This window comes from Thamnophis elegans, chromosome 2 (assembly GCF_009769535.1).
Source record: "Thamnophis elegans isolate rThaEle1 chromosome 2, rThaEle1.pri, whole genome shotgun sequence".
NCBI lineage: Eukaryota > Metazoa > Chordata > Lepidosauria > Squamata > Colubridae > Thamnophis > Thamnophis elegans.
In genome coordinates this window covers 89,774,096-89,835,043 of record NC_045542.1, presented here as the reverse complement: position 1 = coordinate 89,835,043, position 60,948 = coordinate 89,774,096, and the positions used below count along the sequence as shown (strand labels likewise).

At 37.1% G+C, this 60,948-nt stretch overlaps 2 protein-coding genes across 15 annotated transcripts; one reads left to right on the top strand and one right to left on the bottom strand.

Moving 5' to 3' along the window:
• The first annotated feature begins 1,098 nt into the window (after positions 1-1,098).
• HNRNPH1 (heterogeneous nuclear ribonucleoprotein H1) lies at positions 1,099-17,369 on the top strand. Of its 11 annotated transcripts, XM_032208752.1 has the most exons (16): positions 1,099-1,201; positions 1,348-1,486; positions 9,627-9,838; positions 9,952-10,086; positions 10,616-10,771; positions 10,938-11,081; positions 12,452-12,590; positions 13,449-13,627; positions 13,720-13,791; positions 13,848-13,981; positions 14,086-14,221; positions 14,580-14,663; positions 14,788-14,838; positions 15,976-16,068; positions 16,285-16,350; positions 16,631-17,369. In XM_032208752.1, exons 3-16 carry the CDS (start codon positions 9,826-9,828, stop codon positions 16,747-16,749), a joined length of 1,521 nt encoding a protein of 506 aa, XP_032064643.1. In that variant the 5' UTR covers positions 1,099-1,201; positions 1,348-1,486; positions 9,627-9,825; the 3' UTR covers positions 16,750-17,369. The 11 variants fall into 11 exon arrangements, with proteins under 11 accessions (XP_032064643.1, XP_032064641.1, XP_032064642.1 ...); XM_032208750.1 differs by lacking the exon at positions 9,627-9,838 and having other exon boundaries at positions 9,958-10,086; XM_032208751.1 differs by lacking the exon at positions 9,627-9,838 and having other exon boundaries at positions 13,869-13,981.
• RUFY1 (RUN and FYVE domain containing 1) lies at positions 17,052-40,817 on the bottom strand. Of its 4 annotated transcripts, none has more exons than XM_032208745.1 (18): positions 40,063-40,815; positions 34,917-35,087; positions 34,308-34,425; positions 33,757-33,858; positions 33,277-33,400; positions 32,665-32,726; positions 32,121-32,186; positions 31,753-31,822; positions 31,148-31,249; positions 29,940-30,056; positions 29,138-29,305; positions 27,671-27,768; positions 26,629-26,748; positions 24,690-24,819; positions 23,666-23,760; positions 22,891-22,939; positions 22,277-22,354; positions 17,052-20,459 (listed from the first exon to the last, which is right to left on the bottom strand). In XM_032208745.1, the coding sequence occupies exons 1-18, from the start codon at positions 40,349-40,351 to the stop codon at positions 20,316-20,318; spliced, it is 2,103 nt and encodes a 700-aa protein (XP_032064636.1). In that variant the 5' UTR covers positions 40,352-40,815; the 3' UTR covers positions 17,052-20,315. The 4 variants fall into 4 exon arrangements, 3 of the variants coding, with proteins under 3 accessions (XP_032064636.1, XP_032064638.1, XP_032064637.1); XM_032208747.1 differs by having other exon boundaries at positions 40,112-40,344; XM_032208746.1 differs by lacking the exon at positions 40,063-40,815 and adding an exon at positions 35,716-36,194.
• Between the last annotated feature and the right edge of the window lie 20,131 nt (positions 40,818-60,948).

Below are 60,948 nucleotides of genomic sequence, written 5' to 3'. Positions count from 1 at the left end.
ATAGTAACTATGAGAGGGATCTTGGAGTCCTAGTGGACAACCATTTAAATATGAGCCAGCAGTGTGCAGCAGCTGCCAAAAAAGCCAACACAGTTCTAGGTTACATAAACAGAGGGATAGAATCAAGATCACGTGAAGTGTTAATACTACTTTACAATGCCTTTGTAAGACCACTCAGTTTTGGTCGCCAAGATGTAAAAAAGATGTGGAGACTCTAGAAAGAGTGCAGAGAAGAGCAACAAAGATGATTAGGGGACTGGAGACTAAAACATGAAGAACGATTGCAGGAACTGGGTATGTCTAGTTTGATGAAAAGAAGGACTAGGAGAGACATGATAGCAGTGTTCCATTATCTCAGGGGCTGCCACAAAGAAGAGGGAGTCAAATTATTCTCCAAAGCACCTAAGGGCAGAATAAGAAGCAATGGGTGGAAACTAATCAAGGAGAGAAGCAACTTAGAACTGAGGAGAAATTTCCTGACAGAACAATTAATCACTGGAACAGCTTGCCTCCAGAAGTTGTGAATGCCCCAATACTGGAAGTCTTTAAGATGTTGGATAGCCATTTGTTTGAAATGGTATAGGGTTTCCTGCCTAGGCAGGGGGTTGGACTAGAAGACCTCCAAGGTCCTTTCCAACTCTGCTATTGAATTGTACTATTGGAAAAATGCAAGAAAAATATAGTAATGGGGATCCAGACGTTTACCACAATGGACCCCATAAGCTTGAGTGAAGAAAGTCTTTACAAGCGAACCTGAAGAAGCAGACTAAAAGTGTGCACCAGAGAAGATAGGACAGCACTGACAATACTTTTCTGAATTTAGATTTCCCAGAAAAATATGAAAGGAGACAAAGCTCGTGGTTTCATTCTCCAGAGGTTTCCTTACATGGCAGCCTTTTTGAGTTTCGTCAGAATTCCTTCCTTCTCCGGAGAGCTACCTAGAATGGTTGTCTGTCGCGGCCTTGTGAAACCAAACCATTCGCCCCTTTTTCAGACTCCCCTTGTTTTCCAGCGCCCAAATACAAAGAGCCTGGAACTTTAAAGGGAAGAAAGAGGAGGTGAAAATGGTCCCTTTGTAACCAGGCGATTGGTTGGCTGCAGAGGACGGGCATGGGGAGGGGTTATTTAATCTGATGTCACAAGCCTACAAGTGGGGGAACGAGTTATTTATAGAGGCGGAGAGCAGCTGCGCGGACGCTCGGTGAGTGGCGGGGCGAAGGGCGCTCGGGGGCGGCCTTCCGAGGTAGGTGGGGGGTAACTTCGCCAGTCGAAACCGAGCCTTTCCCAGCAAGCCGCTGTAGCGGCGCCGTTGGTTTAATCGCTTGTACCTTCCGGGTATTGTTTTAGCATCCCACTTGACTGATTTATTCGTCGCCCTTCGCATCCTCCTTGATCGTATCCAGCCGCAAAGCAGAAAAGAGACAACGAGAGAAAGCGATGGATCCGTGTCACACCGAGGAGACTGGCCCAGAAATCCCCGGCCTTGGTGAGAGGGCGCCGCTGAGCTGCGGAGGGAGAGATCTGCGGCCTAGCGACGGTTGAGGCCGTTGCTGCGGGTTTTCGTGCGTTGGCGCAGATCGGGGAGGGGGAGGGGCCTCGCTTCACACACTTCGGCCCGATGTCTCATTCCCCCAGACACGCGGCCGGCGAAAGGGATTTCCTCCTCGCGTCGGTGAATTGTCCCGCGTGGCTTCCTAAAGAAAGCACTGGGGGGAGGGGGCTTCCCTCCCAATTATCCTGAGCGCCTATTCCTTCCCTTCCCCCGCCCTTTCTTCTGACCACGTCCTGTCTCCGCCATTGTCGTGGGTGTTTCCTCGAGGCGCCCCTCTCCTCTCGACTGTCCGGCTGCAGCGAGGAAGTGGCGGCTATAGGGTTCATTCGGCCTTCTGTTCCCTACCGGATTGTAGTAAAAAGAGGGAGGAGGTAAAGGATCTCTGGACGGAGGGAAGATCTGCAATGGTTGTTAGGTTGGAAATCTCCGAAATGGAAGCCAATGGGACACGTGACCGACGGCAATAACAAAACCGAGCGAACGGATCTCGCTCTGGTATACCCTCGCCCCTCTGCGCAATATAAACGCCCTTTGGCCGAGCTCTGTTTTGAGCGGCCTTCTCATGTATCGTGTCGCCCAAAGAAACGAAAGCTTTGCTTTCCCCATGAACCTGCCCTGTTCGTAATTAGGCCCTGTAATGGTAGTAATGGCTTAGACGGAATCGTGGGACCTCCCTCGTAAGCAATGCTCTGCTGGACCGGACTCTTGACCCTTCTAGCCCAGTGGACGGTTCTCAGCTGCAAAAGAAAGCCCACTAGTCTTGAGAGCAACCACATTGCCATTAAAGCTAATAGTTTGTTGTGGAAAATGAGGTTCTTGTGAAGGAAACGTACAAATTAATGTCAAGAAGGGGTCCTTTATTTTAAAGCTCTTAATAGAGCAGGAATGGGGAATTATGGCCGTTTTCTGACTTGTGCACTTCAACTCCCAGAATTCCTGAGCCAGCCATGGAGTTGAAGTCCACAAGTCAAAAGGGCCATAGTTCTTCACCTCTGAAATAGATCTTGATTCTATTTCTGTTACATTCATCAACATTTATCAAATTCCAAATGATAATTACAATACTTCAACTGCTAAGTTTAGTCTTACTAGTTTAAGTCTGTATTACGAAGTGCAGTTTTAGGGTAATTTTTCTTAATGCATATTGTGTTTCCATTGTCTTAAGGATTAAGAATGCTATAGTGGAGGCTAAACGTTATTATCCTTTGGCTACCTGAAGAGCTATGCTCTTACAATTTAATTAGTGCAGTGAACTGTGTTAATCAATTGTAAGAATTTCTGACAAGTTAGGATTTTAACTTTGGTTCTTTATATAAACCACAGCAGCCTGGTTTGGGCATAACATTTAGCCTTAATGGACAAGTACATATGTTGTAAATCAACAATAAACCACAACTGTTATTGATGAACAAACCTGTGAATTTAGATTAAATATGCTTTAATGGATAAGTACAGTTTTTCCTTATGAGAAATTGTCTTCCTCAACTTGTCCATTAATAGACAAACTGAATATAGAATTAATATGGCTGACAGCATACTTGTGACATTAGTTTCAAAACAGATTTATCAGATTGGCCCTAATGAAAAAGGTAAAGATGTTGTACTTAACAAATCTTTATTGAAATTAAAGTACATATAAAATAGTACTAATTGGATTTGTTCGCTGAAAATATTGTGCATGTTGAAATCTATTATCAGTAGTAGTTTGTGCTCATTAGATAAATAATAGTTTTCTTAGTTTTTCTCTTGAACAATATCTTCATTTGCTAAGCAGTCAAAAAGCCTTGATCTGTGAAAACAAAGGTACTCAAGCCAAGATATTTGAAGCTTATTAATGGGAATATTGAGGGTAGAATTGTGTTTGTGTATTCTGTAGCCAGTTGAAAATTGCTTTGACTATTTGTCAGATAAAGAAATCTATTCAAAAGAGTGTTCTGGGCCTTTATTAGTTGGTTAACTGGTCTCATATTTTAATAAGTATGCTTTTGTTTTGTTTTTGTACTACATCCACAAGAGAAGTAGAAACTATTGTTCTTACATTTTCAGCAATATGCTTTAATATTGTGTTTGCAATAAAAACTTAATTAAGTTTGTTAATATATCTCTATATAAAAGATAACTGTTATAGAAGACATAAGACGGTTTCTTACACTTTGAACCTATAAGTATTAGCCAACATTGCAAATTGCATCGAATTCTTAAGCACTGCACTCTGAAGGATCTGCTTACTGTTGGTCATAGAGATACATTTATAAATAAGTCTCTATTTAAATGGAGATAGTGGGCAAGGTACTCATATGAAAATTTGGAATATAATTAAAATATAGTGCAGATTATGAACAGAAGAATTTGCTAATGGTATAAAAATGAAAAGGATGGACTGCCTTGAAGTTTCTTTGGCTACAAAATATAAAGTGATTTATTATGGTTATGTATCATTCTGCTCCAAAATGAGATGTATTTAAACATGGCATGATAAACAAATAGGTATACACTACAAAGTTATGAATTGAACCTCTAGTAATGAGTTTAAAAATCACAGTGTAAATTAAGGAGAAATAATACTTATTCTAATTGGTATTCTTGTTTTATTTCTGAAATTTCTATTCACATCTAAGACCAAAATGGGTATGCCTTTCAGATTGTCAGAATCCATTCTGCAAAAGAAAATTAGGTTGTATTTCACCTGGAGTTTAATTAATTGTTTTCAATTAATAACTGGGATTGCACTCTCAGATGAGTATTTTAGTAAATTTTTCATGTCTTGAGTGTAGTAGTACTCGCCTCATTTTCATATTGGAACTTTTCCAAAAATCCTTTAACTAAAACATATTTTTACATATTAACCTCATTCTTGGAATATTCATGGTTCATAGTTTTTAGAAACTTACATTCAAAAAATTAGAAAATATTTCTTGTGTCTGTATTTTACTTTTTCTTTTAAAACAGTTATAGCCTTGAAGAGTTTTGCATACATTGATCTCTGAAGCTTGATTAAAATTCAAGCAGATATTGCTAAGATCTGCTGTTAAAACCACTGAATGCATCTGTTCCTGATGAATCTTTAAAGATTCATCAGAGTGTAAGCATTTATGGTACTGTAATATATCATTTATATTCCTTACAAAGTGGTAGTAAGGAGCGCTAACCTTGAATATGTAATATTCAAATGCATGATTACATTCTTCCCTGAAGGATTTTTTAATTTATTTTTTCTCTAGCATTAAAAGTATCTTAAGTAGCAAAAGATGCATACCTCATTGTCCTTTCATAAAGCCAGATTTCATGTGAAGGTTTTCCAGATATTCCAGTTGAATTCCTTTTCTTCTCCCTTTATGATATAGTGACTTCATGCATTTCTATATTTTAAAAAGAGAATAGAAAATATACTAAATGTTTTGCAAATGCTTTCAAGTGCATTTAATTCTAATTATTCCCTACATTATACATCTTTCTACTTATGTAGAGCTTAATATAAAGCATATATGTCTATTGAGATTTTCAATCATGGTCGTCGCAAAGGTCCTTTTTCAAGAGGCAATTGGTTTTTCTTTGAAGAAATTTCGCTTCTCATCCAAGAAGCTTCTTCAGTTCAGACTGGATGGTGGGGAATGGAAAGATTTATAGTCCTTGCAGGCATCTGGTTATTTGGATTCTTTTAGAGAGTCCACTTGGAGGTTGATCTGTATCCTCAGTAGTATCCACTACTAGCCGAGTAGTGCAAATTGATGAGGAGCCTTCTTAAAACTGTTGAAAAGACTGCGGAGTTGTGGAGTTGTGCTTTCTGCAGGAGGTTTTCTACCCTGTGTCCCTTCACTGTTGAACACAGGAGCAGGCTGTTGGGGATGAGTCTGTGTTGTCTGCACCTCAAACTGAAGCACAAATGATTTCTGCAGACCACAGGAACATAGTCATTTCAAGAGGTTCCACAGCCATTTGCACTAGTAATCAGTGATCCTGAGGAAATGGACAAAACTCCAAGTCCATGACTCTCTAAAAGAATACAAATGTCCAGCTGTCTGCAAGGAATATAAATCCTTCCATTTCCCACCTTCTAGTTAGAACTGAAAAAGCTTCTTGGATGAGAAGTGAACTGTCTTCAAAGAGAAAGTCTAGTTGTCTCTTAAAAAAGAACTTTGGGATAAAGTGTGTACATTTGAAAATAGGACTTAATTGAATTGTGGATGAATTTGCTTAAGAAATGATTTAGGATAGCAGTCTTACAGTAATATTTAATTAATTAGATTTATCAGTGAATAGATTGCAGATATCTTGTCATTTAACATATCTACTACAGATAATATAACTGTCAAACTCTAAGCTAAATATTGAATCTTCCATTTTAATAGCAACGTTTTACTTTCAATGTTTAAATCAACATCAGAATCCCTTAACTGAGTCTCCATTGTTGTTTCCTGGCAACAGTGAGTATGTACAGTATATGGAATCTTGACATCAGAACCATCAGAAGACTTGAGTCTAGGGTTTAGACTTGTCAGGACTCCTAATTGCTGTAAGCAATAATCGGATTTTGTGCCTATATACCTAAAATTAAGATATTCTGTAAATGTGTATCAGTTGAATTAAGAAAATGTGTTGCTGTAGTAAGATGGTGATTTGGAATGCTATGTCAAGGTCAAAATACAGTCTCAAATCTATAAAGGTTATCACCAAATTATAGTTTAATGAGCTAGAAAGAGGAAACAATACTTGACTAGGGAGTACATATTTTAAATTACATTTGTATCTTCCCCCACTCCAAACAACTTTTTAAAATTGGTAGATGCTTATGGATATATGTATAACACAGGTAGATAATAGTATGTGGTGAAATCAAAACTTGCTTTGCATACCGGTATATTCAATGATTTCGTTTTGTGGTTAATCCATTTTGGGAAGTGGCTTCATCTAGATTGAGAAAATATATGATCCTAACTTTGTGTCTCAATGGGATCTCTGCCAGTATATATATATCCTGGTATGTATATACTTTTGAAAGATCTAACTTCAAGAGCTTGCAAGAGGAAGTCTGAGTTTCAAGTTTGCTTAAATCTTTCAGTTGTCATCAGATTGTAGTCTATATTATCTACATATGGTTGTAATCTCAATTTGATATCAGTAACATTTAAAATTATAACCAGTTTTGGCAGAAGGAAACATATCTCAGGAGTTGTCTGGAGATAGATAATTCCATCTTGTTCTGTCAGACTCAAAACTGTTTCAATAGCCAGGCAAGCCAATCCTGATAAATTACACTATTTCAGTGATGTCTCCTGATTAAAGAGTTGAGAGCAAACACATACCTAAAGTAAAATAGATGCAAGCATATATTGTAATATTAAAGTACACTTTTGAGATTTCTCCCTGTGTCAAGTCAAGTAAATGGTTGGTCTAGTGGTTAAGGCACCAAGCTAGAAAGCAGGAAGCCATGAGCTCAAATCAAGCCTTAGCTGTGAAAGCCAGCGGGGTGACTTTGGGTCAGTCAGTCTCTTTCTTAGCCCAACCACCCCACAGGATGGTTATTATAGGGAAAATAGGAGGAGGAAGATGTGTGTGATATGTTTGCTGCTTTGAGTTATTTATAAAAATAATAAAGGTGAGAAATAAATGCTGAAGATCATGCTTGCTGAACCAATCCTTCCAGATGGACTTCATGTTAGTATTAAGCAAAACTATTTCTGAAGTAGAGAGTCAGTTTGGTATAGTGGTTAAGGCACCAGGCTAGAAACAGGGAGACCATGGGCACAGAGCCAAACAGGGAGACCATGGGCACAGAGCCAACTGGGTGACCTTGGCCAGTTATTGCCCCTCAGATGTAGGAAAGTGCCAATAGAAAAATCGCTTTTGAAAAACCTTACCAAGAAAACTGCAGGGACTTGCAAACATACATATAGCACAATTAAAACCAGTTACTGCTAAGTAATATGAAACAAAACATGTATAATGTTAAGATGCTACATAAAATAACTTAAATTATTGTATCTATAGACTTGGGCAATTCATATGTGTCAATGCCTAAGCCTAAATAATTCATGTTGGTTTGAATTTTAGGAACTGATCTTTAGTCCCATTCTCTCATTTCAGTCAAAACTCTCTTGATACTCAACTTCAGGTATTTGAATGTTCACCACTTAGCAAGTGATCAGGAATTATTTCCAATTCATCATAATGTTTTAATAAATGGACAACTGCAATCCCAAATGTGCTTTTTCTTCTTGGAAGAGAAGCAAAATGTCTTCATGGAAAAACAAAGTCCAGTTGTCTTTTGTAAAGTACCTTTGGGATAACCATGACCTGGACCATTGAGAATCTCCATAGACAATTTAACTATGGACAACCTCAGCTGTGTAAAAGGTGTCATTTATATTTAGCAAATATAATATAGAAGGTAATAGGATGTTGTACATCACTGTCTTCCAAATATCTGAGTCTTGAAAATTACTAAGATTGAACTTAACATTGGCAATGAGAATTGGCAGTTTCCAAGAGGTTAATATTGTAATTGCAATGCAGCTGGGGTGGAAGATATGACAGGAATTCAAGATTTTCTGATCAAAATTATTTTAATAATGCCTATCCTTGGACAGTGATATCGGTGTTAAAAATATGAGCAATTTACAGTATAAAAAGCTTTTGGAAATGCACTTAAACTTTTCGTTGATTTTTTTTTTTACTAAGTAAATTTGTGACCCGTTAATTAGAAATAATTTTTAAAAGTCCACCCAAACCGAACTAGCTATTTGTTTTCACGTTTTGTTTTGGTCGTGGTTAGGTGGGAAATAATTGTGATGCTCAATCTTAACAATTAGTTTGGCTCTCAACAAAAAAATTCTTGGACCTATGTTGCAGGACTTCATTTGCAGGATTAGCTAATAGATATGTTGTTGTTTGGCCTAATTACTATTATAAGGCGCGAAGCTACTTACCTGTATTTCATGCAATTGAGGCTTTTTCCCAAGCGTTTTTGAAAGCTGTAGTTCAGTGAGTTAAGACTCGGGCAGTGTCTTTTGGCGGGACAATACATGATTAGGGCCTTTGTCCGCTGAACGGAACCGCAATGAGTTTCTCTCGCGCCGCCTTCACCCCTTCAAGAATGCCGTTTATACTGGGCCAATCTGTAACGGCGCAGCCAACCCCTCGTGTTTTGGCCACAGAGAACTTTTTGCCTTCGCTTCCCGCTTCCTAGTGTCTCGCCCGTCACCGGATCTTAGATGCGGATTTGAATAAATTTCAAGTCGCCGCCCATTTCTCGTTTTATAGAGCCGCCATTTTCCCCGTTTCTATGTATTCGCAATTTTTCTCCGGAGGATCAAAAGTCTACTTAGTCTTCTATATACGCCGTATATAGGCGTATAAGGCTACGTTTTGAGCGCAGTGTTAGAGGTACTTGAAAGTCTAAAATTTGTTACGCGTGCTTAATGGATCGATTTTTTAAAGTTGTGTGTGAACGTAATTGCTAAGTCTCGCAATTGACACTCCTTTTCTGAGAAGTTAACAATTGGCTCAAATGTGTTAAAACTTGCTTTAAGCTAATGTTAAAAGAAAAAGCTAAGCGCAGTTTTGATGAAAGGCTCTGGATGCGTTTGTTAATTGAGCAGCGGGGAGTACAAAATTTGAGTTTCGGTGACGGGATAAAAACGTGGCGGGCTTTGTCCTCAGAGCTACGCGAATAGTTTTTCCCCTGTCCGGCAGGCTCCCCGTAGTGGGAACAAGGATGATTGCAGGGACGAGTATATACTTCAAATAAGATGAAGACGACTCTAGTTTAATTCCAGTTAAGTTTTATTTGGAATTGCCTTCTTTCTGAAGTAAAATCGACTTCGGATTTGTGCTATAGAGGGTGGGGTGGCGCTTAAAGAAGAAGGTGGGGGGAAGGGAAGAAACAATCTTCAGGACGCATGCGCACTAGGGGTGGTAATATACGCGCGTGCGTTTTGGGCTCCATTTTCAGCCACGCCGCGGCCGACTTAGAAGAAGGTGAGCTTACTTTTAGTTGAGTAATTTGTTGGTTGCAGACTAGTTCGAAGGACTTCCGAATTTGGGATCCATCTCTTCAGCCGGTTGTTCTCTTCAGGTTACTAGCAGCAGTCGAAGCGCGTTTTTTGAGGTGAAAGCGGCACTAGGGCCTGGCCGAGCGGAAACGCATTACTCGTTCGCCGCCATTTCCTAAGAACGCAGCGCGTACCGCTACAGCCGCCCGGCTTTCTGTGTTTGGAGAGGTGAAGTGACTATTCAAACCGTCTCCAGTGTCCTGGACGAGGATATCGGTCGCCATGTGTACGTGGGGTAGGCATTGGAAAAGCGGAGATGGGCAAACGCGAAGTCTGGGGGGCGTTATATGGGCCGGGTTGCGAAATTTCTACCCCACTCAGTGTGGCGACGTTTTTGTCTGCCCCTAGCAACAGAAGGCGAAACTGAGACCACCCTCACATCTGGCATGATGTTGAACACGGAAGGCGGTGAGGGTTATGTCGTAAAAGTGCGGGGATTGCCCTGGTCCTGCTCTGCAGATGAAGTGCAAAGATTTTTCTCTGGTAAGTTTTCTGCCTCTCGTTCTGGCTAAAGCAAAGAATAAAGCTTTCCTTTCTCCGGAGCAGTATTTCCGGGGGCGAGTTTTGTGGGGAGTTTTCCTTTTCAGATTCGGTAAAATGTGAAATACTCCTTTTTCGTTGTATAATATTGCATTATGTTGGGTGATGACATTTTAGGGAAGAGAATTGTGGTTCTGAATATACCTACCGTGGTGAGAAAGAAATTACTGTTCTGAGAGTATAATCTTATTGATAGCAATGTACTTATGATTAATGGGTTGTGCCTATTATCTTGTTAATTAGAATCTCCTTTCCTCACCGCTTAAATTGTTAATTAATTTCTGTTCTGAATGTAGCCTGTAATATATATTGTAATTTATATCTTTTCGACTTCTTATTTCAGAATTGTTTGACAATAATCGTTTTTTGCTTAATTTTGTTTCCAGTTTTATGGTTTGGATAATACTGTTACATACATTTGACTTTTGCTAGAAGTCTCCTTGTGTGTTTAACTTACTCCACTTTTTCTTAGAATGCAAAATATTAAATGGATCTTCAGGGGTCCGTTTTATCTACACAAGAGAAGGAAGACCAAGTGGAGAAGCATTTGTTGAATTAGAAACAGAAGAAGATGTGAAATTGGCATTGAAAAAAGACAGAGAAACAATGGGACACAGATATGTTGAAGGTTTGGATTAAATTGACATAGTAACTGATCAGTTATTTTGGGTGGAATTTAGATGCATGAGTATTTTTTGTGTATATAAATGTGATCCTGTTCTCCAAATGATTGTCGTGCATTAGCCTTTTTATGCCAGTTTCCAGAATTCATTAATTCTAAGTGCCTCTTGCAGTCTTCAAGTCAAACAACGTTGAAATGGATTGGGTTCTGAAGCATACTGGTCCTAACAGCCCTGATACTGCTAATGATGGTTTTGTACGTCTTAGAGGACTTCCATTTGGTTGTAGCAAGGAAGAAATTGTTCAGTTTTTCTCAGGTATGTGGGGTATAAGCTGTAAGTATGGGTAAAGATTAGAATTTAGTGGCTCTGAATACTAAGTATTAATTTAGTAATAAAGTAAACCATGACCATGCTTATTAAACTTTTAATATTGAATTCCTTCCTTTTAAGTGTTCAAAAAGATAAAAACTTGAACTATAATTTTGAAATATTTACTGAAGCTTAGTTCTTGTTTGATGTTGATAGATTGGAGGGAAAATTATTTTAATTGTTCCACTCCACTAAGACAAGTATTCTAAATGCTGGTTAAAATTGACCTGAGTCTCTAGTTAATTAAACAGTTGATTTTGAAATTGGCTGAAAGTGGAAAACATTTTAGTGCCCAACTTTGGATATTGTTAATATATCAATCAAAATATCAAGGAATATAAAATATTTTTCAAAAGTTTTAATCAGGTGAAGTGTTTACAATGTGGGAGGAGGGGAGATGGGTGGGGAAGTGAAAATAAGATAATACATAGTATAAACAATTGTATTAAATTTTTGACTTGATATGATAATCTCTGCTATTTGCTAAAGATATATTTGCAGAGCTGAATATTTTGAAATATTTAATTTTTGAAATAGACTTTGTTTACATTTATCTACTCTAAAATAAATAGAACATTTTCTGTCATTAAACATCAATACATAAAATTATTTTTCTATGTTTATAAAAAGGATTGGTTTCATGTTTTGCAATGTCTTTATAGTTGTATAAAATTGACTTAAAAGTTCATGCATTTATATAGCAAAAATTAAGAGTAAAACAAATAAAAATTAGCTTTACATTTAAATGTTCTGAATGCACGCACGCAGTAGACCAAAGAATCTTAAATGTATTTCTGAAATATGAGATCAACTTGTATTAACTTCAAATTTTATTGAAAAATGTCTATTCTAAAGGTCTTGCTACAAACCTTAAAAATGTTTACATTTTTAATTACTTGAAATAATATGATACAAATCATTGTCATTTTAGAACTGTGAAATATTTTACATAGTTATCTTTGAATTATGTATTCTGATTTGTAGAATTATTCTTGCTGTGCTTTAATTTTAATTGAAAAAATTAATTTGTTTATATAAAAATGGATTATTGCTTTTCTTAGCATATCCTGCATTAATTTGAGAGAGGATTGTTATTAAAGCTGCAGAAATGTATCTATACAAGCAGGATAGGTTAAGAATGTTATCTTTGCTGCATTTATATTGACATGTTTCTGTTATAGAGTTAATACTACGGTATACTGATTCTAAATATAAAGTATAACTTCTGGTATATTTTTAAAGCTATAAGAAAATCTTGATTGGGCTCGTGATGTTAATATTACCCCCTACTGGGGTTATTTGTCCTTGGGTTGAAGGGTTGGAAATCGTGCCAAATGGGATAACATTGCCGGTGGACTTCCAGGGGAGGAGTACGGGGGAGGCCTTCGTGCAGTTTGCTTCACAGGAAATAGCTGAAAAGGCTCTAAAGAAACACAAGGAAAGAATAGGGCACAGGTGGGGATGGATGGTTGGTTGGATATGTCGCTCTTCTTATGGTAAACTGTTGTTAAATCCATATTCTCTCTTCTTAAGTGCTCACTTTACAATATATACTTTCATATTCTAACACCTCCTTTGTTTTCATAAATATTACTTTCTTTTAATTCATGTGCAGACTGGCTGATGTGCTTGTTTTGCTCTTCCCTATTTCACATTATCTTGTTAATTCTGATTTAGTTTAAAGTTATTTACAGAAGTTGAGAGATTATGGCTTTACATTTCTTTAATAGCACCAATTATGCCTCTAGTTCTAAATACACATAGCCTTTTATTACCATAAGAAAATGTGATTACTAAACTTGTTCTATACAATGATGTAACATTTTCTTGTGTAATTTTCACATAAAAGAATTAACTTTCAAAAATGTCACAAAGGGTTATTCTAAATCTTGTGACTAATTAATCAAAGCATGCATCTTTTGCCTATGCTAATTTGCTATGCAAACGCATAGGTCTTGTGAGCACATAAAGCTTATCGTAATGTATTGATGGGTTAAAGTTCTGGCGGAGGCTAGCTTTTTAACCCTACTCTCAATTGCCATATGAGCAAAACATGGGTCCTGTTGAGTGGACATGTTTCCCTCCAGAGCATATTTTGACTGTTTGCTGTCATTAACCCTTAAGGTTGGGATAGCTTAATTAGCACATACTTCAAACTATTATTAAAAAATTAGCCTTGGATAATTCTTATTAAAAACTGGCATATAATTGTCAGTTCCAAGGCTGCAGGGTTTTTAATGTACTATCTCTTGTGATTTAGTGTGTGTGTGTTTAGAAAAAAAACCTGAACTATTTTTATGTATGTAAACCTAGGTACATTGAAATCTTCAAGAGTAGCAGAGCAGAAGTGCGCACTCATTATGACCCTCCTCGCAAATTAATGACCATGCAGCGGCCTGGTCCTTATGACCGGCCAGGTGTGGGAAGAGGTTATAACAGCCTTGGTAGAGGCAGTGGTTTTGAAAGAATGAGACGTGGTGCTTACGGTGGAGGTAAGGAACCACAACTTTTTTTACTCTACAAATTGCCTACATTGAGTGCAATGTTTGGTTCATTTCAATAAATGTTGAATTATGGTTTGTAGGCTATGGTGGCTATGATGACTACAACGGATATAATGATGGCTATGGCTTTGGATCTGATAGGTTTGGAAGAGGTAAGTATTCTTTATACGGGTAGTGAAGAAACGTAGTATACATACAAAAGATTTAGAGTGGACTCTCCTTTCTGCAGGAATGTCAGATCATAGATATGGTGATGGATCCTCTACTTTCCAAAGTACAACTGGTCATTGTGTACATATGAGAGGATTACCTTACAGAGCTACTGAGAATGATATTTATAATGTAAGTATATTTTTAATCGATTTGTTCCATTAATTGAATTACAATAAGCTGATTATAAGTATTTTTCATGGACTGACAACTTTTGTATGATGTTCGTTATTTAGTTCTTTTCGCCTCTTAATCCGGTAAGAGTACACATTGAAATTGGACCTGATGGCAGAGTCACTGGAGAGGCGGATGTTGAGTTTGCTACTCATGAGGATGCTGTTGCTGCAATGTCGAAAGACAAAGCAAATATGCGTAAGTTGCATGCTTGATCTACAGCAGCCTGTCAAACTGGCGGCATGCGGTCTGGCTATAGCCTATGCAGGCCATGATTGGGCCGGTACAGGCCACATCCACCCTGGCTCTTCAAATGCAAAAAACATCCTGATACATTGTGATGTCACATGATATGGCTTGCGATGCGATCGGGTTTGACACCCCTGATTTACAGCATTACACTATTTCTATCAGTATTAGATAGCGGAATAAATTATTGTATTTCTTAATATTGAACAATATATTTGCAATGAAATACCTAAAGTTACTTAGGTATCATTGAAAATTTGATGGTCTTGTGTGAGCTCAGTGCATTGTTGTCTTTGTATTTCTACAGAACACCGATATGTAGAACTCTTTTTGAATTCTACAGCTGGAGGAAGTGGTGGTGCATATGGAAGTCAAATGATGGGAGCAATGGGTAGGTGTAAACAATTTAGTTTCACATTAGTGCTGCTGCTATTCAACAAAACTGGCTGATTTTATGTAGTTCCTGTTTGTTCTAAATTACCTGAAACTGAAATTCAACTTTGTTTTAATTACAGTCAAGGAAACAGAAGGCGTGGTTCAAGATTGGAACACTAACACATTGGCAGGTATATAACTTTTAAATATACATTCCAACAATTAAATATTGTATATGTATGAATGGAGCAAAGACTGGTTCTGGATTGGGCAGTGGTAATAGTAGTGGGGAATATTGGTATTTATCAAATTCATATTGCCACTCATCACAAGAGAAGTAATGTTGCTACTTCCTTTTTGAATTATGAATTTAGGATAGAGAGGGGAAGTGGCAGCTTTTACAGCAGATTTTCATTTTAGTAATGTGCTATTAAATTCCTAGATCTATTTGACTTTCAGCATGTACTTTTCAATACTGCATAGAACCAATTCACATGCTGAGTTTGCTTATAAAAATTCTTAGTCATTTCATTTGATGTAAAAGGTATGTGTGCTGTTTTTATAGGACTTTGCAGAATGATTTTTTTGGACAAATAAATTTAAAAAAACTAAAGTTCATAAAGAACAATAAAATCACTTTCCTTACAAATTGACTAGTTGGCAATACCGAATTTAGAAGCCACATTTTCAACTGCAAAAACTCTTTTGCAGAGAAATGAAACGAGTGAGCTTTTAATTAGAACTATGATCAGTTAAGTTTTGTATATTTGCTATTTTGATGTAGATTACAGTATTAGAAGCAGTAGAAGTAGAGGAATTAGTGGTGATATAAGTAGATAATTTTTATTTTCCTTATTTCATGTGCCAAATATAGTACAATTTGTGTTTTAGCAATGTAAGAGCCCTAGGACATGTTAATATCTTATTTCCAGACACCACGTAATATTTAGCTAATTAACTTGAGATGAAGGTAATTTTCTAAAAACTGTCCTATGCCATCAAAGAACAATAAAATCACTTTCCTTATAAATTGACTAACTGGCAATATTGAATTTAGAAACCACAAAAATAAATCATTTGAATGCTGGTCTAGAGAGGTCTTCCTTGACAATTAAGGAAGAGAATCAAAGTATTTATTTAATTAACACAGCTTATATGGCTGCCCAACGCTCTCAGTGGCTCTGGGCAACTTACAAAGAATTGGTACAAGAAGATAGATTTGTCTGTCACGTAAACCTCTGGGCAAATGAATGTTTAGATAGACTATAATTCATGCTCTTTATAAAATATAATGATAGTAATTAACATTCATATTCTTAACTTTAAAGGAAGCCAATCCAGTTATGGTGGTCCAGCTAACCAGCAGTTAAGTGGGGGTTATGGAGGAGGCTACGGTGGTCAAAGCAGCATGAGTGGATATGGTAAGATGTTTTTATTAATATTTAGAAGGCTATTTAAAATTGTATTTGAATTATTTAGCCATTTATAAGAGGGTCATCATGCTTCAGCAAACAAGTGCAGATATTTTGAGTTTGTCCGAGTATTTGGTTTTAGCTTTAAAACATCAAAATCTAGAGGAGCAAGATCAATGGAGAGCCACTGATTGAGCATAGATTTTTTTTTAAATCTGAAAATAGTTTGGCAAATGCCGAGTGATCAAGATTTGGATCCAATCCACACGAAACTAGTTCTGGCATCTCATGGTATGTAATGTGGTCATGTGTATTATTTTGTGCAGTAGAGGGAGGGCATGAAACTATTCCAGGATTTGATTCTATTCTGTGCTTTGCAAAAATCTGGGAAACTGATTTGCAGTTGGCTTTATAGACATCTTAAAACATACAATGACATAGAAGGAAGTTTGCCTTTTTATTAGTACAGGATTATGCAAGGCGATATAAGGGGAAACTTGGGAGGAATATGTTGCCTTGGAAATAGCACTGCACTTTTGTACTAAATTGTATAATATGTTATCTGCTCTAGGTAACCAGAGTGCAATGAACAGCAGCTACTACAGCAGTGGTAATCGTGCATCCATGGGGGTGAATGGCATGGCTGGAATGTCTAACATGTCCAACATGAGTGGTGGCTGGGGAATGTAACTTGTCACCTGATTTTTTTTTTGTCAACTTTTTTAAGAAAACAAAAAACTAAGTTTAACAGTTTTGCAATACAAGCTTGTGATTATGCTTTACTTGTAAGTGAAATCAGGATCATTTTAAAACATTCAGGTTCAGTATTTTTGAATATGCTGAAACATTCATCTAGGGTGTAAGTCCAGTAAAGAAGTTCCTGTTAAACAACTCTCAGCTTTTTCCAGTTTTTGTTGTAGGAATGTATTTGAGCAGTAAATGTATTTAGGTTAAAGCTGTTTCAATTATGTTAAATGTTGCTCTTATACCACATAACACCAAACACTTTTCAGTGCATGTTCAGGAACATGCTTTTTGTACAAACAAGTTATAGGAGCTGTGTTGGAAATTCAAGTGAACCTTTGGCATGTTAGTTCTAGTTTTTTCTTTTAATATCTCGTAAGGCACATTTACGCTTTTTAAGTTAATAGGGAAATGTGAGGTGCAATACAGCTTACCTTTAGGATTTTGGTCTTAGTGTTCAGATGACATCTGAGACCTTGGTTTAATCTTTTATTGTGTTGTGATTTATTTTTAGGTGTATTGCGCTAAGTGAAACTTGTTCAAATAAAACTTCCTTTTAAAAACTGGGAACATCTCTTGATTTAAATGAGCATTATATTTCCTGGCAACAATTCTTGCACATTAGAAATTATTATAGCCAAGTTAGTCATAAATGGCAGTTAAAATGAAATTGCATAGAAAAGTAAATATTACTAGAACAATAATTGTATACTGATTATCAATAGGAAATATTCTGTGTTTATGAAATAGTTTTGAATAGCTTAGAAAGCAGATAGTGATTATAATTTGTAAAATATTTTTGCCCACATAGTATTTTTTTAGATTGACATTTAAGAGTACCAAAATACATGAATACTGTGCTGTTTTAAAGTAGGAGATGTATAAAACATTAGTGCATAGATCATTCCACTTGATGCAAACTGTTAAAAAAATAGTCCACAGAACTTTTAACATATTTTGAAATATAAATATTTCATAAGGCTTCATAAATATTTCATAAGGTGTCCCCACAGGTTGTGAAATACATGTACGGGTACTCATTTAACATTTGCTCATTCACCAGCTGTTCAGAGTTCTGGTGGTGCTGAATGAACATTTAAGACCGGTCCTTGTACTTATGGCCATTGTATAAGTACAATCATGTGATCACTATTGTGATCTTCATTCATTGCTGCTTCTGACAAGCAATGTCTGGGGATCAAATGACCTTGGAAAGCTGGGACTTTGGGATTAGCCTAATGGCATCTGGAGCTCCTAGAATAAACATAAATTGACATGGTTATGTGATAACGTACTTTACAATTGCATTCATTTGATGTCAAGAGTTCCTGGTCCCAATTATGTTAAGTAAGCAAGGACTATCAGTACAGTGTATTAAATGTTGGGGGATGGGGAAAGGAATGGCTATCTGTTAAAACAATGTCTGATAAATCTGAACGGGATTTTTCTAGTTTTATTAATTTCAGCAATATACAAATGGTAGTTGTAATATTCAGTGATTTACAAAAGAGTTGTGGGTGGGTGCATTGAGAACCTTTGTTAAGTAACATGCACGATTGAGCTAAGGAATACTATTATTTGGGCATTGGGTTTTAACACATGCTAGAGTTTAGACTTACTCATTGCATCTCAAGCATACTCAACAGAGGTCATCTAAATCAGATTTGTTTGACTGCTGAACGAAATACCAAAGCCTGAACTGGGTGTGCCTGAAAAAGCCTTGTAATTGCTTGAAGGCCATTAGTCACTGATACTTTATCTCCAATATGTTACATGTATACTGTATCTGAGGAAGGAATTCCAGTTTGTCTCTTAGTAATGAAATTTATTTTACATTTCCTGTTCACGTTGTGGTTCTTTCTATACCATCATTTTTTAATTCTGTTTCTTCCTTGTCCAACCTTTCCTCTGAACCATGTTATTGCTTCAACCATTTAAATTTATCTTTTTGCCTTACTGAATTTCAAACATGCTTCTATTTTTTTATTCTCATTGTTTTATTTCATTTCAAGCAAAATGCATTTCCTGTTTTTTCCAACTTGATTCAGGTTGACATAGCCACTTAGCTGATGGCTTCATTGTGATTATTAATATTTAATTATTCCAACTTAAATTAAAATTTTCTTTACACTGAGCCCTCGCTATCCATATTCTATTAGACTAGTACAGGGGTGTCAAATTCACGGCCCATGGGTCAGATGCGCTGGCCACGCTGGTCTAGCAAAGGGCAAAGTCGCAATATGTCACGTGACGTGAGGCCATGGGTTTGACACCCCTGGACTAGTACAACATACAGGCAACCATGTTTTAATGATGCTTAACTTTATGCCTTTAAAGACTGATTTCCGTCTAACAGATGCAAATTAGTAATTGAAGACTCAACTGCTTGCTTTTTCAGGATGTTCATTTCATAGTCAGTCTTTTCTATGTCTCCAAGCTACAAAAGACATGACAACATTTACCATATGTGGTTTGTGCAGCTTTTAATACTTTGCAGGGTAAAGCTATGTAATTCCTGCCTAATTGTAAAAAAATGAATTCAAAGTTATAATAGTACTGAAAAAGTGACTGATTGTTGCAGCATCTCTGCAGTCACGATCGAAATTTGGGTGCTTGATAGACATACATTTACAATGGTTGCAGCATCGGGGGTGGATGGGGGTGTCACATGATCACAATTTGCAACCTTCCCAGACAAACAATATCAATGGAGGAAGCTAAAATAGCTTAACAACCAAATGATTCAGTTGGCCAGTGATTCAGATTGCCACTGACTGGCAATCAAGTGCAACTCATTTACAAACAGATAATTCTGTCCCAATTTTGATAATTAAAAAACTGTATTTCTATGGAAACCCTGGAAGGATAGATCCATTAATTTCTGTAGTATACCTTTTGAAGTCCATCACAGATAACACACCTTAAAAGTGCAGTACTTTGATAATTTAATAACAAAAAAGGAAATTTAGTGATGAATACATTAAGGAACATGTACCAAGTATGGATCAACTTTATTGCGTAATCACATAACTTACAGTATGTTATTCTGTTCACTTTTGAAAGATTTAGAAGGCACATCCAAGCATACATTCTTTAAAAATGCTTCCATAGATTTAACTTTTAAGATAACATTTTCATTTATTATATACAGATCAGCAGAAATTTTAGTGAACTGTTACAGAAGATAGATCCATGAAGTGTTCAGAAAATTAATTTGTTTTAGAGCAAATCTCTAAATGTGAAGTATAAAGTTAACATTCAAACAATAGATTTTTTAGCTTAAAAATAACAAGTGTGTGCATCTGAAATAGTGTATTTTTGAATATGACATTTTGCTGGCACTTAATCTATAAAAAATAGTTTCCATGATTTTGGTATCCCATTTTTATAAATAAAATCTTTTCTTGTTTGAATATAATACACGGTGCCATATATGTTAATGGAGTTTAGAATATTAAAAAATATTTCATGTTCGGTTCATTCCCTGGTCTTAACATTCTGGAATATAGATTTTAGGAAGAATTTGATGAACACCTCTGAAGCAGTAACGTATGGCAGGTATCACAAACTCGTACAGGCTTTGGATATGATGGAAGTGCAAGTTCATTGCTTGAACAGGTGTTACAAAAGATATGGCCGCAGTTTCGACAATGGTGCTGCAAATACAGAAAATAATATTACAAATAGTATCTTAAAATATATAAACATAAATCAAAATGATTTTTAAAATAACTCCAGCTCTGAAAAAGTTGCATGGGAATCCCATAAAAACAGTGGAACTAGAAAATTTTCAAGTGCTGCTTTGGTCATTCCCTGTTCAGTGTAGGCCTCCAAATAAAATATTCTGGAAACAAACGAAATGGAATACCTCCAGAATGCCCCCACATACATGTTAAATTAGAATATTCTGTGCGCTGCTTGGCGAATCCAAGCATGGATTAACTTCTATCCATCTGCCCAGAGACTGAGTTTTTTTAGTTTTCACCATGTCTTCTCCAGTCAAATAGCAGAAAGAAAAAGATTTCCCTATTTCATTTTCAGCACTAGGAGTTTTAGGCAGCAGGCACTCTGAGTGAGTCAGTGGCTTGTTCTGATTCCCCAGGACTGCTGCTGAGGGCTTAGATTCCCTCGTGCATGGCAAGTACCACCACCGCCAGACTCATGCCACCAATAGATGTAGAATTGGCCATCCTTAAAATTTCATCAAATACACGTATTTGCCTTCAAGGGACTTTGTTTTTAGCCCTCTGATAATCCTCACTGCCCTTTTTGAACCTGTTTCTCTGAAGCCTTAAAAGTGGAGAATTCTGGGAGATATAGTACTGGGCTCTGGCGCACACAAGAAGTGTGCTGCCAATTTCTGCGGTCTGTGAAATAGAAGAAACTTGGATTGAACTGAAGTCAAAGGGACAGGTTTCAGGAACAAAGAAGGAATGTGAGGTATACTTGCTAAAGACCTTGGTAAAGAGTCATGTTTTAAGTCCCTTTAAAATTTCAAAGTGGAGACTCTTCAAAATTTTAGGAGGCTGTTATTCCAGAGGGCAGGTGCTGCTATAGAGAAAGTATGTTTGTAGGGTCCTGGAACCCAGAATGAAACCACCTTGCTGAATTGAATTGTCTGGGTAGATACTATGGAAGACAGGAGATTCCTTAAGGCCCTAAATAACAACCGACACTAATTCTCACCCAGGACCAAACTGACAACCAGTGTAGTTCACAAAGCAGTTACATGGACATCTTGAAGTCTGCCCATCAACGCCTGCACTACTGTATCCTAGACCAGCAAATTTCCAGGAGAAAAGCCTTATGAAAAGCACATTGCAGTATTCAAGCTGTGAAGTGAGCAAGGAATGACTGAGTGCTTCCCTTTCCCAAATCTAGGAAAGGATTTAACTGGTGCCCCAAATGAAGCTGGGCAAAAGCCTTCCTTGTCATTGCTGCCACCTGTTCAAGTAAGGAGTCCAAGAAGACTCCTAGATTATACACCACCCTTGATTGGGGAAAGTATAACTGCATTCAAGGCCAACGTTTGACCGAACAAGAATATCAAACACCCACCACCACTTGGTCTTGGTAGGAATGAGTTGGAGATGTCCTCTCTCCATCCAATCCCACAGACTCTAGGCCACTTGACTCCACAGAACCATTTGACTGACCCAGAGTCAAAAGATATAACTGGGTTTCATCAAGAGGATTAAGACAGCTCCTGGAAAGTAGCAACAAAGCAGCCGTTTGCGCCTCTTACTCATTCTATCAATTCAATCATCCAGGTCATGGTTGGTCCAAAGGTGGTTTCCAAAAAGCAACTGGCTTTCTTGTGTTTTTTCCTTGAAAACGTTTCACTTTTCATCCAAGAAACTGCTGGAAATCATCTTTAGGACTCTTATTCTATTTTATCAGTGGAAAAAAGCACTGACAAAAAATAACTCCTGCCAAGGTAAATATAATAATAATAATGGAGCCTGGTATTTACCTTTCTTCTTGAAATGGAGAACTCTTTCTCACACTGCTTACAGCTGGTTGCTTCATCATCTTTTAGCCATGCATGGCCCTAACATTTAAAAATAATATTAGCTTAATTGAATTTATATAGGCTTATAACAAAATAAAAAGATCTAGGCAAACTTTTGAAAGTTTCTGTAAATTAATTATATATCTAGCTCCCCAAATAGACTTATGTCAACTCTTAGCTATACGTTAGACCAGTGGTCTCCAACCTTGGCAACTTTAAGACCTGTGGACTTCAACTCCTAGAGTTCCTCAGCCAGCAAGTCTTAAAGTTGCCAAGGTTGGAGACCACTGCATTAGACCAACCCTAATTTAATGTTGGGCAATTTTGCTTCAAAATAAACATGCACAAACATGTTGGGAAAGAATATACTGACAACTACATGCCAGAAATTGGTTGACCGACCCATAAATAAATATTTAAAGAATAGAAGATACTAAGATGCTATGGCAATACTTTTCTAGTTGTACTATTTTGTCCATGACATTCCCTATGACATGCTGATAAAGGGAAAGATGTTAATAAAACGAGTTACCATTTCTTAAACGAACCTAAACATATTACTGAATCGACAATACCTTTAATGCTTTATTTACTTCTTTAATATCTTCCATCTTAAGTTTTGATCTGGAAAAAATAAATATATCTAGTAATATTTTTAGTTGCCTGATATTAACAACTACAACCATTCTTCTCATTAAAATATTGACTCGCCTAAAGAAACATCACTGCTACACCATAGGTAAAATTCAAATAAGTTCACAAGTCAGATCCTTCCTTTATTATATTACACTAACTTTTTTTGACACAATAAAGTATCTACCAGGAAAAATTCCAATCTCCAATCGCAGCTGCATTTTCTTTATCAATAATACATTAACTTCAAATCAACATTTAGGCCATTTCATACTTCAATTACAGCCAGAGCTTCACTCATAAAATTTACTGATTTCTTACAAAAGATCAACAACTAGAGAAGTTTCATCTTCTCTCCTGGTGGTTCTAGGGTTGTCAGATTATTGGTGACCTTTAGTCTCAAGCTACTGCTTGAAACGGTACCCTTGCAGCAAGTAAGATTCACCCTGCCAGAGGTAGGTCTCTGGTAACAATCTTACTCGGAAGGAGGGAGTGCTATGGCTCTTTTTCTCTTTGGCCTTTCTTTGGAGACGATTCCATTGGAAAAAATCTTCCAGAAATTATCATGAAAAGGCTTTGGAGTATTTAAAGCAATATGCTAGAACTGTTTATGTGGTTTTAATTATTTACTTTTTATTTTGTGAATACTTTGTTGTACCTAATAACTGTTGCAAGATGTGGTACAAATAATGACACAAATTATTGAAATATACTTACTGGCTTAGATGAAGCCCCATTTCTTGAAGGGCTTGTTCTTGTTCTTCACAGATCTTTTCTAGCTGCTGCTTCTCTTCCTGCAGTTTTCGCAATTCCTAATCACGCACACATACACACAGAGACAAATGAAATGGACTACACTACAATTCTATTAACTAGTTTCCCCACATTTCCTATTTATAAAGTCTTTTATAAAATCTACTGAAGTTAAAAAGAAAGATAATATATTCTCTCTCACCTATGAATGGATATATTTTACTGGAAAGCCTATTCTATGCTCCTGTAGCATTAATGAAAGACTACATGGTCTCTATCATTATGAAAACTCCAATAGGCCAGAGAACCTGTAATTAGAAAGGTCTATTGTACTAGCCACAAAATATCACAAATGCAATACACCTTTTTAAAACATGAAGCTATCATCTAGGGCAGTATTTTTTTAAACTTGGCAACTTTTTTAATACTTCAGCTTTCAGAATTTCCCAATAAATGTGTTGAGTGGGGAATTCTGGGAGCAGATGTCTGCACATCTTAAAGTTGAGGTTCAGAAACACTGGCTTAGAGTGATTGGTCCTTCCCCAAATTACATTGTAATTAGCAAATGTGCTATAAAACATTAAAAATAAGAGGATGGAATGAAAGGAATGGGATGGTGTACTCTATTGATCTTCAACATAATCCTGCCATACCTTTCTTAGAACCCCCCCCCCCCCCCCCGCTTTTTTCACTGCAAAGGAGAACATTTTTTCTCTTCATGAAATATCTTGCTGGCTTAACAATGCACACCATCTCCAAAACACTGATTTCCCATTCCAGTTCTCCCATCCTTTTTAAATCTCTCCTGTTCTCTTTTTTATTGCACATCCCTTTACTCTGCGTGGGCTAGAAGGGTGAGGCAGTGATTCCCTTAGGGAGTAAGCAAACAAAAGACCATCATTTCCCAGTGGAAAGTAATCCAGCTACTATGAAACCATAAGCCTAACCGACCCTCTCTTGAAAGAAACTAAATCATGACGTGCCTTACTTTTTTCAAACCTTCTACTTGCTGCAGTTCAGCTTTCAGCAAAGCTGTAGTGTCTTTCTCATGGTGTAACTCTCTCTGCAGACTCTGTCGCTGTTCTTTCTCAGTTTTTAACTCTCTCTCAATAACTGAACTGTGCAAATTAAAATAAAGAAGCACAACGAAGTTGGAAACAAAACTTATTTTCCAAAATAATTTACCTTATTAGCACTATGGAATAATTTTGAAAAATCACAAGAGTTTCTACTTTTCCTGAGGTAAAAAAGGACTGTTTTTTGGGGGGTGGGGGTGTTCTGTGAAAATAGCCAGTAGGCTCCAGATAGCTACAAGCATGTTCAAGAGCTTGTCCAGAGAGATTCTGGCTTTGATTTTGGTTCAAACGCATATCCTCAAAATCCTTTTTAAAATTGCTTCTAGAATTTTCATTTATCATGCAACTTTGAATCAAAATCCAAAATCTCTTCTTCTTGAATACATGGTGTGGAATCAGGAACCAGAATTGATTTACAAGTTTCACCTAGTCTGAAAAATCCTCTGAAAATTACTTTTGAGACTGACTATCTCCCCCCCACCCCCGCAAATTAACATTTTTAAAATTTTAACCTTTGCTTAACTTTAAATCTTCAAATAGATGTATGAAACTAAATTTCTTAGGTTCAAACAAAGCGATAAGATTCTAGAAATTATATTTCCCAAAAAATCATTGCTCATAACTCAGAACAGAGACTTGGCAATGTAACAAGAACCACACTATTAAACAAAAGGATTGCTAAGTGAAGGAAAGAGGAAAAATGTTGGGGTGATGATTTGCTCTTCCCAAAACCTGTTGCCCTATTACAGGTTGCCTTTAACGTATGACAATTTGTTTAATGAGAGTTTGAAATTACGACAGCCAGGGAACAGGTGCCTGAAAAGTACTTCTGTCAAAAAACATTGTACCACCACTCTGAGGTTACATGATTGTGAGCTGAATGTCAGTTGTCATGCACTCCACAATCATCTGATTGCCATTTGCAATCTTCTCTGCTGGCTTCCCCTGAAAGGTAATAGGGAAGACAGCAGGGAACCCTGTAAGCTGCTGCATGCCTGCTGCATAGCTGAGATTCCCTCCTAGTAAGTAGCTTTTTAAGAGTGAAAGAGCTGCCAGGAGGGAACATCAGTGTGGAGAAAATCTTAGCTTTGCCCCGTAAGGAGCCCTTTGAGAGTGAAAGGGCTGCTTGCTGAGAGGAAGGAACTCTGGTGGGCTGCACAAACGGAGAGCAGATCCCTAAGATCTGAGCTCCATTCCTGCAGCTCTTTGGAGGAGTTCCACTCTGCACAAGGAGGGGAGAGGAACAGGAACTGAGCTCAGACCTTTAAGATCTGAGCTCTGGTCCTGCCATCAGAGGATTTCACTTTTGCATTTGGAAGGGACCCAAACTTGACAGACAGGCAAACTTGCTCTGTCTGCTTAACCTGGGAGACTGCTTAATGACCGCAATCTGGACTGCTGGGATTACAGCCACTGAGTGTAGCAAACGTGGGTGTCTCATTTAATGACTGCTCCTTAGTGACTCAGTTTCTGGTCCCAATTGTATAAGTTGAAGACTACTTGTGGTTTCAGTGACAAAAGTATTAATTGTACTGGTTCCAGTTTAAGTACGTAAGTATCTAATCCTTGGGGAATACAATTTAAGGAAGTGAAGTCTTCCCCAACTCTTAAGCACCTCCTTTTGGAGCTGCCTTATGGTAGCACATGCATAAGCCTCTATTAGGTGGGCACTGCTAGAGCAGAGATTCCTTCTTACCAGGAGTACTTATCTCTATGGGTGGAAGAACATTTCTGCTGTCTTGGCAGCTAACTGATTTTGTGAACCATCAATTGTAAACAGAATGTGATTCTTCTATTCAAAAGAATACGAACATAAGAACGTTAAACTAAGGTTATATAAAATAATAGTACCAGTTGCTATCCAGTTGGAGTAATTGCTGCTTCAGAGTTTCAATTTTGCCTCCCAATTCTTGTTTCAATTTGACATTTTTCTCTTCTGCAAGCTTCTTGGCTTTGTCTGCATTCTGCAGTCTAAAGTATGAAAAAGAGATATACCACCCTGGTTGTTCATGTTATTTTTTGTATCACATCAAAATGACAAGTTTAAAACATCAGGGACTAAATACTACGTTCAACGGAAAGGCCATTTCATGCCTCCTGCATAATGGAAAAGTGTAATTCTGGATAGGAAGAAGTTGCCCAGAAATAAACCAAAACAAATTGACGTATGTCTCTGATAATATCTTTATTTGAGGTGAACCTTTGTCTTCTACCATACTAAAAATCTGAGGAGCTCTGCCAGCAGCTTCTAAATAGGCTAGCAGCAGCTTAAAGAAACTGCTAGGGAGTGCAGAAGAAAAGAACTTACCACAACAGGTCCCATCATAAAATCTTATGATTAATTACAGTAACCCATCTCCAGTTCTATATAAACGCCTTGGTTGAAAACAGATATAAAACTGAATAAATGTTTATAAAACTGGATCTGATTCAGTTCCCCCCCCCCCCCCCCGGTCTCAAGTTTCTTGTCCCAGTGCTATCACTGATTCATCCTCCTATGACCCCTTTCCCCTTCTCTTCCATATATTGACTTTCATCATACCAAACTAAGATTTCGGCCTCTCCAGCTTCGTTTGTACATTCTGATCTATAAAATTCTGTATCATTACAATATAGCGACTAATCTCCCTAAAAGCCTTCTCCATTACTCATTCCATTTGACAGGGAAGCAAGTAGGGCAATAGGCCTGATAATCCCTTCCCAGGTTTTCCTCTGGTCAAAATATGCCTTACAAGTCTCTCCAAGATTTTGTCGAAAAAATGGGCAGTGTCAAGGGGCACTGTGAAAAACTGGCATTCATGCTTCACTAGAAGCAACCTGTCCGAATTCTGATATGCAGAACACTGCAAAATTGCTAAGACCACACCTTGACCAAATACGTGGAAGAAATCACCTGTCCTCCAATTTTTTCACAGAAGACATAATTTGATCTGTTTTGCCTTCAAAGGATGATATTGCTTCTTTTTTCTGTTGTAAAGAACTCTCTGCAGTCTGGAGCAAAAACAAATTCAATCAGGTCACTTTAAATTAATCACTTCTTATGACTTGGAGGGCTGTAACAGTTCAGAAAAATCATTTTTCACATCTCTCTTCATATTCCTCTCTTCAAAGGTTCTCTTAATTCTAATATAGCAGAGTTAATAAACCTGATGGCAAAAACCAAGAACTGCCTTAGCTGCAGTATTTCAAAAGAAAAAAAAAACACCGTAAATAATCCAATACACCTAAGTTTACTCCCAGATTGTAGCAATAAAAAAAACCACTTTATCTTTGTAGTGCAGAAATGAGTGTTTAATTGGTGGCTGAATTGTTTGTTTAGCAGAAGGTCTGAAGTGGGTGGAATTTTAATTTATATCAGGGCTACCTGACAAATATGAGTGGAGTCAATATTTTTTTCTCAATTCCCTTGAGGGGAAGTTTAAATTTTTTTTTTTAAAAAAAACCTCTCCATTTAGCTTTTTAAGACCTACAGTAGAATTTTGTGCTTCTTGCTGACAAATAGCAGAAAGCCACATCATCACGTGTTTGCGATTGCTAGGAGCTTTGGGATTGCATGCTTGTCTGGCTACCTTATTCCAGAGCCTTTGGCCATCTGCTGCCTTTTCAAGTATTCTATTTAAAACAGTGCCTGAAAAGAAAATACTGCATAAAAGCTTCTAGTAATGTCTTAGCTAGATGAGTGGTGGATGTTGAATAATAGGGGATCCCCACATTAAACTTCTAAATCATTCTCCAGATCAAGAATAAGCATCTAATTCTTGAAATGTTCATCTTTTCCAATCAGAAAACTAACCAAATTAGGAAAACACACATTCGCTCCCTGAGCTTCTGTCGTAAGGATATCACAACTAAAACTGGGGAAGTGAACAATTATTTGCTTTTCAGCTATGTGTGAAGAACCCCTTTGTTTGCCAATAGAAGACATCACAGAGGTGAAATTGAAGACCAGGTTACAATGATACAATGATCCTGGTTTCATAATAATTAGTTTATGAAACTAGAAATGAATTCTTGGCTTGAATGCTTTCTTACCTCTCAACATGACTATATATCATCCAAGTCAGAATTGGTATTTCCATGAAAATGAATTATGGCACAAAATCCAGAGTTATCCTAACTGAACATATTTATTAGTAAATTGATCTTAAGCCAGAGTTCCCTATTTGGAATATAACAATCAGGATCTCTAAGTTAAAATCAGCAATGGAAGTGAAGATGAGATGAGATATAAAAGAATATGCACATTTTCAGCTTCATAAATAAAAGTGATCATTGCATCAAACTTGATCAAACAGACCAGATACTTTAATTCCTGAATTTTAGGACCATTTGTGGCCGTAGCAAAGAGACTCTTGAATACCTGAGATTTATTGAACATCTGCAAATTGATAGCCTTAACTTCCTCCAACTGCTGGCGAAGTGCAACCAAGGTATCTTGTTTTTCATGTGTATCTTTCTCTAGAAGTTTCATGGCAATTTCCATCTCTGTTTTCATTGCAGTCTGAAGCTCCAATTCTTTTTCCAACTCCTTAAAATTATAATACACGCTGCATACATAAAACACTTCATGTACATCATGAAAGCTCAATATATTATTTAGAGCAGCCTTCTCAATTTTATGCCCTTCTGGACTGCTGGATTGGGCTACCTACCTTCTATAGTTCAAGGCAATTGGGGAAGGACGTGTTACACTAAATGAATAAAAGGATCTTTTATATTTACTAGTTACATAGTATATTTCCCCCCCCAAATTGTTTTGGCTAGGATCCAAAGAGATTTATATTGATATTTGTACTTTTCATATTTTCCAATTCTTTTTAGTACTGCCCAGCAGAATTGGTTATGGACTCTTGTTGAACTCGTGTTGAAACAACAACAAATATTGCAGACAAAAGCAAAAATAATGACCTCTGCCTAGTTTTGGAATTTTTGAATCTTTACTAGTATATTCCTGCAACCAAATGGAAAATCTACTCTTACATTCAGTCCTAATAAAAAAGCCATGTTTATACAAATCCGCTTTTTGCATCATTACATCAATCAATATTTGTAAATGATCCTTTTATATGAACATATAATTATTTTATATGAATAAATTTAAAGGGGAAGTTTAGGGACTATTTAACATTTCCACCGCCACTTGTTAAATTATGAGCTCTCACCTTTCGAATTCTTTTCTCCTCTTTTAATTGCTTCCAGACATCACTGTACATTTCATCTAGACCTTGTCGTGATTGTTTATAGGTTTCCAGTTCCACTTTGGTGTCCAGTTTAGTTACCTAGATTAAAAAGTGGGTGAATAACCTAATAGATTGAAAACTCAATGTTTTTATTAGAGGAATCAGAGGTAAGATTATCAATGGATACTGCAATCAACAAGTTATCTTATATCTGTGAAAAGATAGGAGCAACAAAATGCTAAAGACTCAAAGACACTGATTTATGTTAATTTATGAAACTGTTGCAGTTAGCTGGGGAAACAAAGCAAAATACTGATTTTCATCCATTCATTTTTCTGGAAAAATGTCAAAGAAAGTTGATTTCTGTAAGAGTGAACTGGGAAGCCCATTTTTATAGGAGCTGTTATGCATCTCAGCATATACAGAAGAACTATGGTTGAGGAAAGTAGCTGGAAACTAAAACATGGATAGTATTTCAATGTATACTTAATGGTATTAGTTTTAATGAGATACATTTATTTGTTCTTGCCTTTCTTTCAAGATCTTAAGGCAATTTACATGGAGAACGCTCTTTACTTTGTCCCCATAATAACTAATCTATGAAATAGGTTGGGCTGAAAGAGTGTGTCCCAAAGAGATAACATGGCTAGAGGTGATCTTTAGTCTCCAGACCTAGTCCAACATTTTAAGCATGCCACTATTGGATACTGGCTTGTCCTTCACTGAACAAAGTCTTCTTTAATTTGCAGAAGGAAACAGGAAGCTATCCTGCTGGAAATAGCTCAATAATTATCTTCACTTCTTCCACTCCTCTATGGCACTTGGTTCTCTAATTGCTCAAATAACATGAGACTTTCCAATGGGGCTGTTTAATGGAAGGGAAATCAGAGAAAGTCCATTTTCAGATGTGCAGAGTATATAAATTTAAAGCATCATTGTCATTATCTTTCTCTTCTTATCAAAGGAATAATTGAGCACAAATTTGTGTCTAACCTACTACTACTTTATCAAAATGATAATCTTGTTGCAGGTCACATATATAGGAGTACCTTTTTGTTCCCTAAGAGATTTTATATATGTATGTACTGTGCATTTTTGTGTTAGGGAAAAAAACCCCCAGATAACAATAAAAATAAATAAGAAAACAATTAAGGCTCCTGTGTAGTCTTAGGAGATTTTCATTATCTGACCTCAGCATACTTTTCACTGCGTTCACGAATTAATTCATTTTCCTGTTTCAAGTCCTGTTGTTCTTCCTGAAGAGCTTTGATTCGATCTGTTGCTGCCGATAGCTGCCCAAAAGATGGTAGAGGAAGAGGGATTAAAAAATTAGAAGAGTTCCTTTCCCCAAATGAAACATTCATATATTATCCTGCTGTTCATAAAAATCTGCTACTCAGTAGTGCCTCAAATGAAGTTCTAAGATTTAACTGAGTAATTATATTCCTTTTCCAAAATAGGAACTAATTACTATTATGCTTTTTCATTAATGCACTATTCCTTTCAGATGATGGCATGAATTTACTCTGCTCTTAATAATCAATAAGATTTGTAGCTCGATGATCTGAACTTTTTACATACAAAATATTTGTTTTCTAAAAATCCTGATGGACCTATAGCTTGGTATAAAAGTAGCTTCCCACTGTTCCTGTACCTAAAAGTTACAATCAATGTACAAGTTGCCATGTTATTTTCTTTATTCCTACCCTGTCTTTATTCTCTAGGTTTTTTCAGATACATGTCTGAGCTATTTAATTTAAAAAGTAATTGAAAATATGTCACAGTGACCACAAACCTCTTCCTGGAGCTTGGAATTTGTTTTCTCTAAACACTCTATCTTGCTCTGAAGATCTCCAACAGTGCAACTATAATGAAAGAGACTCAGTAGCTGTATAATAATTCTTACCATTTCATCCCAAGAAGAAAAATACATTTCTCAAAACAATTGTGGTCCCCAAACTAATAAAATGGTCTAATCCAAGACAAAACTTGGGGTTCCAACTAGAGGTAAGGTGAAGAAGGACATACTGTGTACAGATACTAGAAACTCAGAATAGTAAGGGAAACAGCAAGCTTTTCTAAGTGGGTACAACATCCTTTACGTAAGACTTGTGGTCTTATAAGAGGGTGTGGGAGGATAAAGGATTAATCAACAAACTATACCTTAAATGTCGATTAAGTTCTTCTACATAATGTTTCTGGTCAAGCACAGCAGTAATTCCTTCATCTCTAACATTAAAAGAAAGATCATTGTCTTTTCAAAACAGTCAACTCTTTCAAGTGCTATTTTATAATTAGAACAGTTGTTGTATAGTAAGATTCATTTCACATGCTACAAGTACAAATCCTGAACACTATAATCAGTAGGTATAACAATTTATTTTTATCCCTCCTTTATTATTTTGATAAACAACTCAAGGCACTGAACATATTTGTCATTCCTCCACTTATTTTCTTCACAACAACAATAGTGAGTTGGGCTGAGAGCGAGTGACTGGCTCAAAGTTGCCCAACTGATTTTCATGCCTAAGGCATTAATTAATGCCTAATTTACAGCGTTTTATAGTTTTTTCCTTTTTAATTTGCCTATTTCTATTCAATTTTTCACTTTCTAAGGAAAGTAATTAGGAAATTTTAGACTTAGCTCATCTCTGATATAGTTTTCTGCTACACAATTTTGAAAAGCAGAAGCTTAACTTATACATACCCTTTGTCGTTATCAATGCACTGTGTATCCTTAAGGTACAGAGAAAAATCAATCACAGCTACCTGACAGGAAATATAAATTTCATTAAATTATATTGTGTCTAATACAATTCACTACGATGTACTTTTCTTACCCTTTTCACATACAAGGGAATTAAATGCAAGGGGATTCAGCCCATTAACAAAGTCCATTGATTGTCATTGTCCCAAGATGAACTCAAATGCTTGTTTTCTTGATATAGTACTTTGGGCAGCACTAGTGTTCAGTGCAAAGAGCCATGCAAACAGAGAGGCTGGTAACAACCATAGAGCACATCAGCTAAGCAAAAATGCTCCAAAGAAAGAAAACCATGACATGACCAATGACACTCAGTACAACCAAGCAAGAAAAAGAGTCAATAAATTGCATAAATGAACTCTGCAGGAGGAAGAGGATGAGCACAAGATCCAAAATGTGGCCATCCAATTTGCATAGATTCAAACTATTGCTATTTATTATTCGTGGTTTTATGCTGGCACAGAACTTATGTAAATAAGGCAGTTGTAAATACAATTATTACATTTTCAGAAACAATTGCCACTTGGGATTTAGTTTAAAGGAGACCATTTTCACCTGGGAATCCAAGTCTTCTCCTTTTAAACAGAGATTTGCATCAATGACATTTAGTCCCACTAAAAGGCCCACAATCACAGCTCCTTCTTCTTCCATCATCAAGGCATCAGGCTCGTAATATTCACTAGGAAAGGAAAATATAATGATTTAGAAAGGAACATTTTACTGGTCATCACAGTGGAAGATTCACTTGAGGATAATTCAAAAGGTTTTTTTCTAAACTAAATGTCTCTTATCCAATTAATATTCTGAATATAAACATTGGGCTGGATTTAGCTCAAATGGAAGAGTTTCTCCTTTTGTCAGGAGTTTTAGTTGCAACAACACTTTTCTGTCTGCAGAAGAGTGACAGGGAGAGGGAATAGCCCATTCTTATTTTTCACTTGGCAGCACTGATCCAAAGTAACTTCTAGATTCAATTTAACTCCTTCTCTTTCTGCACAGTAATAAGTGTTCTTCTTGAAGAAAAATCCAAAATACCTCAAGAGACACTTGTGATCCAAGAGTACTTTCAAGTAGTCTGCCAGTTTCTTTTGCATCATGGCAAGATAAAGCCAAGCTCTGCCTCTTCCTATTGGAGTCCTACAACCACACAGGAAAATGATTAAATGTCAAATTGCTCAGGATAGAAAAGGAATGAGAAACAAAATATTGCCAGGTTAAACATGAATAATTGCTAAAAATATCAACCATTTCCCACAGAATAATTTATCAGAAGAACTTAAAATATTTAAAGTGTGTCCATTTTACTTAATACTTTTTCTTTAGGTTGAATAATTATACCACTCTATCATTAGTATTAATACTTTACATAGATGATTTTGAAAGACAATAAATAAAAATACAGGTTAGTAGTTTTACTCTAAATAAAAATATTCTGAATTACAATTCTAGTGGGAAAAAAAACTGTTTTTAACTGATGATCAGCAAAAACCATCTGATTACTACTCCTAGCAGTATTAAAAAGATAAAAAGTATGCATTCTTTTAAACAATCCAAATCAAAGAATTATAACATCTGTGTCTACTCACTTTAATTCTGGCAGATTTCTGACACTTGTTGCTAAATCTGATGCCTCTGGACAAAGTTTCTCCACTAATTCTAAAGGCCCAAAAAATGATTTGTTCTGGCCAATAAAACTCTTCTTAGCTAAATAAAGGTAGAATGGAAGGAAAAAACATATTATTCTACTTCAGTTCATATAATGCAGATATCTAAGATGCAACCTAATTAGACTGTAGTTTTAGATAAACACTAAAAAAAGGTGGTGATATATTCTGAGTTTCCTATATATTAAAGGAACTTAATATACAAGTAACATACTTGGAAGGCCTATTTTCATATATGCCTTAATATAGATTTTGTTTCCCTAATGCACAGAAGTAGGCAAATATGTCAAACTAGGCAGTCAGGTTTAAATATTTTTCCCCATTGCTTCTATGCATTTTCTCATGGTTCAATTACAGGAATTAGCTACACTGGTCAAAGTAAGTTCTGCAAATATCTGGTGGGTATTTCGGTTGAATGGGGACAGTTAAATAATAAAAAAAGCCTAGTGTCCTTCAAATATTCTTAACCAATAAGAAAAATATTATGCTTACAACCATACAAACATAAAATCAGATTTGAAGCAAACTCACCTTTAAGTCCATGCTTGAGGCAATGTTCCAAAACAATAAAGAACTGCTGCAGAGGAGGGAAGTCAGAATCAAGAGTCCTTCCCAAACTCAAAGCTGACTGGATTAAGATTTTAATACTCAACTTCATCATATTCACAAGATTGGAACGCTCTTCCATTGTGTGGGATCTGGCTGCAAAACACATATAGACAAGTAGACATGTGTATAAGAAAACCACCAGCACCTGGAATAACATGCATAAGGTACTAGTCATAAAAAAGGCCACAGTCTGCAAGTATTTTTAGTTCCTGTTTATGCACAAAAAATGCATAACAATAATGGACTCTAAATCAATATGGTAAAACGCACCCAGGTACATACACGTGTGCATACCCAAATGTGAATAATAAGTAGGTCACTATCATTAGTGAAAGATACATTAGTACTAGATATATTCATTAGTGCAACAATACTTAAAAGTGCACAGGTACTTTTGTTCCATGCTCCCCAGAAGGATGCTTGCAGTGCAACATTTTCAATCCTATTTCATGTTCCCTACAGGAATGGCCATCATGGTTGCTTATAAACACAGACAGAAGAAATCTTTGTTAAGCATGTTAGTACAAAAAACAGTCGTGGCTATAGAATATCGTCAAGGTTATAGAAGAAACCCCCATGATTTATTCTCGGCCTTATTCAGACGTTACAGCGAGAAAGCACGCATTGCAATTTCATCCGAAAATCAGGAGAAGCAGTTTTCCATTGCAAAGAAGGCAAAGTCATCCTCGTGCATGAGTTTTCTCCCCGGTCCCACACTTACAGACGTACAACGGTCTACTCAGTCCTGAAAAGCTTCCCCGGAGGCGATTCCCCGTCTCCACCTCCCGGGATCGATCACGTGTATACTCCAGCCTTCCACAGGCAAAACTGTCATTTCCTCTCCCCCTCCCCATTGGTTTCTCACCTGCACCTGCGTTACCCGAGTAACACTTCCCACCCTCTCCACGTTCAAGGAGAGGCCTCTCGTTGGACAAAACACACAGAATCTGTTATACCCTTTCTGCGAGCCAATTGCAACGCTGCATCAACCATTCCAAGGGCTCAGATTGGCCATGCTCTCTCATTTGCCTTCTTATGTTTTGACAGGGGAGAAAAATGTTCACATCCTCACTCCCCCAAACTCGCTTCTCATTGGACACAGAGGCAAATTGGCTCAGCAAACTCCCGAGCCATTATAAACAAGAAAGCGGAGGCGCCATTTTAGTTGTCCCTGTTTCTGGAGGTTGGTCGCTTTTTAGGCTTTCTCCCCACGCGACCGTTAGGGGGTGCAATGAGCGGCGGGCTTTAGCTTCTATTCCCATTAAGAATCGCTTCCTTTTTTCTGGGGAAGCTTAACGTTTTAAAATCCATTTTCTAAATGGATTCAGTTCTGCTTCCCCAGTCTTAATTTTAAGGATCCCAGAATCAGAGTTGGAAGGTGGCATTCAATACACAGTAAAGCATCTCTGACGGACCTCTCGCCGGCCTTTACCTAAGACAAGCTGGGAGGAGAACCCCTCCTTCCCCATAGACTAGATTCATTCTCTTGGGACTCTCCTTCGCTATTTGCGCTGTGTCTTGCAGGATTACATTTACTTCCCCACTCCTTTTTATCAATGAACCATCTCGGTAGCTAGGTTAGCATGCTGGCTGGGGAATTCTGAGAGTTGAAGTCCATATGTTTTGAAGTTGCCATTTTAAAAAAAAACAGATTTAATACAACATAAGTACCCCAGCAGTCTAAATTAAAGCACTCTACAAGCACTATTCCTTTCACAAGCACGACTCCTGGGTGAGTGTGATCACCTGGACTACAATAATATCTGTAAGACATGGTAGACCGAACCTAGCAATTATGTTTTGATTTTTGTCTGTATGCTGTGGCTGGCACACAGCTATGGATTTGTTCTTCCTGGCAGTTTGTATAGCCAGATTGATAACATATGAGTGAGAAGTAGCATTTCTGTCAGTTGTATGATGTACCACGTGTATTGGTACCCATGTGGCTTGTGCAGTGGACAAAATGAAAGGTGAGCAGAAATCAGAAATTTGATTTTAGAAGCTTGCAAGCTTTTTGGAATTGTTAAAAGTCTACCTGTATATGGTCATATATTACTTTTAAAACTTTAAATAAAATACATAGAACCACTAAAACAAATGTGATGGATGTGCAGGGAGAAGATCCATTTTTCCAGGAGGAATCTGAATATACTTCATATTTAATCCTAAAAATATTTGTAGCATGATGTTACACTAAATCCCCACTTTAATATTGTCTATTCTAGAGTATGGGTATGGTTGCTGCATGTTTAGAAGCAATTTTCATTGGTGTTGGAGTTTATGCATTATTGTGCATAGCATATCAATCTTAATGTATTAAACTTGCTGAGCATTTTCTTAAAATGTGGCTGATTATAAAGTAATGACAGCCTTTTAAACCATATGGTCCACCAATAACCTATTTCAGAGAGGCTACTCAATTTAAAAAAAAAATAAGAATTTGTTGAGATGTAGTATATACATATTTTTTGCATATCTTTTTTCTCTTACTTAAAAATATTTTTCTATTTCTGATAAATGTGAAATTCTTGAATACAATACTATTGGTGAAAATAAATTCTTCCTGATAATTTTCTTTCTTTTGCCTTTTAGTCAATTTTGACTCTAGCCAATACCTGCAGTTTACTTGGCAAGATATTTTGGGAAGTTGTTTTCCATTGTATGTTTCCTTGTCTGAGAAAGAGTGAGGGGCCCAAGGACACCCAGCTGACTTTGTGCATAAGGCAGGTATTGGTCTCCTGGTTTTTAGCTTGGTATCTTAAAATTTAAACCACTATACCAAACTGGTTCTTCAAGACAAAATGTTCTAATTAGTTAGTCTAATACTGTATGTTGTATGAACCCATCTTGGAAAGGGGGGGGGGAGGGAATCAGCTTATAACTTAATGTCTCATGCAAACACAAAACTTTGGCTTAATTGAATAAACTATGATTTAGCTACCATCAATTTTCCCCAAATCCATAAACCAGTTAATGCTAGATATCCTGCAAGTTTAGACACAAGAACAATACCAAAATAAGGTATTAGTGTAATCCTATAAATTCAACTGCGTATTTGCTAAAGTATAAATGCAATAATCTATTGTTCAGTATTTCATTATTGGAAAGCATAATTATACAATAGGATGAAGTGATAAAGGACTAAATTATAAATAGGAAAGTAGCAGTGTTTAGGAGATTATTGAAAGAATATTTTTTCTGACAAGTATGAATAATGAAACATTTTAGTTGTATTATAATTTTATCTTAAAGTCAATTTTCTTGAATTGAAAGAATTATGATTCCCTTGACAAAGTGGAATTTATTAATATATTTACATTTCTTCTCAAACTCTTGGTGTGCTTTTTTTCTCGTTATAAAAAAGTACATTGCTTTTCATTTGGATGACAACTTTATAGTTTAATGTTCCAGGAATTAGGATATGCTTCATACATATGCACTTAAAATAATTAATATCCATTAAATCTTGATAAGTACTAGTACTTCTGAAATACTCTATTGTACACTACTTTAATTCTCAGATTCTGATGAATATATGTATATGAATTTACATTCCATTCAACTGATTTCTCTGCATCATTAACACATTTTATTTCTGCCACATAATTTATACATGGAATTAATTCATTCTACTCATGCCTTTAGGACTAGAAATATATTTATATAATCATCTCACTAGAAAATTTCATTTGATAGGACAATATTAAAATTCCTGCAGGTAATCAGTTTTATCAAATTTATTTTTGAAATTGATTATTGTTAACACATTATTTATTGTGAAGGAAATAAACCTTTTTTTTCTTCCAATCAAACACATCAGATTCTTAGGACTGCCACAACAGGTCCCTGCAATATTTTTGGCAAAGGTTTTGCCATAATCTTCTTCCTAGGGCTGAGAGAAAGTGACTGGCTTCAACCAGATGGTTTCATGCCTTGGGCATGACTAAAACTCATGGTCTCTTGGTTTCTATCCAGATGCCTTAACCACTACCCTCAACTGTCTCTAAATAATGCTTACATGGGAATCTTAATAAACACAATGAATCTTCCTCCATGAATGTAGAAATCTAAGACTGAACACTTTTGATGGACTGGTAAGTTTCCATGTGGAGAGATTAGGGCTGTGCAGCAATGTACATTTGAAGAAGAATTTGATTTGAAAATGTGTGGGGGTGTTCATGTTGCACCCAACTCCTTTTAAAGAAGCTGTACCTTTTCCTGGGGTCCCTGGGATTTATCACATGAAAGCTGTGTTTGATTTAAGAAGGCTGACATACTCTAAATAATCTCTTGGAATCTGAATCACTGCATTATATCTAATGGCTATATCCTAAAGTGCAGGGCCTAAGCTAAACCATATCTTTGTCAGCACCATGTTTTGTCTCTCCTATTTGTAACTCACACTTTATTCCTTTTTAGTTTACTTAACTTTGTATATTAAAAATTTCTGCAATTAGATTTCTCTGTGGAAATGTACTGTGATATGTAAACCTAGACACAATGTAATTTACAACATATTTATAATCTGATAGACTTCAACATTCAGCAAATAAATATAAGTTGCCAATTTATATATAGCAATGTTTTTTTGGTATTTTAATTCAAGTAGAACTGTACTGTCATATAAAGAAAACAAACCAAGTCATGTTATCCAGATCCAAGAGAAAAAAGATGAGTCTCAAACAGAGACTCCCTACCTGTCAAATATTCTAAGATCGATTCAATATAAGCTGCATTATATATATCTAGAAATAACTAGAAATGTTTTCTAGAACTTGTCCATGAATCTATTTTTAAATGTGGGGCATCGACCTTCAACATGTGGAGATCATTTCCAGGCATGTGCAGAAAACTTTAACAAAATGAAGATGGAATACAAAGAAAAGGTCCAGCTCAAAGGAAAAACGACTCCCAGAGCCAAGACTCTCCATAATACATTCTTAGTCGGAAGTCAACTCACCCTGAAAGTTTTCTATAACCAGTCCCTCCTCTACCGCGATAAAAGCCACTTACTCGCTTTACACCCCACACCACCATTACCAAAGACAAGCAATAAACATAGCCATACTTTGTTTTGCTGAGCTGTCATTGCTGAGTGGTTTGGGAATGAGTCCTACCGAAGCTGCAGACTTCAGAGCGTTTCCGTAGCTCACTGCTAAGTTTTCCGAGGCTTTCTTGGCCAGGGACAAGATGGGAGCGGACCAGCTGGCATCTGGACTCCCCCTCTCTTTGCCATCGCTTTTCAGCTCAGAGGGGCTGGGGATCTGGGCGCAATCAACGACTTCAAAATCTTCTCTCGATCCAGCCGCAAGTTCCTCGCCGCTCTGCCCGTCTTCGGCCATCTTTCCTTGGGTCATATGACACCCGTCACTGTCAGGAGCCCCAGGACTTCTTCCGGCAATGGCGCTGCGAGTTGGCGTCCGAAACTCCGTAAACAGAAGCAAAACCCCAAGAAGCGCCTTGAATGAAAGTCTACGTAATTGACCTGCATTGCTATCTCCCCGCTGTTGCTCTGTGGCCTCTCCCCGGTTGCCGGACTCTCTTTCTCAGATTTTTTTTTTAATTCGGAAGAAATCTCACTTATATTTAATGAGATTTATTTCCAATATGTTTACTGGGAGACCGTCTCGGTTTTCATCGAAACTGATGGGAGTTTGGTGTCGTCCTTACACACACCGCTTTTCTTATTACCGCCCCCGCCGCCTTAGACTAAAACCCAGCAGGTTGGTGCAGAACGATCGGTTGCATCAACATAACATCGGTGTCAAAACAAACCATAACTCCCTTTGAAACCCCAAATGAAAGAGATGGGCCTGAATACCTTTCCTTAGTGATGACGTGTTATGGAGGGAAGTGGGGGAGAACCGTCCGAAACAATACATTTTGATTTCACGTGCAAATATTTTACTGTTTTATATTTTATATGGTGATCCGTGTACTCTTCTAAAAGCGCCTACATTATGAGTCATCTGAATGAAAGATTAAGCGCCTGCCTTGTTCTAACTGCAGTAAGGTTCTCTTTCTCCTCTAAGATGTTTTTCCAAACAAGAACCCTGGGCGTGGGGAACTTCCTTTAAATCTTCTGGCTGGTTTGTGTAACAGGTAATACCATCAGTTGCAGAATAAAGTTTCGCTGCCATCTAATGGAACAATCTGGTAAATGTTGAAACTGTTGATTCAAACGTTTTAGAGAGCAATCTAATTTGTTACCATCCCAGGGCTGGATAACTTTGGGGGGGGGGGAGGTGAAGTGCATATGAAGCACTTCTTTCGAAGATTTTTCATAGGGAAGAAGGACGTTTCATACCCTTTTATTTTTGTGAATAGTAAGTCAGGCTATACTTACTTTGGACAATTAGAACATATGATTCAGGCCTCATTTAAGCATAAACCCAGAACCATTCTGCTATTTCTTAAAGTAGCCCATCTCACTATAATTATTAAACATTCAGTTAGTTGTTAAGATTGGATTTGGCATTTTTGTCCATCTATCAAGTGTTTCCCAAGGACCTGGACGAGGCAGATGTTGTTAAATGTTAAAGGTACTGTTGCAGGATGTAAGCTATTCCAAGTAAAGCTCCCTTTTACAGTTGATTGATGGTGATTTTGTCAATGCTGGTGGTGTTTGAGTGGTGTGTATTTGTGATTGGTAAATAACTTTTCTTCTGTAATCTTCAAATGTTGGCCCTGATTGCTTAGTCAACAGTCCTGAATCCTGTAGCTCATCAATAGATTTCCAGCCACACCTAGTGTGGTCCTTGTTGACCTGGGTAACGGCTGATTTAATACTGGTTTAGGTAAATTATATCTCAACCATTTTTTAAATAGGAGAGACGAGGCCTGCCCAGTATGATGGAACCTGTGGCATAGTTCTGATCTTCCCCAGAGCATACATATTCCACAACTATGTCAAAGTAGTGTCTCATGGGTATTATATACACAAAAATGTGAAATCATAGTTGCCAGTTCTTTAGCTGGTATTGGCTTTCATATGCAGAATTTTTTCTCTAGGATGTCAATACAGTATATGCACAAATCCTTATAGCGTGGTGTTTTTAAATTGACAAATGGAAATTTTGTCAATATGCAAATTTTCTAGATGTCATCCAAGATTTTGAACATTTCCAGATGCCCAATTTTATTTTTTTCCCACTCAATTTTTAACCATTACTCTTATGATTAGTTCTTGCATGATTTTACTAAATTCATCTTCAGATTCTTTTATCCTTTCAGCATTTGTATAATGATATTTTTGAGTTTTCCATAGATCATTTCAAAACTGGATTATTTCCTTTTTTGTTCAGTTTTCCATTTTCAGAATTTATTTTGCTATTTATAGAATGTCCTTTGGTTTGGTTTAAGGAATAGCAGAGAGATGCTGGGCTCATATGAATCTGTGACCTGTGAATCTGGTTTCTGGCAGCCAGATTTCTTGCTTGTCAACATTTATTGTCAGATCCTTAACTTTAACTTCATTTTGCAAGGAAATTTTGTCTCAGTATTAGGAATTCAATATTATTCTAATAGTTAAAATTAGCCCAGAAACAGATGCAATGAAATAGGAAATTATCTTTCAATTATATCAAATAAACAGAGAAGATACTAGTGGACATGGCTAACAGCTGCTTTCTTATAGCAGAAGAGTAATACTTACTGGATTTGACCAAAGAGTTATCTAATCAAGCCCCACAGGACCCAACTGGATACTAATAAAAAGACTATAGTTAGAATTTTTATACTGACTTGTATTTATATGCATGCGCTTTTTGATGTACAGTAATAACTGCATAACAGAGATATGGTGGTTCAGTGGCTAAGATGCTGATGTTGTCAATCAGAACCAGTTCGAATTGGTGGTTCAGCAGTTTGAATCCCTAGCACTGCATAATGGAGTGAGGTCCCGTTATTTCTCTCAGCTTCTGCAACTGATAGTTCGAAGCACCTAAAAAATGCAAGTAGAGAAAATAGGAATCACCTTTGGTGGGAAGGTAACATCGTTCTGTGCGCCTTCAGCGTTTAGTCATGCCGGCCATATGACCACGGAGACATCTTCAGACAGTGCTGGCTCTTCGGCTTTGAAATGGAGATGAGCACTGCCCCCTAGAGTCAGAAAAGGGAACCTTTACCTTTAATAACAGCATCTCCTTTCAATTTGATTAATTTTCTTTTGAGGTACAGTATATCAAGTTGCCTACTATATCATCTATGAAAAAAACTCATTCTATAACATAAGATACACTATATGGAGAAATGTTTCCTACTGTCATTCTTTTCCTGGTTTTTATTCTTCAACATTCTCCAGCCAGTCCTTTTTAGATTGATTAAGCTATAATCTCCAGAATTTTTTTTCTATATGCTTAACTATGCATTTTGACTGGAAATTCTGGGAGGAGGAGTTGGATATATTTGAAAAACAGGAGATTAGGCTAGGCAGATTTAGTTCTTTCCCATGTTCTGTAATTGTACGGGATTGGGCAGAACATAAGACTTTCCATTAGATGTCACTGTAGTAGTTTCCTATTCAATTTAGAGTCTCTTCTCATAGTATTTTACATAATACTGATTTCTTCTTAACTCCTCAAACAATATATCCGAATAACATCATTTTGAAAAATTAATGCCTTCACTCAAATAAAAATGTATTTAAAGATAAATATTGTTATAGTGTTAAAAGTAGTAATACTATACTTTTAATAAATGTAATATATGTTTACTTTTTCACAGCAGACAACAACACTGTAAAAATAGAGACTCTTATCAATTTCCCTTCTCTTTGCTGAATACAAATTGCAACATTTTGTTATTCCACTTCCAAATCATACTATCAGAATGAAAAAATAATAATTTACAGAAAAATAACTCTTAAAGATATTAATAGAAGCACAACTTTATGCTTGGGTATCCTTCCAACTCCCATATATTTGCTGCAAAATAAGCATGTTAAAAAAATGGGGCTTTGCTGTGTTATGTAGAACATGTTATCATACAAAATCTCTCTTCTTTCAGTATTTAATCTTCCTGAGTTTATGACACTTCTTTCAAGCAAGTTATTTGCAGGACTGCTTCTCTCTGAGGACATCAGCCCTTCTAGATTAGAGAGAGTGGATATACTCCAGGTCCCCATCCCTTAAATGTTGCCATCTGATGGGACCTCAGTGTCATCACTTTTTGGTGATCCAATCCTTTGGATTAGCCTCTCATCAAAAATTAGAGGGACCCCTACCCTTTTAGACTTCCAGAGGGTTATGTAAAGCTGGCTCTTTCCTCAAACATTGGGCTAGGATGGTGTGTGTTTGTGTTGAGCTGTGAATCCTGTCTCCGTGGCTTTGGAACCAGGTTTTTCTTCCCCTTGTCTCTGAAAGTTTGATGGCCTTTAAAAGGGGCTTAAAGACCTTTTTATTTGATTAGAGGATTAGTGTAGGGCTTGGCTATTCCATCTTATTTCTCATTAATCTTGACATGACCTAGATTCATACCTGTTTTAATTTAATGATGGATGTATACTTTCTCAGTTGTATTGTAGGGCATTGTTGTGAACATATACTGTATGATTGTTGCATTTTGTTTGAATCCAGGCTATGTTAGTCAAGCTTTTTTTCTGTTGAAGTCAATATTGCTAAATCCTGAAGAATAGACTATCTTGTCACTAATTTCAATTGACTTAAATGTAGTCAAACCAATGTAGCACATATGTATTTGCACATGTTTTCTGACTGCCATTAATTCACAGCATTAATTTTAGGAATCACAATTTTGTCTGGCTTCTTGAAATCTACATTGAAACATTCTATCATTTCCTTCAACTGAAGACCAACATTTGTTTCCAACTGGCTCTATATATCTATGTTATTTTTCAAATAATTTGTCTGCAAACTTTTTCCACTCAACATCACATTTTACATCTGGGGATTGAGTACTGAAGTTTATAGATGGCTAATCTAAAAAATGGACTATATTCTATATCAGCAGTTATGCCACCAATTCTTTCAGAACTGAATGCATTTAGAGACACATGATGAAGCAGTTATAATGTACAGCAAATCCTCCTGTAGTGTTAGCTGTTCTAATTCACAAATTTTGAATTAGCTATGAACATAATGCAAATATTGTAGCATGATTTTTTTTCTTTTTATGACTGTGTAATCCCTTTATTGGGGTAGAGTCGGGGTGATTGAATGAAGCTGAGTGTTTGCTGGCCAGTTGCTCTTCCTGATGCCAATGTGGATTTCACAGCAGATATTTTCCCTTTGTGCTCTAAGAAACATCTGTCACTAGCTAGGATTGAACTTGCAACATCCCGAATGGGAGGCCACAGACTTCACCTCTAGGCTACCACAGCGCTCAGCATGATGATACATACATCATTTATCACTGTTGGAAAGAAAATCCATCTGGTTCAGATCCAAGACGGGAATAAAATAAAATGGAAGCTGATTGGAAAGAAAGTGTAATGATGAACAGAACCAACAGCAGTTCTGGGTCAGCTGAACAATTGGTTTAACAGATTAACAGAGTTGGAAGGGACCTTGCAGGTCATCTAGTCCAACCCCCAGCCCAAGCAGGAGTCCCTACATCTGCCTCTACCTAGGATTGAACTCACAACTGATTGTGAGGCAAGAGCTGCTAGGCGACAGTTGGTTTGCTTGTTTGATGAGTACATGCATTTTATAAGTTTCAGAGATGCCGCTAGGGGGGTTGTGCAATGTCTAAAATGCCTTTAGGAGATTGTGCAATGTAATGAGTTCTATGTCTTCTGCTAAATCAGTGATTCCCAACCTTTTTTTGGCCATGCCCCACCTAAGCATCTTTAAAATCCTGATGCCTCCCTCCTTATATAATTCTTACTTTACTCAAAAAGTAAACTCTACTCACTTTGGAGTAGGAAGAGGAGGAGTGGAGGAAGTCTAAAAGACCATTAACTTGGTTTACACAAAGTTCAAATTGCCCCCATTAAAAATCAAATTGCGCCTCTGTGGGGCCTGAGCTCCAGGTTGGGAACCACTCTGCTAAATGGTAGTGGGTCAATCCTATTATGTTTGGAAGAGTCATGTCCTGTTATTAATCCCATGATCCTGGAGCTGAAGGTCTTTTGCTTTGCAGATAGGATGGCCCAGTCTTTCTTAATATCTGCAGCACAAAATACACTATATTGCGAAAAGTATTCGCTCACAACTTCAGTCTGATTATGTGGATGGGTGAGCGAATACTTTTGGCAATATAGTGTATCTGCTGGGGAGGGGGGCTATTAAGAAAGACTGAGCCTGCTTTCTGTCTTTAAGAGCATTTCTCCATTTCCCCCTTTGGGGAAATATAAAATTCTGCCTTTTTAATATATCCCAAAATATTTCATTCTTCTGGGGTGGGACTTTACCACATCATTATGAGTCTTTTCCAATATAACCCAAACATAGCTAGGCATCATTTTTTTCTTGCTATTGCTGTCATCTCATGCCTTATCCAGCCTGTAAATGAATAAAGCTTAAGTTTTCCTTAGCTATATCAGTATCACAATGTGCATTTCCCTTTATCCTAACATTATCCAAGGGTAGCCTTTGATATAAACCACCACATACTTTGCACTCATTTTGTCAGATTGTGAAGTCAGGTGACCAGTAGTGGATGGGATCAGGGCAATGTTTATTCGGCTTTCAGTTTGTTATGGTCTGCCACTCTTGTCTCGTGCAATAGCCAGATGCAGTCACATTGTGCCAATGATCTGAACATGATAATTTGCACTGGATTGCTCAGCTGGCAGGATCCATGTGCTTCAACTGGCCTGTGCCAGTTAAGAGAGAGATGAGAACAGCCCTGCCACTTCGTCTTCCTCAATAGCATGGAAGAATCAGGAAGATGACATTTGCTGTTTGTATAGAATAAAGAAAGGAGAAAGGGGGAGAAAAATCTTATGAGAGAAAGCTGCTTGTGACTCAGCTGCCCTTGTGATTCTGAATGGGTCCTTACTTATTTCTTTTTACTTTGTTTACAACAAAATAGAATACCTGGGGTATTCTTCTTGCAGTCCAGCTGGCAGATGTTTTTTTTCCCCTGTGCAAAAGAAGGAGGGCAGCAAAGACAGAGGAATCAGCCAATGTTTTTGCATTTCATGAGCTATACATGTATAATTAGAACAGTGTTGGCTGTCCTAAGCAGTGAATGAGAGTAGAGACAATTGACATAGGATAGGAATTGGGTTCTGGAAACTTGTACTTGACTGTCATCTCAAGGATGGTTGGTAGCATTTTTACTCAAGAGAACGCCTGAATGAAGGCTACTAATTCTGCGCTGCAAAAATCCAGATCACCATGAGATGGCAGCAAAATAGTACTTTTGTGTATCTCTTTGCAGTTCTGTTATGATCATTTGTGTTTTTGTAGCTCAGATCTGCTTACTTTATCAATGATGTATTTAGTAATGCCTTTGAAATGTTTAAATCCTGTTGCATATGCTACTGGAAAAGTATTGAAGGTTGTTGGAAGCAGCAGACTTATCCTGTTGATGGCGTTATAATTCTGAATGTGTCTGCCAAAGCTCAGTGCTAAATCACATTAGACTGAACCATAGCCATCGTTAAAATATCCAGTTCTGGAAATGTCTCATAGCTATAATTGATTTCTACTGTGTTCAAAACATTGCTTCTTGCAGGGGGGTTTGTTTTGCAATTATATCAAATAAAAAATATTGTCTCCCTGTTGTTTTCTTTGTTATGTAGCAGTGCTTTTTACACAGTGGAAGGAGATTACTGTGTCAACTTTTATGTATAAAGTGTAATACAGTTAACTGATATAAGAATATGTGAGAAGACTTAAACCAAACTTTTTAATGACAAATAGAAACCAAATAACCTTTGGCTATTTGTCACATCAGATGTTGGAGCAGGAAATTCTGTGAGCTAGTTACCTAGTTACCGAAAGAGCTTTCCAACACTTTTCCTCCTTCCAAACTTTGCATATACTTACAACGGTTTACAATGTTCTACAAGGATAGGAAGAAAGTCCACATTCTCTTACTAAAAGCCTAAGCACCAAGCTGTTAAAGAAATTGTATTAGAAATTTGACTGCGTTTGAGAAAGTTTTTTAAAATTTATTTCACAATGGCAGTGAGTCCTATTTTAGCCACAGTTTTGCAGAGCCTAGGCAAAACACAATGTTTAAGCAAAAAAACAAAACAAAAAACAAAGCATTAATCCATCCAAGGTATGGCATATCCACAGTGAGCCTGGTCGTCTGAAAAATTGAAGGTATTTCTCATGCTAAATTTAACTATCCTTCAGAATCTGACTCCTTCAGTCTAATCTTATCCATTAGCGATGTCTTTGTGCAATCGTCTGATAATATGATAGGAAACGCTTCTCATGCTTTGAAGTTGTGTTTTAACATCATCCTAGAAATGCTATACTGACTTTATTAATTACCAATTAATTAGCAATATTTTCATTATCAACTGTAGCTGATTTTATTCCCATGTATGTGACCAATGAAAAGCAAACTTGCACAACAGTCTTAACTGGAATAGCTTGGCTTTATCTTCTAAGTGGCAATATTTGTGGCCAGAAATTCTTTGTTTTGGCTTCCTAGCAAGTAGCAAAAAGTCTTATGTAGCTAAAATGTTTTTAATAAATAAGAAGGGGATGTATAACAAGATTCAAACAAAAGCAGAATGCATTGGTTTTTTTTTTTAATGACATGCTTTGGATTAATAGCCATAACATTTAATAGGTTTTCCATAGACTCCAAAAGGAAATTGGCATTATTTCATCGATGCAAAGAAACATGTTGTGAATTAAAGAAGAAAATCAAATAGTTCTGTTAAGACAAAAGATGAAAAGAGAAATTGAGAAGGAATGTATACCACAGTCCAAAAATGTTTCCAGTTTCTACAGTGATGGTAGATAAAAACACTATATCTGAGTATGAGTTTAGGAAAAGTATAACATTATGAAATATCCACTGATTTTAATGAGATATTTCCTGTCCAATTATAGATCTTCACAAGCTGGTTTTTGTTTGTTTAATGCAAGTGGAAATAAATATATAGGAACATTGTTATGATGAGAATGTTTGCAATCCTGTTCACTTATTATTTTTCCAGACTTCTCATCATAAAATTGGCTAGTGGCTCTTTTTTTTTTCTTATGGTGCTTTGTGTGGGGTTTTTTGTGTATTTTCATTTTTATTAGCTGGTCTCAGGACAAGATTGAAACAATTTGTATGGTAACTGGAACAATACTCAGTTTGGTGCATTCAATATGTTTTGTATTACAGTTGTCATAATCTCTTACTAATAACCTCCTGGCTGGAATACCAGGAAACTGGATGCTGGATTACATTGCAAGATTTGGGCGACATCAATTTAACTCGCCTTAAGTTTGCAATCCACTGAACTAGATTCTGAAGATAAGAGGGTTGGAAAGAAGAATGTTACCCTGAATTATTTGAAGAAAAGGGTGCATATAAATATTATCAGTTATTGGGGGGGGGTGTCTTTGTTTCTTACTAACTGGGCTACTTCAGCTCCAGCTGTATCAAGAGAAGAGGCTCCTCATGCTCCTTCTCTTGTCCGATGGGGGAATGAACAGTCCAGTGTAATTATAATAGCTCACAAAGTTCCTTGGAGTCCACAGCTATTCTGAGCATACCAGCTGAATAAGCAGAGAGATAAACAGAAAATTAGGCAATAAGCAAAGTGTTCTTCCAGATTAACTCTTTTCTTTTTCTGCAGTATCTACTCATGCATTTATTGACTGACTGTTTGCCATCGAGTTGGAATCAACTCTTATTTGACCAGATAGATAGGTTTTCTCCAGGATGATCTATTCCTAACCTGACTTTTCAGATCTTCCAATGGTGCACCTATTTCCCAAGATGGCAAACCGATTCATGCAATACAAGTAGTCCTCAACTTACAATAGTTCATTTAGTGACCGTTCAAAGTTGAAACGGCTCTGGAAAAAGTGACTTATGATCAGTTTTCACACTTGCGACCAATGCAATATCTCCGTGGTCACGTGATTTACATTTGGATGCTTGACAACTGGCACGTTTATGACGGTATGACGGTTGTAGTGTCTTGGGGTCATGTGATCCCTTTTTGCAACCTCCTAATAAACAAAGTCAATAGGGAAACCAGATTCACTTAACAACTGTGTTACTAATTTAATTAACAAGTGTGGTAAGAAAAGTCATAAAATCGGGCAAAACTCAACAATTTTTTCACTTAGCAGCATACATTTTAGGCTCAATTGTGGTGGTAAGTTGAGAACTACCTGTACTCTCTTAGGTGTTATCTGTACTATATGTTTATAATATAACCTGATCATCTCTAGGTTACAACATTGTCATTTGTTTCAATCTGGTGGTTGTTCAGAGCTTTTGCAACCTAGAACTGGCAGCCCTAATAGTTCTAAATACAGATTAGCAATCACAATTCAGGCTGGCAACTCAGTGACTGAAATTATGATGGCGTTTATGATCTTACTTTCAACTTTCCTTTGTTTCCCACACCTGCAAAGATGTGGTACAGTGGTGGTATTCAATTTTTTTTACTACTGGTTTTGTGGGCGTGGCTTGGTGGGCATGGCAGGAGAAGGATGCTGTAAAATCTCCATTCCCACCAACCTCAGGGGAAGGATAGTGTAAAATCCCCATTCCCTCCCGATCAGCTGCAACTTGGGAGGCAGAGAATAGATGGGGGCGGGGCCAGTCAGAGGTGGTATTTACCAGTTCTCCAAACTACTCAAAATTTCTGCTGCCGGTTCTCCAGAACTGGTCAGAACTTGCTGAATACCACTTCTGGTGTGGTATATAAAAAGGCTGATCTCAAAATCAACTTCGTAAATAGCTGCTAAATGAGACACTCGCTAAACAATTTCTATCTGTAATACCTTTGGCCCAGAAGTCTTCCAGGTGGATTATATTCTACTGCACTATTACAGGTTAAATATGCACAAACAGATTTACAATTTTAAAAAACCCCACACTAAATGTATTAAAGTAGATAAGGCGTTTTTTTCCAGTTAAGACAAGTATGTTTCAAAGTTTATAAAGTTCAAACTAAAAGTTCAGCATTACAAACGATGGGTATTTCAATAATTAGGCAACTAAAGTTGAGTTATGTGTAGATTTTCAAGGAAATACCCATTATGGGGAGTAAAGACGTTATAAATAACATTAATGAGTACACATTCAGGAAAGCCAAGTTTTAATCGCATATACTGACATTTGCAGCTGTAGGCTCTGCATTTTTGTTCTCAAATCATTTTCAGAGGGTGTTCAGGGAAAGTAGTCTATGATTACTGTGCATGGAATTGTAATTCTGTTGTAAACCCTCTTGTATGTGGATGAAGAGGGCATCACACAATACTTGCAGATCAGAGCTCTGTTGCTGGATATCCACACCTCATAAAGGATGATGTCATAAAACATCTTGTGCATGAATAAAACTACTTTTGCCTATGAATTTGGCATCCAGATTATGAAGGGTTTTGGATTGCCCCTGGGCAAAGACACTGCTCACAGGTAAGCTACTTTATCAGAATAAAAAGTTTCCAAATGAAGATTAGTTGTTATGATCTTCTTCCTTGTTTCCATAACTGATTATCGATGGTTACTTGAAGATATATTTTTGACTCCTATTTCCCCAGGAATATAGATCTGTACAACAAGAGGAAAAAACTCTTGCAGATTGTAAGTTGTAAAAACTCTAAAAGAGTTGATTAGAAGAAATGGGTTTCTACATCATGTGTCCCTTGTAATTGTAGAAGAAAATCAGAAACTAAGCCTGCAGCTCAGGAGACTTTCCCAGGCAAAAGGAAAGCCCATGTCAGACATGGTCAGGAAGACATATCCACTCCTGAAATCCAACCTTTAAAAATGCTACTAATAATTATATGGATTACCAGATTTTTGATAACTGTAACTGTAGCACTTTAAATTGTAGCATCAAAGAAAGGCAAAATGTTTTATGAAACTGTTACGGTTCTGCAACGGGGTGTTTGGACAGACACAAAGCTCAAGAAAAACGGCCTATGTTTAAATATCATCATCATCATCATCATCATCATCATCATCATCATCTGATATAGCTACTTATTCTAGTAGACACTGGGTGATTTACTTATATAAACAGTTGAAAACATACAAGGGCAGGTCAGTCTAAAATAATCATAACCACAACAAACCACGCCACAGACTCCACAAATACATTAACCCCAATCCTGAGACCAAAGCCAGATCTTAATGGCATTTTAGGATCTCAGAAAGAGGTTGGTGTCCCAGAGGAGAGAGGTCCCATCCTATAAAATGACGCTTAATCTGGAGCACACAATTAAAGATAGGCTGTGCCTCACATATTCGGCTCTATGCCAGTGATAGCAACCTATGACATTCATGTCACAGGTGACATGCCATCTCATTTTTGGTGACATGCCAGACCCCCAGACCCTTTGGAAATTATGTAAGAGGGGCCTTGCTTTCACACAGCTACTGAGGCATGGAGGGGGAGGGCAGTTGCTGGGCTTTATGTTCAACATAGATTTTATTGCTGCAACCTTTTGCTAATGCTAGAGATGGTTTACATTCTCTCCTTTCTCACTTCAAAATCCTCCTATATGCACTCTTTCTATTAAAGCTGGAATCCTAGTTTGGTATGAGACAAACCTCTCTGAAGAATTAAGCAACGCTGGCTCGGGGGTTGCAAAAATAAATAAAATGAATAAAAATAAAATCTCAAAATATCCACACTATTCAATGGATTGGGAATTCCTTTTCAGTTGCTTTCTTTGAAATTGACAAGCGTTCACTCTCAAAACCAAACAGTCTGGCATTTTGCTAATAGCTGGTTCATTCTTAATTAACCCTTGTCACTTTTACCCTTGATCACTTCTTCTGGGCTATTGCATGCATTGAAAGTAAAACAAAGGGAAGAAGAAATGGTCAAAACAGCCAGGATAAGCTTCAAGCTGCATTTTATGGGGGAATCAGAATGATTGGAAGATGGAAAGGCTAATCTCCTGAAAGTATCTTATTCCATTAACATATTCAGCTACTACAATTACTAAACAACAACAGCCAGAATTCTATGACAATTCCAGTTCATTGAGATGTGCCCAGCCACTCGTCTTCCAACACAAAGCTGAGATCTGTGGAATAACTATTAAGAGAAAAAGTATTCCATTTTGTAGATAGTAAGATGATGAGATAGTGTCAAGAGTGGTAGGGGCTTATCAGATGAAACAGCTTTCAAGAGGTGCTTTGCTTTGATGAAAGTTTGTGTGAAGTAGTTCCTTTCAAAACTGCTTTACAAAGCCATACTGCCCACCTCTAAAATTGAAGTGGCCATGCTGCTCACTTTGCGTTGTTACAAGGTAAGTAGCTACATGGACAAAAGCCTCTTCTGGCAAATGGAATTGCTGGGACAAGGACTTGGACTGACAGGAAAGATTTTGATGAGATCAGTCACCTTTGCAGACTTTGCACAAAGCACCTTCTCAAAGCAAAATGCCTCCTGCACCTTTGGAGTAGTTATAACTGTGATCTAGTGACTCAGAAAATACTAATCAATTCTTACATACAATAATAGTAACAATAGCAAACAAATAATGTATGCACTCACCTATTTAGCACATCTGCTCCTGTCCAAAAGTGACTCTCTCAGTCATTTTTACAGAGGTATTGTCAAAATTCATATTTTGCTACAACTGTTATAGATGCACACTTACTTAGGGAAATCTACTAGCTAAAGTGCTGGCTATGTATTTATTGAATAATCAGGAATTGTGTTCTTTGTTAGGTATGAAGAATATCACACAAGTTTCCTCCAGTTTCCTATCTGGAAGTCCCCTAGCTACTTATCATGTCATCTTAGATAAAACACACATATGCTCTAAATTGTCATTAGACAAATATCTTCTCTCTTATACAAAACAGAATGTTGATCTGTTTGAGCATTTATTTTGAAAAGGTTAAGAAGAAATCTAATTAGTATGGTTCCAAAACCTGCTTTACACACAATAAGTTTAGCATCATTACAATTGCAACATATTATAATCAGTAGAAACACACCAGGCATGAATAAATATATCCAGGTAATTTTGCTCAATATCCAAAGCTATAGCTTCCTTTATACACTTCCCTCATTTTTGTAGAACTATTCTCTCCATCACTCTCCCATTTTTGATGGAAAACTTCCTTTCAGCATCATTTTTTTCCTGTTCATTAATGAAAGTACTTGCACTTTGTAGAAAATGTTGTGAGATCAAGACTTTCTTTTAATATGGCCCATTTCATTGGAGGTCAAAGTAGAGATAAAATATACAACAGTGAATCTTATATGGTTTTTCTCCAACTCTGAGCTATTTCCAATAGCTGCAGTAGTTCTTGCTGTAATATTATAAAATGCAGTTGGTTTGCAAAGGGATGTCTGTTCTTTCTTTTTACTACATTCCATCCAGATCAGAGGATGAAAAGAGCTAAAATTGTGGATAGCTAAATTGTTTTGCAACCTGGAGGGAATATTATGGCCTGTAAAAGTTGGAAAGCTAGAACTTGAAGATAGTGACCATTAATTGAAATATAGGGAAATATCAACATTTATTTGAAAGTCTTAAGAAGGGTTGGATATATGTGCTTTTCCTATTTAGTTTATTTTGTTATGTATACTGTTAATTCAGAAAAGACACTAAACTAATTATATATTCAAATACAATAGGGAGCAGTAGCACAAACATTCAGATTACAGGAATCCATCTGCATTATTTACTTAAGGCTACATAGAGAAGCCCTCTTTGAAAGTCAAATTACATAGCATCTCTGATCACTTAAAACAGTCCAGCGCAAAATTGCAATTTTTTCTCAGTAAGGCTGTTTGTGTAATGAAGAGATCCTGATTGTGTTATCTCCAGGTGTGTTTTTAGTTTGAAAACCTGCATGTGTCTGGAATTCCTCAAAAAAGCCATTCTGATTAATTTTCTGGATAATTTTCCTGACAATGAGAATAATCAACCAGTGGGATGGCTTGTTTTCAGAAATTGTGGGTGCTCCACCATTGGTGGTTTTAAAGAAGAAACTGGACAGCCATTTGTCCAGAATGATATAGGGTCTCCTGCTTGTGCAGGGGGATGGACTGGAAGGTCTCCAAGGTCCCTTCCACCTTGATTATCTATTCTGTTCTATATAAATATAGAACAGAGATTGGACAGCCACTTGTCCAGAATTGTAGAATCTCCTGCTGGTGCAGGAGGTTGGACTAGAAGATCCCTTCCAACTCTGTTATTCTGTAATGTCTTACATTTCTATTCAAGATTCTCTTTAAAACACATGTACTGGAAAGCTATTGGACTTATCATGGAGAAGCATATTTGGTAGAATAAAAAAGGAGGGTAATCCCAAAAGATGCCAATGGCCTCCATGAAATGAAGCAAATATATTTTCCTATTTCAGGTTAAACATGCCAATGATAAAAATTCACTAATTAAATTTCCCATCTGAGATGGGCAAGTAAAACATTTCCATTAGGCTCCTGCTTGCTTCAAAGCCAGCATTGTAACTGATACCCATCATTTTTCTTGATTCTATTCCAAAACATTATATCTTTTATTTGTTAATTTCTAGATATATAATTTTTTTCTAATTATATTTTTTTATATTTTATATTGCCCATTCTTGAAAGCTCTTTTGTGCATATGAATAATATTTATTTCCCCTGGTCCTCATGCAAAACCACACTTAGAAGACATACAGAATCTCAAAAAATATTTCTAAAATTAACAAATCCCTCAAGGTTGGTTTATTGCTTTAATACATTTTGCTGATGGGAAGTATGAACCTTTAGCATTATTTAGTTAGTATGGTTCCATATAGTATCTAGTTAAAAATAATCCAGTAAACAGATAACCAGTTATTGCAGAAGCACAATTACATTAGGACTAACCACAATCAGATGAGCCGTGCTGGTGGAGTGGTTAGAAGGCAGTATTGCAGACTAATTCTGCCGACTGCCAGGAGTTTGATCCTGACCAGTTTAAGATTGACTCAGCCTTCCATCCTTCTGAGGTCAGTAAAATGAGGGCAATATGTTGACTCTATAACCTGTTTAGAGAGGGCTGTAAAGCAGTATGAAGTGGTATGTACTATAAGCCTAACTGATAGTGCTAACTTAATTGTATGCCTAGTAACAAAACTGTAAGAATCGTCAAGTGATAGATATATCAAATCTAATCTTAAAGCTGGAATACAGATGATTAAAATCTAGAATTTAAATTATTCAATTGCTTCAATAGAATTGACTGAAATTATTCTGAAGCTAAAGTAGGTTTTGGAAACACTATTCTAATGTTATACGTCCAGCATCTTCAGATGCAACTTCTAGGAAATGAGTTGTTTATGAATTTGTTCATAAGAAAGAAGTCCAGCTGTTGCTTTTAGCAGCCATGAACCAATTTCTTTATATGTGGAGATACATTTCCCATATGTTATGTTATACTAGATGAATAACTGCTACTAGATGAATGGCTGATGCTGTGGCTGATGCAGCAAAATTAAGGGAAACAATTACAGTAAAAATTGGGAAAGTCCCGAATGTGATTTATGTCCCTGATATTATTGAGAGGGGAAGTTCCAGAACAAATTGTACTTACATAAATCTGTCTGGATATCCCTTTAAGAAAATACTGTATCCCCAATAATCCAGTACAGCAAGATTAAAGTACATAGTTCTAAGGTAAAGTTAAAGGTTCCCCCACACATATGTGGTAGTTGTTCCCTACTCTAGGGGGTAGTGCTCATTTCTAAGCTGAAGAACCAGCATTGTCTGAAGACGTCTCCATGGTCATGTGGCTGGCATGAATAAATGCCAAAGGTGCACAGAGTGCTACTACCTTCCCACCAAAGGTGGTCCCTATTTTTCTACTTGCATTTTTTACGTGCTTTTAACTGCTAGGTTGGCAGAACCTGGGACAAGTAATGGGAGCTCACTTCATTATGTGACGCTAGGGATTTGAACCGCTGAACTGCCAGCCTTCTGATTGAGAAGCTCAGCCTCTTAACCAGTGATCCACCACATCTCATGAAGTCCTAGAACATAGTTCTACCTTAGTGTACAGGCTTCAGTTGTGAAAAACTCCCTGATCAGTATGGAAAGCAGGGTCTTTCCATGAAATCAGTCAAGCATACATTTACACACTACAGTTCTGTTTTTTTTAAAAAAAATCCTGAAAATATGATCCATAAATTATGTTTTAAAAATCCCGAAAATATGATTTATAAATTATATGACAACCAAAGGGTTGAACATTAATTTGAATGTAATTATTGTATACAGAAACATCCTGAAAATGAAATGAAAATGGTAATGAGAATAAATGAATATCATAGGGCAGTATCAAGTCCCTCTGAACAGAAAACCCCAAAAAATAAGAACAATGCAGATTTCAGTAAGGGATCTTTAAGGCTAGGCTTAAGCTGAGGGTAAATAACAAACCTTGGAATCTGAAAGAGGTCTTTCCCAGTCTCAGTTATTCTGTGTTAATTAAGGCAGGATCTCTCTGAAAGGCTTTATCCCAGAACATTCATCACCTGGGCTGAGTTAGCTTTTTTGAGGTAATCTTTCAGTTGATTCCTCCCCAGCTTTCTCACAATCATTAATAAGCATTTGGCTATTCATGATCACTTTCATACAACCCCCATTGCATTGATTTGGGAGTCAGTGGGGGAAAAACACATGCCTTCTGCAGCTATTCCAAGCAGTCAGCAATGAGGGAGGGAAGAGTAGTGATCTTAAATGGTTACAAAATTGCAGAACTTTCTTCTGATTGTTTTCTGATTGTTTATTTGTATCCTATGACCAGGGGTGAGATTCAGCAGGTTCTGACAGGTTCTGGAGAACTGGTAGCAGAAATTTTGAGTAGTTCAGAAAACTGGCAAATACCACCTCTGCTGGCCCCAGAGTCAGGTGGGAATGGAGGTTTTGCAATATCCTTCCCTTGCCATGCCCACCAAGCCACACGGACAGAACTGGTAGTAAAAAAAATATGAATTTCACCACTGCCTATGACTATCATTAAGTGCTGTACCTTATGATTCTTGATGATTGTATCTTGTCTTTTTATGTACACTGAGAGCATATGCACCAAAGAAATTCCTTGGGTGTCCAATCACACTTGGCCAATAAAGAATTCTGTTCTGTTCTGTTCTGTTCTGTTCTGTTCTGTTCTATTCTATTCTATTCTATTCTATTCTATTCTATTCTATTTTATTCTATTCTATTATTCACCAACTGGATAGGAGTATTGGCAGTGAAGGAGGCTAGCTGGGTAAAAACTTTATGTATGCTGTCATTTCCTCAAACATGCCAGCTCCGCAGGTGGCATCAGATAGTGGTATTTTGCAGACATCCAACCTTTATAAATAACTGATGGGGAACACTTCCTCCATTCCAAATATACCAGTGTAGTCTGCATATTTGGTAGACAAAATAGGAAGATGTACTTGCTGAGGAATGGTGAGCAGTGTGTGTGTGTGTGTGTGTGTGTGTGTGTGTGTGTGTGTGTGTGAGAGAGAGAGAGAGAGAGAGAGAGGGTGGGGTGGGGTGGGGTGGGGTGGGGAGGGGGTTGGGTCGAAGCCCTGCAGGTGTGAATCTTGCAGGTCAGAAAATCCTAGCTGATCTTATCTTGTCATGATTAATACAGTATATGGAATGCTAGCCTGAAGCCAGTCCTTTTGCAAGGCTACTGGAAAATCTAATAGAGAGACTAAATAAAATTATAGGGACCCCTGCTGATTACAAATGGGAAGTTGAAGAGGTCCAGTACATTCTGTGGTAGGTCTTGAGCACCAGCGCTAGCAATCAATAATTGCAACCATCACAGAAAAACTGAACAAATAGACTATGATGGATGTTTCAGTGAAGTTGTCTGTTGCCCTAGAAACTGTTGTATTTCAGAACTGATGTGTAGTTCTGGGTTGAACTTAATTCTGATTTCTCTTGGCGCAAGCGCTGAGCCATTGGTCTTGTTTCCTGATAGGCCAGTTGTGGAGCAGGTATGGCATCTGTTTACATAATCCTATCTCCTCTGTCATGACTCATGACATAACCAATGCTTTGTAAGGAAGGAAATGTTAGTAAGGTACTCTGAAGTGTTGTAGTTTTCCATAATATAGATCTAGACCTTGTGTGTGTTGACACAACTATTCTCAGGTAGATGGCAAAGCTCTGATGGCTATTAACTGTGTGGGGCCGATTTCCCAACCCTGTGATATGTAAGTAGAAGGAAAAAGAGGGCAAGAAAGAGAATAATAGGATCTTTTCTTTCTTTTGCCACAGTTTCTTGACTTTTCCAAAAAATACTCAAACAGATTTAGATTATTGTTGACAAAGTCTGTGAGGTGCCCAGTTGAATGAATTTGCCTCTTTTATTCCAGCCCAATTCCTAACATATGAAAATCAGTGGCATACTGCTGCATCAAATGCATATTCTGTCAGTGACCAATTTTACGGTTGGCAGTCACTCGCTTGACTAGATCATCACAATTAGCCCTCAGGCACGTCACAAAATAAGCATAGCTGTCCAAGTCAGGTTGTTCTGCATCGAAAAGGGATTGCCCGTTTTGTAGCTCTTTCTGTTGTTATATCAATTATAAAAGCTTCCTGAGATTGCTCTGTGGGAAACCTTCAGGTATTAGGGAGATGTATAATTCACACTGAACAAGAAAGATAAATTTGTCAAGTTTCCCATTACACATAGAGGTGAATGTTTCAATGTCAGAGTGGTGCTGCTGCTGTTGCAGGAGGTGCTCCAGGTGCTCCGAAGTCTTGCGATGGGACTGGTATAGAAAAATACGTTGTGTCTTACCTGCTGGACTCATTATTTATTGTCTCATCTAACTGGTCCCTCTAAATCACAACTTTGTTTTGATACTTGAGTAAGGCATTGGTGACTTGATTGACAATCAGCAGGGTTTCAAACAGTTCTTCTAGCTACTACTGTACTTAAGCTTGATTTTGAGATGTAGTTTATCTTCATGGGATGTGGGAATGGAAGATGTGTGTGCGTATGTGTGTGTATACACACACACACACAATATCTATCTGTCTCTGATTTTATGATTCTATCTCTATACACATTATCACTCCATTACTGCATCCATCCATGCATTCATCATCCATCCATCTATCCATCCATACCACAATATATATTCTTGTCTGTCTGTCTGTCTGTCTGTCTGTCTGTCTGTCTGTCTGTCTGTATGTATGTATGTATGTATGTATGTCTACCTTCTAACTATTCCTATCTAAAATCTCTATCACCTCTCTCTTTTGCCTCTCTGTCTCTGTCTGTCTGGCTGTCTGTCTCTGACTCTCTCTCTCTGTCTCTGTCCCCCCTCCTCTTTCTCTCTCTCATCTCTCTCATCTATTACACTATACATCAGCTCCTGGATTTGCATTCTAAGCTTTATCATCTTTTTTTTTAAGTCACTGAATATTTGGCTGATTTCTTCAAGCCCTTTGAGGGAACTGGTTCCTGTCTTGGTAGCTATTTTCCTAACTGCAGTGCTATGGAAAATGCAACATGCCATTATCTCTTCCAAAGCCTTTTTCTGTTGTTCAAGTGCAGTGAAGAAGGGACTTGTGAAAGGATGGCAGAGATCATAATTGATCAGTCACCTTCAACCAGTCAACAACCTGGCATTCTTTACCAACCAATCCAGACAGATGACAGTATCTTTCTCCATTGCTGACTTCAAATTTTATCCACCCAACTTCAAACATGAAACTAGCATGAAATTGGCTGTCTCCATTTCCAAATCCTTCCCTTGCCTCTATCACTTCTCAGCCCTGTCCCTGATAGTGACTTGAATTCCCAGCAAGGTAATGGGTGACAAAATTGATTAAACTGTATATGTCTTAAGATTGCCTTGGACAATATCAGAATAAGGATAACTTATGGCAGCCACTTTGGTA

Bases quoted from the DNA above. Each gene is read 5' to 3' on its own strand.
- HNRNPH1 (XM_032208748.1), top strand. From the start codon at position 1,438: ATGGATCCGTGTCACACCGAGGAGACTGGCCCAGAAATCCCCGGCCTT. The intron at 12,591-13,448 runs GTGGGGATGGAT...ATGTAAACCTAG, and splicing joins AAGGAAAGAATAGGGCACAG to GTACATTGAAATCTTCAAGA. The intron at 13,982-14,085 runs GTAAGTATATTT...TTCGTTATTTAG, and splicing joins CTGAGAATGATATTTATAAT to TTCTTTTCGCCTCTTAATCC.
- RUFY1 (XM_032208745.1), bottom strand. From the start codon at position 40,351: ATGACCCAAGGAAAGATGGCCGAAGACGGGCAGAGCGGCGAGGAACTT. The intron at 31,823-32,120 runs GTATAGTTTGTT...CTTTCATTATAG, and splicing joins GAACTTAATCGACATTTAAG to TTGCACTGTTGGAGATCTTC. The intron at 20,460-22,276 runs GTAAATACCAGG...CTGTATTTGCAG, and splicing joins TCTCCATTTCAAGAAGAAAG to CACCATTGTCGAAACTGCGG.